We start from the raw sequence: 72,089 nt of genomic DNA on the forward strand, positions 1-72,089 counted from the left end.
TATGTGTAGATATGTATATACATCCTAAAAAAGTGAGATTCTGAAGCTTTAAAAGCAACAGACTTCATTTTTGTTTAGGAGAAACTCCAATGTACAAGCTCAAGCATGGTCACCAGCAGCTGTACCTTTGGCAGCCACACCAAGGCACTGTTCTAGTTGCTCAGCTGTACTTGGGTTATACCAGCCTAAACTATACCTACCCCAAGTCTGCACTGGCCAAAAAATGTGACCACAACAAAGATTGGTCTGGAAATAACCGATCTATAGTTCTGCACAACCCCTGGGTAGGACAATCAATTCTACCCATTCCTTGTCAGCAGAAAGGTCACTAGTCATGTTATTAATGTGCTCCAAATATAGGCTACAGATTTCTTTTGCAGTTGCTGCCTGGTCTAGCCTTTCATTTTCCCCACAAAGACAAGTCTTCTCACTGGTAAGTATTCCATCATCTATGACTCTTACTGTAAGGGCTTGAGAAATTAAATGAAAATCACCCTAGATATAAGTAATATTATTCACAACACCCAAGAATGATGTTTACACACAGATATCTCAGTCCCTGTTGCTGGTGGTGGTCCCATTACTATCAAGGGTCCCACTTCAACCTGGACAGAATTATACCCACAGATGGCTTTCTATCAAGGATAAATGTGGCCCAGACTGGCAATTCTGTCATATGGAGAACTGAGTTTCTTGATCATGGCACTAGGCTTCAATTTGATAATTTAATCTTATACAGGAAAATATCCTGTTCCCAACTATGTGACATTATCACTGCTATGCTTTCTCTCTGCCTGCCCACCCACCTCTCTCTCCAGTCTCCATTGGATTAGCAATACAGTCAGCAAAAAAAAAGGCTGCTATTTTGATTTTGATGATAGTCATAATGAAGCATGACTCGTCAGAAGAGAGTGTGAATTCCTATCACACCAGACATTCAGCAACCTCACTACAGCACATCAGGAATCAAATTCCTCATGGGGAGAAGCCTCATGGAGGAAAACAAAACAAATCAGAAATCAAATATCAAATAGCTACTTTCCATTGCTTGAAATTCAGATCTGGGTTTATAACATGGTTTGCAAGGTGGGTTTCTTGGAAATCTTGTTAGATTTCCTTCAAGCATTAACTTCTCTTACAGAGTAAAACACACAGAAAGGCTTGAATATTTTTTACACACTCATATTTAATGTTTTCTATGAGGGAAATAGTAATATTTTGAAAAAGAATGAGAAAACATGAAAATAATTCTCCATTTTGCCTTATTTTATGAACAACCTTGTTCAGAGTTTTGGAAAACCCAATGAAGTCACAAAGACAAAGTGGCTCCAGTTTCTTCCTCCAGATTCCTCCCCTGTGTTGTGGGACATCTGTAGCTACAATGAAAGACATTTTCCACTCAGTTAATCCAGAGACTAAACCTTCCCAAACTCTCTACATGTTTTGTGTTAAGAATACATTCTGAGATCCTGTTATCAGTGCAGCTTGAGATACAGCAGTGACATAAAATCTTGCAGATAATACAAGCTGAGCTGCATTCAGAAAGCACCTGATAAAACCAGCAGAAGTTCACAAAATCCACTTTTGTAACCGAATGACCTCCTTGTCCCTCCCCAAGTCTATGGCTCCTTCTTGACTTTTTATGAGCAGTTTGGCTTTAGACTTGATCCAAAGCCCTTGAAATCATTTGAAAGATTCCTATTGACATCAATCCTGAAGACTACAAAGGAGCTGTTGCATCTTTAAAATACCAAGATGAAGATGTGTGCCAAAAACATTTTATAGGTACCTCTGCCATTTGTCCCTTGTTATTTCCATGGTGTGCTGGAAACTGATTGCAGTGTTTGGCCATAAACCTCTATCTTGTTCTCAGTGCTAAACTCAGTATTTGATTCTGCTCTAGTAAAACCAGTGGCAGTTGTGCCAAAAAGGTAAAAGGAAGGAGGGTCAAACCCTAAACCACCATTTGTTAAGTCTTTTGACTTAGCAATGCAGCATGTGCCATTCTAGGTTCTGCGCATTCTATAGCAAAACATACAAAGTAGTTTTAGTGCAGAATAATCACAAGGAGAGACATAAATTCTAGCAGTGAAATATGATCAGGCTAAATACCACAAATGGACCCAAAAGTCACTGTGGCAATATAAGCCAGATTCATTAAAATACATGCACAATATTGCAAGTTTGGAGTAGTGCTGGGCTGGGCTTTAACCACATAACTCACCCCATAGGGCTTCACAAGCTTGACTCCCATAACAATATAGACAGAGCTTGAAATATCCCCCTGAGTACCCCATGACATCAGTCAGGAACATCTCTGATAGGCATCACCTTCACTGAGCTTCCTCACAGTGCTCCTGCCAGGAGCACAGTTATTCCTTCTTTAGATTAAGTTCAAATTGGGCCCGATAGTTGCCTAATTTATTTTTCTTTTTAATTGAGCAGGTCCATTTATATAAGTACATCCAGTACTCATGAAAACAGGCCTATTGATCAAACCTGACCTATTTTCTTGGTCCACCCACCATTAACGTACCATGCAGCAGCAGCAACACAAGCTTCCACTGCCTGCTCCATCAATATCCCTCATTTGCTCCAGCAATGACAAGATGCATGCTCAGCCTTTGAGCCCTGTTCAGTCATTGATCTTATTAATAAAATTGTCAATGGGAATAGGTGGGTAAATTATTATCAATTGCAGAGACAGGTTTTGTAACAGACACACGTCCTAGACTCTGCTGTCAGGGCTGAAAGCAGCAACTCATTTTTCATAGGCCATAGAGCAGGCAGCCGGTGATAGCTCCCTTAGGTAGCAATTCTGCATATTCAAATGAAGACTGTAGAAATTACATGTAGTAACTGCATTTATCTAGAGAGATCCATGCACTGCTTAACCCCATAGTACTTGAGCATTTCAATAGAGTTAAAAACCCTATCTCCAACATATCGATGAGGAAAATGATGATTAACTCTTCCTTTAATAGAATTGGGCATGAATACAACAAGAGACTCAATAATGCCAAAGAAAAGGCAGGGTCTGAATTCAGAACTCCTGAAACATAAGCTAGGGTTATAATGCTTTGCTCCCTACCCCTTTTTTGAAGGGAAATACTGGGAAAACCCACGTCTGTTCAGTGGAAAAGCTTCCTAGCCCTGCTCCAGGCCCCATGGTCATCCAAGCCTTCCTTAATATATTTCTTTATTGCAAAGCAGCACCCATATTCCGAGGGCTTGAAGTCAGCATTCTGTGTGACACTCTTTCTTCCCAAATAATATTGCAGAAATTCGGTATTTATCAGAAGAGATTAATTGAATCCCAACAGCAGTGGACATCAAATGGAGGAACAGGGCCCCTATTTATCTCTTAAAGTTCTGAAAATGAAAAACATCTAATCACTAGTTCCCTTTGATGAATGCCTCATTGTTCGCCTCTACGGAGAGGCATTTCATATGGCACTGGCAATACAGTGTGCCTAGGGAAGGGGGGGGGGGGGGTGTTGCAAGATTGCTTTGAGAATTTAAAGATAATTACATTTATACCCAACCAGAAAGTATAAGTTTCCATGCTACAGTATTTTCTTCCTCCCCATCCAAGGAAAGAAAACCCCACTTTCCTAAGGTGGAGCAAGCGGAAACTAATACAATTAAATACTTTGCTTTGCCTGCCAAGGACATTTGACTGCTACTGTGCTACATCAGGTATGTAATGAAAGGCAAATGACAACGAATCTTAATGTGGTGGGGAGCTTGGGTAACTGTAGTTTTATGTCAGGGATAGCCTGCTAGAGAAAAGCTGCATTGTATGTAGGATTAGCAGAACTGCAGGATTTCATTAATGACCGAACAGCTTTTTAGCAAAACAAAGATAGTTAGGGAGTAAAAAGAGAACATGACTAGAATGTGTACTGCTAATTGGAAATGTATATTATCTTCACTGTGTCAGGGAGGAGGCACCAGGGTGCTCTAGATTGTCATCTGGACATTGTCAATTTGTACAGCAGCTTTCCCAGGTTGGACTATGAGACAGCAACAGTTGGAAGTGACCACATGTAAAGTAGACACATTTAACAGGAAACATACTGGAGTCAGATGGGAAATGGGTTCCCATCCTGCCAGCACTGGAGATTGCAAACCACCTCCTCACCCTCCTGAACCAAGAAGAAAGGTACAACCGCAGCAGGTTGCACACACAGATTGGATTTCTGCCTTTTAAAAAGCCATTCCTCTTCTCAAACTATAAATTGCATTTGCAAAATGGAATGGCCTTTCAGACCATAAAGTAGACTTCCTCTTGGACAGCTATGCTTTCTTCAGACCTATCAGCGACACTTTCTCACAGGCAGCTTCACTTCCAGCAAGTCATAGATTTCACTTGCAAAACAAACACAACTGGAAAACTACAACTCTTATTCTACGTGTATTGTACCTGGCAACATCCATTAAACCCAGCAGGAATGTCTGCACTGCTCATTCTGGGCTAAGCTCTGTATCGGCCTATGTGTCTCAGTCTCTAATTCAGTCTGCTGCCACTGAACTCAGAGCTGTGTTTTAACCTGTGAAAAACACAAGATGCTTATGGTCGTATCCAGCAACTGTTTACTCAGAGCAGTGAGAAAAATAAACGTGGAAGGATAACAAACCTCCCTCCCCTTTTTTGGCACAACCTGGGATTATTCAGGGCCAGATCCTCCCCATGTTCTGAGCTCCCTTTGCAAGGCTTGGGGGTGTGAAATTTACACCCACTCAAATGCTTTTCTACGTGGTCAGAGTGGTGTAAAATAGCTCATGTCAAATGACAATTAAGCTTATTACTTGAGACAGCTTTTTTTTCCCCTTAAACTCCTTGCCCTTGACCACCAGGCATAAGAGAGCTGGGGGGGGAAGGGAGGAAGAGAGACTCAAGACCATTTTGAAACAGTCCAGTACTTTCCCGATCACTTTGCAAAGTTGAAATATGATTACAACCTTTTTGCATAGAGAAAGAAGCCATTTAAATGAAAAATTAGCTGCCTTAACAGGTCAAGCACATAGTTACATTAATGTTGTGTAGAACAATAAATCAACTTCGATCTCCAATTGAAAAAATGCTAATTTAGTGCAGTGATTCACTGATTGTACTTCCCGTGTGCCCCAGCGATAGAAATCTTTTCTTTTTATTTAATGCGAGACAGTGATTTGACGGCCCTCCTAATGGTGCTTGCAGACTATCAGCATTTCAGTGGAATTCTGATCATGGTTTTAATATTCCATGCAGCTTTGCCCCCTCTGATTTCATGCTGAAACATTAACAAGAGCTGACACTGGAGATTAGAAGCAGACAGCTGGAATGCCAGGTCTTTGTTGCAGCATGGACATGAGCCAACATCGTTCAACCGCAGCCAAGAGGGACCTGGGAAAGTCTTCTTAAGAAGGGGAGGTAGAAAGGGGGAGACAAGGTAGTTTACTGAAGGGCATATACAAGTAGATAATTGCAGAGTCCTTTCATCTCTTAAAGCCAAATTCTAATCAATCCTGGTTTATTAAGGGGAAAGAGGGTCATTAAAGGTAAATTTTGCCTAAGAAAAAGAAAAAATCACCATTTAAACTCGGCAAGCATTAAAGTTTGCATAGAAAGCAACTGCATGTCCACAGCCACCTCCAATTTGTCTGTCTAACAATCGTGATTATTTGCAGTGCTGGTCTCCCTAAAAAATATATATAAATAAAAAAAAAGATTTAATCCACTTAGTTCCAGGTGAATAAATTGAGAAATAAAACTGGATTTATGTGCTGGTGCAGTGTGTGAACTGTAAATTCCCAGGCAAAAAGGGGGAGGTGTATAACGTAACAGTCTTGTGTCTAATAAATCGTTTCTTGAGAATAGAATCCTAATAAAGATACATAATTTCATCCAAACCATAAAGCAACTCTTATTCTTCATACATTCTTCAGAGAAAAGCTTGGGGAGAAGACAAGGGATGCCCTATGGCAACACTGGGTGTTTCTGTGGCCTATTTGACGTTGTTTCGGGGGTGTGTGAGCATTCTTTTAAGTATAAAAGTTGCAGAGAACAATCAATGCAGATATGCAGACAAGCCCTGGCTGTGATAAATTCAAATTAATAGACCAAGAAAGAAATACCAAATGAAGGCAGGACTGGTGAAGGCTTATCATTGAAAATGATATACCTAGAAAAGCACAGGAGCCCAGGGAGCAGGGTTCCCTTAGGCTGGGCATGAACAAGTGCTTTATCCTGTCTTGACCAAACACGTAACTGTGGGCAAGCCACTTAATTTCTGCATCCCCCCTTCAAGCTTTCATCTCTCAAGTACATGAACACTCTTATTTTCTACATGAAGCCTGGATGGGTTGGCTCCTCTCAGCTCGAGCACACAGTAACACTGATTATTTCCCAAAACAACATTCTCTCACTACAGTTATCAGTTATTATGAAACAAAGTCAGGCCAACTCCTGCGCTCAGCAGCACACAGACATTTGGAGATTAAAAAGCAGAGACAGATGCAGGACTGCAAGATGCAGATGAAGAGCCTGGTCCCAGCCCTGCAGCAGCTCCTAGCAGAAGGCAAATATATCCAAGCATGGACCCTCTCAGCTCCAGTGACTTTGAGCTTGGAGAGGGGGATCACCAGCATGAGGGTCTGCACAGAGTGGGGACTGGAGTGATTAATGTGATGACTGACCTTTTATTTACTTATTTAATAATTCCCATATGCCCCTCTCACCAGCCATTCCTTGCTCCCTTCCTTTTCAATCCTAAAAGGATGCAGAATAATAAACAAAGAGCAAATATTTGTACTAATAATCAAAAGGTGATCTGCAGGCTCAAAATATTAGCAAAGAATGTGTGAACAGAAAGCATTCTGCATAGCATATTTCGCTTATGTATCTTCCCACCAAAGGCATAAAACTACAGTCTGCAAATGATTTACAATTACCTGCTGCCTCCTTTGATTTCTTTACAAGCCTGCAACAACACTCGGAGCTCTGGAGAGTCAGCTCCAATGTACAGAGCCCATTGTTAATTATTAATCCTCATAGCAGCACCTGGCCCACTGAACAGATGGGTAAACTAAGGCACAGTGAGGAGTATAGGCAGCCTTACCAGTAAGGACACATCTCATGCTCCAGTTATCATCCATCTAGTGGAGATGAGGGTTTACAGAAGCCCCAGGAAAACCAGTCTCCATGTCAGGAACTGCAGAGCCCTGCTACACAGCAAAGCTTAGGGGAAGGTGGGGAACTCATATCAGAGCTTAAATAGCTTCATCTGGAAGCCACAGGTGAGGCAAGGCAAGGCAAAGCCACTAACACCAGCTGGAGCTCTCAACTCCAAGTGGCAAGAGGCAGTTTAGTGACTTATTAATGAGTTTTAATTCTGCAGCTGAGCACCTCCACATTAAAAAATAAAGCAAACCCCCCAAAACCCTCAACCAAACAAGAACTCAAACCCAACCGTGTATAAACACATAGACATGATTTCCATTTTGCATTTGCCTGGCTTGGTAACAGGCTTTTATCTCTAGTAGATTAAATGGCCTTTCGATATCTAGTATTTTCTTCTCATGAATGTACTGCTAAAGTGCCAGCATGGAGTAATCAGGTCATCTCTCTCTATTCTTTTTCCTAAATAGACAGCTCTTTCAGTCTATCACCGAGAGACACTTCCCTTACCCCTCAAACTACTTCTGAGGCTCTTTATAAAGACAAGAATTCTACACAGCACCAATTCCTATAATGGCTCTGCATAAGGGTGGAAATACCCTTCCTTGCACTGTGCCTTTGCATTTGCCTCCTTAAAGGACAGCATGAGAGCTTTAGCCAGGACCTCATGTGACATCCTGCTGTGAAGCAGTGTCCAGTCTGACCCCATAGCCTTCTCAGGCTCCCTTCTAGCATTCTGTTCCCCTCTGGAAGGCCTGCTTTGCTCTCTTACCTGAAGTTAGTGTTGCACAGGCTTCTGTGAGCTGTGGATTAGGGCCATAATCCCTGACCAGGACAGGGATAAACTAGAAATCTGTCAGCACAGATATATTACTGATGTTTCTATGCCAGTGAATGCCTATTTAATACCAGTACAAATAGTTCCTACAGCTCTAGACCTTGCTTACATACCTGAACTTTGCAGTCCAGCTCTGGCAAAGAAGGTCCACTTCTTGCCTCCCTGTAGGGCCCTTTTATGTCTTTCTGTTTGATCCCACTTCCCTCTGACATTGCCCATTCCATAGCCACACAATGCTCCCTGTGATGCCCAGGCCCCTGTTTTGGGATCTTCTGGGGAAGTGTTTTGCTATGTAAATGTAAAACATTGTCATTGTTGTAGTGCCTCCTGTTGTATCTGCTTTCATTCTGCTAATCGATTTGTTGTTGTCTAGACTTGAGCTCATTACAACAGTGCTAAGGCTCAGCATCATTTACTTCCTAGCTAAGTCAATCTGTGAACCAAGAGGTAGGGCTCTAGATTAGATAAGTAACATGTTCTTGCAGATGTAAATGGCCTCAGAAGAGAAAATAAAAGCTGAACCAGGTAATGAATGGAAATGGAATGGCCATCATTGAATCCACAAATACCATTGACCTTTCTCAGATTTACATCATTATCTAAAGTTCACCAGAGACCTTCCATGCTTGTTATCATTATCCCTCATTAGAAGTCACTCTAGAAACATTAACAAGCTTCTGAAATGCTTGGCTAATTGCTTTAATAAGACAATATCAATACTAAGTGATAGTTCCCATGATTACATATAAGGCAGGGGCCCTTCAGGCTGTGTCTTCTTGGGTTTTACATGCAGTGTTTTGGGGCCTAAGGGAGAAAAGAAGAAAGACTACTTTCAGAGTAAAGCACTCACACTGGACATGAAATGCTCTGAGGTTGCAGATTGCAGCTGTATTTTAAGTAATTGGGGCTACACATTCTAATCAGTAGAGGATATGAATATTGTCTGGAAGATGACTGCATGGTCCTTCATCTAGAAATGCTTTGGCACATGTAAGCAGTCCAAATGTAGAATGGGGAGGTTGGTGAGCTTCCAAAGCAAGCCATTTCTCAGACAGCTTTATGAAATAGATAAAACACATACATCTATTTATCTGGGCTTGAATCTCGGCTAACAGTAACCAGTGCAGCTCAGTTTTACTCCAGCAGCAAGTCCCTGATTCATACCAGGAAAGCCCATAATGAGTCTGAGCACTAACCATTTCTTTTAGAGATGGAGTACATTACTGGAGAGCAAAGGTGGACCATATGTGCAAACACACACATGTCAGCACAGGCACATCAAACTGCTGTCATCCCTGAAATCACTTAGCAGTCATGCTCAGAGCTCATGGATAAACTAAAACACAGAACCTGAAATGCATCATTCCCCATAACCAATGCTGGACACAAGCAGATGAGCCAGGGGAAGTTTCCTTCTCTATTTATTGTGTTGGATTGCATGTGGGAACATGTTGTGCTTCCCATGTGTTTGTTAGTCCTCCTTTCACCTGCACTGAGTATAGACATAAACATTTTATAACAGATGTGTTTTTCCGCATGCTCCACCTCCCCTCTCCCCACCATGTGTCCCTAATTTCCATCAACGCTCACAGGATGCTTCCAGGGCAGGGAACAGCACTTCTATGCTACCTGTTGCTTATGCTGTCTTCTAAAATGGAAGGATGGAACAGGTACCAGGAATCCATGCACCAACTTTATTTGTCTGCAAACTCCTCATCAGCTCTCATTTGCTGATTTGCATTTGATACACAAACTTGGAATTGTTTTTAAGGGGGAAAAAGGGAAATAATACACATACAACAAACATCAATACATATTTAATGAGGTTAGATAGCTGTACATTTACTCTGATCGATCTCAGCAGAGAAGGTCTGACTGGTGAAACTTAAAGTAACTTGTGTAAGGTTGTGTGAGGATGCACAAATACAGTTTATGTGGACTAGGAAAGGCTTGGGCCTCGGACTGCTCCCAGCTCTGCTGTGAACTTCTGGAACAGTGAACAAAAGCAAGGAGTCCAGCTCTAATATAATGGAAACCAAGAAAGGAAATCAAAAGAAAGCTGAAGAGAGGAGTCTATTAGACTTTTTTCTTTAATTGATGTTCGTAGGCTCAAATAAATCTTCAACTTCTGATAATGATTTTCTGGAGTTGAATATTAGTGTCTCTTCTTTTACAGTCTTAGAAATAGAGGCAGAGAACAGCAGAAATGAAGTGACTAGTCCAGTGCCTCATCATGAGTCAGAACATTAATGAATGTCTGAACTATTAACAGCAGTCCCCTTCATCAACCACAGGACACCACAGCTCACTAATCAAACCAGGCAGGGGAAATACCCTTTTTTCTCTTGATATTCTCTACTTCTCATAACCCCACCAAATCCTTGTCCATTTTGTTTTCTCTCTAAAACAGGCCAGGGCTAGGATTACCTTACATACAACTGACTGCATCATTAGGTCATTGATTTACATGGAATTATTGAGTTAAGCCATACTACAATGCCACAGTGAGAACCTGCATTTTGGAAAGGATAAAAAGTGATCTGTGTTGATGCAGCTGCAGACTCAGGCAATGGGTCTACATAGGGACAAGAGCCACGGGCATTTTAGGGCATAAGTAGGGGCATGAACATGGTCAGGGACAGGGGCCTCTTGCAGCAACTGCCCAACAAGCTATTTTTGCAACAGCATTTGATTTGGAATTGCACTCACTTCTTACTAAGCATCCTGCTTTCTCCAGTGAAAATAAGTGAACCAGTGCATGCGAGGGATGATGACACAATCACATCATGTTCTTCTCACTTCTGTATGCATCATGTTATTAACTTTAATGGCACGACCTTGTCTTTTGTGAGAGAAAGGAGAGCAGGATCAGGCCTTTAGAGAGCAGAACAGATAATGTAATGCTTCCTGAGTCAGCTTCATCATGGGGACAAAAGCACTTTGTTTCAGGAAATGAAGAGTTCTCAGGGCTGGATATTTACATTTACTGTGTTATATCCTCCATCAGGGACTGGGGCTAAGATGAGATACTTCTCTGAGAAGCATCAGAGGTGAGATACCTTGAGGACAGGCACTGGTACTTGGAGATATGATTACAGAACAGAGTGCTTGGTAGCTCTCACTGCAGATCCTTCCCTCAGGTGTCGACAAACGGGTGCGCAGTCCTGCAGGGCTGAGCTGTCTCCACATCTCAGGCTGGCAAGAAGATGCTTCTCCACTCTCAGTGGGACAAAACCTTCAGCTTTTTCAGCAAGTAACAACTTCTGCAACTGGTTCTGTGTTTTCCGAGACTCGAGTCTGCAGCACATATAAAATGGAAACAATAGGGCCCTCCCGAAATAGACTGGATTTCATAACAAACTAAATACTGAGCTATTGTCAAAGAGTGCTATTGTATAGGGCCATGGCAGAACATTTGGCTCCAATACTCAGGAGCGAGGGCCGTGCCTATTGCATTATAAAAAATGCTATGGCATCAGTTTTCACTTTGTGATGGTGTTTACTCGGCAGATAAAAGCAGATAATTCCTCCAGCCATTCTGACAGCTTCAGCTGACCAATATATCCACATTCAGGTTTCCATACTAATGAAAGGATGATTTTTCTTTCCCATGTTTGTTTTTATTTGTCAAATCTCTGTAAGTAATTTTAGGGGAAAAAAGAAGCTGTAAATAAGATCATGGACTGAGGGGCAGTTTTAATATTGAGAACTTCAAAACAATGGGAAAGAAATTGGCTTTTATAAATGAAATCGAGAAGATAAAGTCTTCTCTTTTGGTTTTGGCAGGAGATCCTCTATTAATAGGTTCATTTCAACTTCTACAACTTATATTAGCATTCTTGAGATCGAGCCAAATAGTTAGCAATTCCCTTCTAGACAACATATCTGCTTTGTATTCAGCCTGGCACTAAGTATTTTAAAGGTACATTTGGAGGAAGTGCATCAATGTTGAGGGAAGCCTGCTGGAATGAGATGAGCTCTGAGGATAAGGTGTTGCTGAATGTGATTACACACAAAACCTGGAATCACATCCAAAGCCAGCTGAAGTCCCTCAAAAGACTCACTAACCGAGTGACTTTGGGATTAACCCCCATGTTTGCAAATTACCTGAAGCAAAAGAACACAACTCCTCAATAATCCTGAATCTTGCTTGCGCTGATTTAACTAAAAGCCTCAGAGACCTTTTTGTTTCTGGATCATCCCAGCCCAGGGTCCACGAAGTGGATTATTGTGTTGCTGATCTTGTTTGTGCAGCTACGTTCTGGAAGTGAAATAGTTACCAAACTACTTAAACTGTTGTGTGTGTGGAGGATCAAACCAGCATTTTTGTTCATCAATTCAGATTAAAAATGTAATTTCATGCTACAATGAACCCATACAGAGTTATACCTATTAAGGTCACCTATTTCTTGTACTTTGGCTTTCTATAGGTATTGATGACTGCAAAACTCTTTAGCAGATAAGAATCACAGCTTCAGACTTCTCAGCTCAGTTTTAACATTAGACCCTGTTTCTCTGATTCCCAAATACCTTGGACTTTATGCTTGCAAGTGAGAGGGGGGAAAATGAAACTCTCTCTCTCAGTTGCTGCCTGGAATTTTTAAATAACAGAGATCTGGCTTTAATTGAGGCTTTCATTGTTTGAAAGGAGCTACAAGTATTTCTAAACTAAGATATTTGCATCGTTTCTTGCTCACTCTGCTAAAGCCTGAGAGGTGCTGGACGTCTCCTGAGCTGTCCCCTCTAGAGAACACAATTACTGTCCTGTTACTGTAAGAGAAAAGATTGGAAGAAAGGTCTTCTGAATACATATTTAACATCTAAATATTTTCCTTGCTGTCTTTGGGCCAAGTCCTTATTCGATTGTTACTCAAACAAAACTCCCATTCATGTCAAAGCAAGCCAGCCTTTCATTAGCTCAGGAATTTAGCAAATTTGTGGTTAGTGCATCCAGAAATTGGTAGCATTTAATTGATCAAATAAAGTCATTTTTAACAGGGATTTTCACCACCGAAACAAAGATCTGTGGCCATTTGGAAACACTTCAGAATAAACTCATTGATTTAAGCCAGTCTTTTTTGGGGGGGGGGGGTTGTTGTTTTTTTTCCATCTCTGGCTCTTGTGTGCTTATTCCTGGGTGCTGTCAAACACATTGCTTGGGAGAAGTGGTGTTCTCCCAGAGATCTGTGACTCGGGGAGTGATCTTTGATATAGCTGTCCCAAACTCACACAGGGCCTTGAAGAACAAATCCTTCTAATGTCCTGATAGCGAAACGGGATCAAGCACAGAACAGTGTGTTTCTGGAGGCAGATATTACTATCATCTTTGTTCTGTGCCATAAGAAATACAAAGTATCCTACATCACCTGCCTGTAAATTTGTCTCTTTCATTTGGATTTAATTTTGGGTGTCCCAGAACAGAAGCTCAGTGCTCGGGCACAATACTCGTGACAAATCAAGGCTGTCTTATCCTCCAGCTTGTTTCTAGGTGTGAACAAGTAGCTGGTTCAATTATCTTTCCCAATACTCTTCCATGGCCTGGCACTGAAATGACTAGTCTGTGATTCTCCACTTCCTGCAGTTCACACCTCCCCTTCACAACTTTTTTTGGAGCTAAGCATTACACGTGTCCTTTCATAGTTGTTTCTTCCCTCATCCTCCACATGCTCTCAGAGATAGGTGTTAACAGCACAGCGATTACACCGAGCAGTTTGTGACTATTAGAGGATGAAGTTCATCATGCCAATTGCATTTCAGACATCTAACTATCCAAAACCATCCAAGAACAAACAAAAAGAGGCACTGTGTTCAGGTTTTTCACCTTTATGCAATATCACCTCTTTTTCCTTCACTGCACAGAAGAACAACTTTTCCCTTGGTCTTTCTCCTGTTTCTAATGAGTTTACAGTCAAATGCTGAGTTGTGTTTAACTGCAAACAGTCCATTCAAATTGAGGAGAAATGAAAGGATTACGTGAGTAGACAGTCAGAAGTACCTTAGTTGCTTAGCAGCAACTGGAGCAGAGAAAGTAAGTCATTAACTGGACAGGACTGGTCCAGCCACTTACCTTCAGTTACCAAGCTCTGAAACACTGAGACTTTAATCTATGAGATTGGCAGCATCTCACAACTGAGGTAGTCAAGTATCAGCAGTGGAAATGGGGAGGGAGAATAACCTAATCCAAAACCTAAGTCTGCAAACTGCCAGTACCAAACAATATAAGGGAGGGGGGAAAAAGAACCCTTTGTTTCAGCCCTTTATTTGAAAAATTAATAAATAAATACTTGAGTATTTAGAAAATGTTTAACTTCATTAGAAAGGAAAAAAAAAAGGTGTTTTACATGGATTTAGGTGAAATTTAAAACATATCCTGGTTTTGAAATGCTGTGCTGGAGTCGTATGTTTGTATGTAATGCATGTACATATGTGTCTTGTATCGTTTAGTTATGGCAGGAGAGAAAATACGAAGCAGACCTCAGCAAGGTTGTGGAGCTGCTGAACCTGCATATTCTCTTGTAAATCAGAAATGACTCCACTGAAATTATGTTCTCAGACCCAGGAGCGTTAATCTCCATCTCTAATTGCTGTCATTCTGCCTTGTCTGTGATTCAGTGCTCCAAAGCAGGGTAAGTCTTTTGACTCTGCGTACCTATGCACTCCCCTCCCTGTACATACACCAGGGCCCTGTCCTGTGACCAGATACACCAGCAAACTTGATTCTGCAGTTGATTCAGTGCAGAAACATGTGCTTGTTTCATATCTAATCTGTGACAGCATATGTGTGTTTTATCCACCGCCTCGGGAACTGGAGTGTGTTTGTGCCATGCACAGCACTATTAGGTATTTTGTTGAAGAATGTCTCTGAAAGAGCTCTCTTGTCTACAGACTGGGGAGATATTTTCTCTGCTGAACTGGAGCAATCTCCATACTCCTCTTCCTGACCAAAGGGGAATCTACAGAGATAGCATTTTCAAGCAGCTGGAATGACTCATGGCAAGGGATGGAGCCATGTTGTCTCGGCATGGGCAGCTATTAATGGTCCTCCCCTGGATTCAGTAACACAATTATCCACGCTACTGTATATCAAGTTCATCATGTGAATGGGTAACCCAAAGATGAGTTCATGCAGGGATGCCAAAAGGAATAATCAAAGCCCCCCAAAGGTACAAGTTGCCTGGGATTTGTAGCAAGGAGGAATTCATCTGCATGTGGGAGAAATGCTAATTTCCTGTTAATTGTACTGTAGCCACATAAACTGAGAAGAATCATAGAATTGTACGTTAGTTAGGGTAGGAAAGGACCTTAAGATCATCTAGTTCCAATGCTGCTGCCATGGGCAGGGACACCAAGAAGGACAACAACCAACAATGTGTTCTTCAGGAAGGACATTAGACACGAGCAAGAAAGCTACATTTTCAAGGAAGTTTGGAAAAAGGAAAGCATGAGGCCAATTCCCACAGGGAACATCGTCCTCTTATATACTGTGCTTTACTGTGTGAAAGGATCTCATCATAACCTTAATATTCTCTTACCTGGCTGTTACACAAGCAGTTCGGTTCATTGTAATTACTTTCTGAGACTCAATTGTTTTCAAACAATGAAACAGTCACAGAAAGTACACTGCATTTTCATTCTGGATGCTTTCAGGACTATATTTTGACTTCAATTACAGTTAAATGGCAGTAGAGGCTAAATTCAAACTGTTTATTTAATTTGCTGCCATTTTTATCATATTAATAACTAGTGTGCTATGCCTGTTCTACTTAGATTATTGCTTTGGAAGAGGGGAAAAAATAACAGTCATGGTGTAGCTTTCAAAGGAAGATGTCAAGGCAAATCCTGTGTCAGGCAGCCAGGGTGTTCTTCAGATGAGAGCTACAGCTCACAGCAGAAGTACAGAGTTTGGGGCACTCCCATTCAGAGCACTGATGTGAAGCCAAGTTTTGTGGCTGTTCTTTCCCTGCTGAGTGAGCCAAGGTGGAGCTCCACAGGCACAACACAGTAGGAGAGAGGGACGTAGGACTCTCAGGAGACAGGTCTGTCCTTACAGCTGCTGCAGAGTCCCTGCCCAATATGAATTAACATTAGAGCTCCACTTCTCAATTTTCTTGCCTCTAAAATGAGCCAGGGTGGAGGAGGATATTCCCTGTCTCCCAGATTGTGTCCATTAACTACACCCATCCCTCACCCCTTACTCATGGAGCAGTTCTGTGCTGATACTTCCCACCAGGAAGCTGCAGGATAAAATGCAGTAATGCAAGACACTTGCAATCAGAGACAGCAGAGAGCTCTGGCTACTTGCTTAGCAATTTGACCTGAGCACTGACTGCTGGAAAGATGGAGCAGTGCCCCTAAGACATAAGGAGTACATTGAAGAGTAAGAACCAATAAGTTTACAGCTATCAATCCCAGTGCTGTTAAATATAACGGCTGTATAACATGAGCAGCAATGACTAAGATTGAAGTTAGGTTTTGCAGAGAAATAAATCAGCCTGTACTATGCCTTTGCCTACTGTTCATTGCCTCAGCCCAATCTGTCTAGGACTACAATGGATTTACAGCAGGGATTAATTTAGGTCCCATCTCACAAAGTTCTCATTCCCTAAAGCTGCTTTGTTCCCCTTTGAGTTTTGAGCTCATAAGCTGTTTTCCCTTAGTGTTGAGAATATAGGTAGGAAGAGCTGGTAGAGCTTAGGAAACCCATAGGTTTAACCTGGATCTAATCACAGCAATTTGACATCTTTTCTTGGCAGTAAATCTCTCCTGTATTGTCTCCTGAAGTCAGGGGAGAAAGAAATTGCAGCAGAAAAGAAATGAAACAAAGCAAGATCAACCTCCCTTTCCTCAGTGCTCTCACACACAAACATTGACCTGGCCAGCTGAGATTGTAAAATGCATATATATATACCTACATCTCACACAATGAAAGAAAAGATGGTACCAAACTGCAATTCATCCCATTGCTCTTAAGCACCCCTATTAGGACAGGATAAATCTTCCTCAGGAATCGCTCTAATCTCTGCACTGAGACAGACAGTTCACCACTGAATACATACTTAACTGAAACAAGGTCCAGAGCTATTGGATGCATCAAACTCTCTGAGATATATCCCACTCTGCCTGACATTGTCAGGTTGTCCACTGGCAACACTGCCTGAAGCTTCACCCTCTTCAGGTAGACCATACAGCCTTACTTCTGCTAAAAGCTCAGTGGATATTTAGCTACACAGAAAGGAGTGAAGAGGCATCAATCTTCATGAAAAAGGTGTTAGGAGGTGACATCTTCCCTCCTACTGCAGGAGGCTGTAATGGTGTATCTGCCTGTAGGGAAAGAGACAAAACCATGAATATTTCAACCCTTGCTACCCACATGGAAAAATGACTCTGCAGGGAAAGGAAGATTAAGTTGCATTCAAACAGCAGTTCAGTATGGAAAGCCTTATAGAGTGCTGTAGCTATAGTAAAAAGAATAAAAGCAGTTACCTGTGGCTGGCTAGCAAACTCCCAAGCAAACAGCCAGCCTTTGTAAGCATTAGCCAGATGCAAGATTGCAGTATGGTTCCAGCCTGAAGTGATCTCAAAATGACTGATCCCATCGGTTGAGTTGCAATTACTGAGCACACAGGAATGCCTATAAGCAACAGCCATGTTCCATTATGGCACAGGATGGGTTAAAGCCTGAGCACTGGACAATGACAGTGGAAATACCAAGTGTTTGGTTGCTTTGTCACGAACTGTCCAGGCCTGAAGCAAAACATCTTAAGATGCCAGTCAAAGCAGAGCCTGGTGTTTTTCAGTGCTCAAGTGGGTAGCAAGTGCCTGCAATCTGCTTCAAAAACACTGTTGAGGGCAGCTGATTAGGGACAGGACATCACAGCCTCAGGGCACAATTAACACAGACCCTTCCACCTGCTCTCCTGAGACTACAGTAGGGATAATTAGTAAACCAGTACCTGAGCATCACAAGGTGCAGCCAAAAAAAGGATCAAACCGGATAACTGAGGATCTGGCCTCAGACACCCTGCAGGCTGAGAAAAAAGGGTTGGATTCACACCAGAGATGGCATTTGGCACCTAAACTAGGACATAAAGAGGTTCTGCTTTAATGTATGCTATTCCAGAGGGCAGAGACCTCCTCCAATCGGCAGGAGATCCAGATTCAGCCCTGTCATTCGCGTCAGTGTTTCCCAAGAAATGTTTCATCAGGGAGAGAACTGGTGTAGAGGATCCTGAAATCCAGAGGGAAACTGAAGGGCACAGGGGATGACCTGGGTCTGGGTACATATAAGTTCCTATTTTTCCCCTTCTTTCACACAGGAACTGGGAAGATATTTGTGTTTCTTGCTACCGCTTGAGCAAGATAGGACACGGGCATCTGACCTTGCACAGCTCTTCAAAAGCCATGCAGAGAACGTCTGAAGGACTAACCCATAAAACAAACTGGAGCAATCAGTACAGGAAAATGAAGACCTGAGCAAGGCAAATGGTGTTGACAGGGCTAGGAGGGAGGGATTATTTCTTAGGTCATAAAAAGAAACACTAATGCCAGAACCCAAGGCAGCTTCCAATAGCAGAAATGGGACAGAGATAGCCAATACCATGGCAAACAAGCCGTGAATGAATCAGCATCAGCTACAGAACCTTGCTTTCTGGTTTTATACCCTGCTCCCAGGTATTTGAAGTGAACAATCTGCAGGGGTTTTAGTTCAATAAACTCTGCTGTGACTAAAAATGATCCCTGTGACTCTTACCCTTGCAAGGGATGACAATAGGAATATGCCCTTCTTTGCTGTACAAGGTTCAGTTTCTCTTCAAACCACAAAATAAAGGTCAGGTGTTTTATTAGCCTACTCTCAACCTGCCTTAAAGTGGCTAATGAAAGATCCCCAGAGCCTCACCTTGGCCTTGGCTTGTGCTGCATATTGTTTAATTGTAGGTAATTATTTCCTGCCCTTTGGGTTACACTGAATCTTGGGAAGAAAATGTGTAAGAAAGGATTGATTTCTAGACTGATTAAGGGAAGAAAACCAGATTGATTTGTAACAACATGGAGCTTTCTCCTACATATTATTTTGATCTTAGTATTCAGTTATGTCCCTCTGGTGCCGTTAGGATGTGAATTTGAGCTAGTACATCCAAGTCTTGTGATAAATTCAGGTATCTTGACTTTGGTACAGTGATACTGGACTTTAGTATCTCCTCGCAGCTGAGTACTTTATACTGTCCTGAAGAAGGCATAATAATAAGCAATATCAGATATTTGGCCATGAAATGTTCACAAGAAAAGCAATCTTTTGTCATTGTTTCAACCAGTCCTATAGTTCAGAGAACAGAACAAACCACTACTTTCTAAATTCTCTCCCATATTCCTTCTCTCTTGTCGATACTATTTCACCACTGGGAAAAGGAACTGAGAATACTCTATTTGCAATTTTTAACATGCTTCCTCTTGAAATATTCATTTTAATGCCTTTTTTCTTTTTTTAAGGAAAAGAGGAAAATGCTGAGCAGACATAAGGTGTTTGAAATGCTTTTTGAGAGAAAACAATGCTAAAAGGTTTCTAGTATTTTTCCCTGAACCTTGTGTCCTGCAGACATCCAGGCAGGAAATGCATTTTGTCTGCAGTATATGAAAACTGGAAAGACTATATCCATTTTGAAACAACAAATAACAAGTCTGTGGGTTTCTTTGGGCAGAGAGGGAACAGGAGAAAGGATACAACTTTCTTTGAAGGTTAGAAAACACATTATCGAGTCCTCAAGTTCTGCTTGTGCATTACCTATCTGTGCATCCATCTGTTATGTATACTGGATTATCCTGACCTTTTCGGCATTCTGTATGCTGATTATCTAGCAGCTCCATCCTCTGATGATTACAGCTTCCTCAACCTGTGGGAAAGGGCTGGGGTAGCCAGTCATTCAAACTGCAGAATAATGAAAAGGTCAGACCAGTATAGCATACAACAGTACTTCGGAGGCTACATCAGGCGTTACATTTTGGTACCTCATCTTCCTAAGAGAGGCTCTAATGAGGTCAGAAAACAGCACGGTGGTTGCCAGGCTGAAGGAAGGAAACCAGAAATCCAAGAGATGCTACAGTCCTGAAAGCTTTCGGAGCTTTGATCCCAAGGGCAGAGAATGTAGTTCATATCCCTGCTTTGTGTGCTGAAGCTGTTGATGCCTAGGTAATAAAATGAGAGGCAGAACCAAGCAAATTGTACTAGGTGTGCTAGGAAATAGAAATTGGATATGGCTGTTCATTTTAATTATGAGCTGCAGTGTGGGATCTGCAGGACCCCACAACAAGGAAGCAGCATCACCAACCAGTTCATAACTTAAACATGCACATCTTCAAAGGCATACCAGGAAATACATACCAATGTGGCCACTGGGAACCAGTCATCCACAGGTCAGCACCTTCAAGTCTGATGCATCAGCTGAAAAGAACCTGACAAAAGCAAGCCCCTGGGGTGAAAGACACTGGTATCACTTGAACATGTGTCTATAATGTGGCTATATTCCACATTACACTCATGCCTTTCTCATCCTCTGTGCCTCATTACAGCTGCCTTGTACCCTACCATGGCTGCATTTACTCCATCCTCTTGCCTTTCTTTTGCAAAGCATCACACTTCTGTGTCCTGCTTCCCTCCTTGTTATCCATCTAGCAATGGCATAGGCAAGCCTGGGAAACTATTCTGTTTGTTGTTTCCTCAGCACTTCTGTCCCAGAGCAGAGGTGCTGTTTGAGGGGATACTTCTGATCTACTTCCATGCAAATTCAGCCAGAATAGCAGAAAAATATTGCTTTGAAAAGAACCATCAGCCATTAGAAGTTAATAAACAGCTTGGCAAGCTGGTGTGTTAACTGGTAAACCTGGCTCCACAACTGCACATCCATCTGCAGGCACCACATCCTCAGAGAAAGAACTATTACTTTGTGCACTACAAGGGCTCTGAACTTGCTTTAATCCTAGATGCTAAACACCATGTAATAAACTACACTAACAAAATGCACCAGGCCTTTCCCATGTCAAAGGAAAGTAAATTGAAAGAAAAGAAAAAGAAGTGAAAAGTATAAAGGGGATTTCATGGGATTTGAGTGCCAAACTCCAACAGGCTCTTCTGAAAATCCCAGCTTAAAGCAATAGACTTGTATTCTTGCATTTCTTTCTCCTGATGTCAGTAATAATGACTGCTGAATTAGCTTAAAGATCTCACATACTGCTCCAAGTTTTGTTTGTTCATTCATTTATTTTCTGCATCTTAGGCTCAAAAAGTTAATATAAGGAAAATTCCCTTGGAAAATAAAGGAGAAAAGATAAAATCAGAAAGTGAATTTTCATCCTATGTAAATGTACAGCTGATAACTGAGGAGGAAAGATGTTTTAAATGAAGCATCTATTTGAAAGGTTTTGTTTCTGTGTTCCCAATTACGTACTTTATATTCCAAAAACAGGTTCAAGTGCAGGGCCCTGGCAAAGTCCATGCTTAAAATTCAGCACAGGCTTAAAGTCCATTGACTCCAATGAGACTTTTCTATTCGCAAAAAGCCTTGCTTGGCAGAGTTGAAATTAAGTGTGTAGCTAAGCAGCTGCTTAAGTGCTTTGCCTGCTCAGTGAAGGCTGGGTAAGAAAGACAGTAAATGTGCTGTGAGACCAGAATTTTACCCACAAAAAGTCATAGAGACCTCCTTAAATTCTGAAGTCAAATTGTCACTAGGTCCATCCAAGAAAGGACTATGAGCTGTACTCTGAAATACATCTGAATGAGACATCCAGGAACTGAAAACTCCCTGCTTTGTCTGAAGAACTTGATTCATCATGAGGTGTCCATCTCACCCTTTGCCCATCATTGCAGCGTGTGGGCTGTTGACACATCCCTTCTGTATGGCAAGCAGGATGAATACAAACTGTGCCATAAAACCACACAAGAGGGTCTGAGTTTGGGATGTCAGGCTTTGATGCAAAGGAAGGGTTTCCAGAAAACCAGCAAGGAATTTCCCTGTGGGATTTTTTTAGTCCACTCTGAGAGAACCAAGACCTCAGGAGGAAGTGCATAATCCAGCAGTTAAACCACAGGACTGGACACCATCTCAGTCCTAATCTTACCCTTCCCGAATTACTCCCTGTGAGCCTGAGCAGATCGATTCCAGTCAGGCCTTTCAAGTTCAAGGGCCTCCATTTGGCACCCAAATCCCTATTAACTGGTTCCCAAAGTGCCAGCACAGAACTGGCAATGCCCAGGCAGGCTGTGAGAGTGCCAACAGCACTCATTTACCTGAAGCTTTGGAGGGAGATGTAGGCCTTTTGTGTTCTGAATGTTCACAAATGCAGACAGTGGTCCGAATAACATAAAAACCCAGTGTGTTATTAGTGCTGTCAATTGAGCCAAGAATGTTATGGCATGTGTGTCACTAAGAGAGACAGAAGCTATTATTGAAATGAGATTAGAATCGTTTTGAAACATCAACAGTGGCATTATAGTTGGTAACATTTCCATCTAAAATAGATGACATTGATGCTATACAATCAACAATGCCATTGGGAATATGATATAGAACAGAAGACTAGATTGTTTTACTCTATATTGATTTTCCCTTAGTAGTTTTTGATTAACTGTCAAATCAATTAGCTTTCCCTACCCAAACATCATATCACATTGCTATATTTTTGATGTCCCCCTCACAAACTCCCTGGTCAATAGCAAGCAAACAGGAGAAGCCTGGTCTCAAGTGCTCAAAAGCACTCTGAAACAGAGGTTTTACAGGCAGAGATAAGTTCCCACAGATAGCCTGCCTCTCCTCATAATACTGGAGTCCAGCCATGTTTTTATTGAATCAGGTTCTGAAGCTAAGGCACTAAGAGATCTGATTATAGCCTTGCCGTAATGTCCTTTTCAAATAAAGTGCGTGGCATTTTCACCATGACATAATGTTCCTTTGGCTCTAAAGAGACAGTGTGTCAAGAAGATTTTGAACAGCTTTGCCTTCCTATATTGCAAAGGAAATACATCCATTTATCTACCTATCATCTATCTATCTATCTATCTATCCATCCATCTATCTATCCATCTATCCATCCATCCATTTATCTCTCCATCTCTCTCTGCCTGCCTGCTTATCTTTCTGTCTATCATGATTTCACAGCCCCTGTACAACCTTACCCATTTTCTTATCTTTATCCCACAACAGCCCTACACAAGCTTCTGGAAATGCTATTATTACAGATGGGGCAGTAAGGGGAATTAGTGAAGGACCAGGGAACTTGCTCAAGGTCCCAAAACCTGCTTGGTTAACTGGGGGCTTCCCAATTACAAGGCTCCCTCTTTTTCTCAACTATTCCAGTCCAGGTGAAGGGACACATGCAGCAAGGAAAAGAGGGTTTCAATCTGAAGAACAGAAGGTGAGAGCTCCCATAACTGCTTCTCACCTAAGTATTAATGACTGGTAGTACAGAATTAGAAAGCTCAGACCCAGACTGAGTCTAGATGTGAACTTTTCACAAGTTCAGAAACTTGCTGGACCTTGTCTTTCATTACGCTCCTCATTTATCTCTCCTACACCTTCTCTTTGTTTTTCTAATTCCAACTGTATTCATCTTAGGCATTAAAAACCTCCCAGGGATGCTGTAGTATCTACTGTATCTACTAGGACTGATAAATTGAACAATATATATTACTATTTGCATTGCCCCAATGTTTATAGGGCCCAGCTGGGACCAGGCGCCTTTTATGTTAGTTTGTACAGCCGCGCAACAGAAGCCAGCTCCAGCTGTGAAGTTCTGGCAGCCTGAATGGGGACAGCAAGGCAAGACAGGGAAAACTCAAAGTCACACAGCAGGTGAGTGTCTGGGACAGATCCTGGGTGTCTCAGTTCCCAGTCCTGTGCCCTATCCATTCGACCCCGTTCTTTCTCATGACAAATGCCTTGGGAGAACACACAATAAACAAACACCTCTAATAAAGACCTCCCCTGTTCCTCTAAAACCAAGATCAGTTGAACAACTTTACAGGACTCCATTTCCCTCCTGCCTGCTCCCTAGTCTTCTAATGAGGGAAAGGGATCTTTATCTAAGTCAAAGCTGCCCCAGTGTTAGGTGTAGGGAGCCATAGTAAAACCAGCTGCTGCTACCACGCCGGCAGCCAAGACTCTCATTTGTTTTGGCTAGCGCTGAAGAATCAGCTTAGGCATCTTTGAGAACAAAATGGTGCATGGAACCGGTCCAAGCTGCAAAAGATAAGAAGCAATAAGAATCGCAACAGATTATTTGTCTGGTAAAACAGAAGGAGAATCCTATTGGAAAACCAAGAGGATCCTGGTCCAGTCCTGCGAACATAAGTTCTGTTTGTGTAGTGCCTCTTGGGCTGCACAACAGGTGCTAAGCTGCAGCTATTTCTGGCAAATAACAAATCGCTGCTGCCGAAAAGGAAGGACAGAGGACAGTGATTTCTGCACCACTGCTGCAAAGAGGAAGGATCTTCAGCAACACGGCCATGCTCACATCCACCAGGGCAGAGATGGAGGGGAGGGATGGAAGTATCGGGCTGGAATCAACGTAAATAACAACTTTAAATAACCAGTTTGCTCTCCTGTGATGTGGGAAACTGAGATTTGGTTGAAGATTAGCCACAGGCTTCCCTTACTGATTCTCAGCAAGGCAATTAACCTCTCTGAAACTGAACCAGGAATAAATCTTACCAACTCCTTATGCAGTTCACATTATTGGGCCCATTTTCTCCATGCCTTTTACATAGAAGGGGAGGAAGATGGGGAGTATGAGGGAGAGGGACCCAAAAGGGATCTAACCAAACATATCTGAAAGAAGTGAATAAATAATAGGGGAACTCAGTAACCAGATATAAGCTTAATAAGTGATAAGTGAAGACTGGCATAAATTCTAGGATTAGGTTCTCACTTGACATACTCCACCCTTGCTGTAATACCCTTAAAGGACCTAAAGTACTTTTTATTACATGAGGATCTATCTCTCTTCCTTAGCCAAGTGTAAACTTAACAGTACTTGAAAGTACTGGTTTCTTTAAGAAAATCATTTCTAACCATTCAGATTTAACACCACTTTCATTATAAGTCAGTTAATAATCTTCTGAAGTTCCCTTTCAGGTTTTGGTTCATTCAAACCCAACCCTGAACCAGGAAATGAAACCCAGAGAGGAGGTTCTGAACACACACTGAGCGACACCCACCTTCAGTCTAAGCAACTGAACTTTCACATATCTTGTGCTAAAAAAAGGAGCATATGATAGCAGTATCTGCAGGGATGTCACAAGGAAACAGTGTGCACAGGCATGGTGCTCACAGCTGAAGGTTTCTGAAAGGAAAGTGGTACCGTACGCAATGCAAGTGAAGCCAGATCCAAACCTCTGCAATGAAATCACAGAGACAACCGGACTCATTTCATCCCCAAACTGTGTTTGGTCCAGAGAGAGGGGTGGTGTGCCTGAAAATATGTTCTTTCTGTTCTTTCCTTCTTCAGCTCCATGAGATGATGCAATAAAAGAGACTGCTCCTCCCTATGAACCCTGCTTCCCTCAGCAGTGCATAGCATTTCTTCAGATTCAGGATGTTAAAGTCTTTATGATAAACACATCTCTGCAGCCAAAGGGATTTTTAATCTCACTTGATTTACAAGCATTTCATTGCATTTGGGTATAAAGTATTTTGATAGTATGGTGGAAAATGCAGGAGGGACCAATTAGAACAACTAAGTTAGTTAGATTTCTGTGTATTTGGAAAACAGGCTGCATCCTTTTAATAGGATAATCTAAATGGATCACCCTGATTGCAGAGTTTCTCTATAAATACCAGGAGCACTTCTGCAGCTAGTCCAAATGGAGGCAACTCCACTGAAGTTAATGGGACAAAGATCGTTGTGAGTGCGCAGCCCATGTGTAGGGTTAGACCCTGAAAAGTGGTGGGCATCTTTACTGCCCACAGAATTAGTGGGAGATCTGGGCAGCCCAAAGCCTGGTAGGACTGGGCCCTGAGCATAAAAGCCTTTGCTTTCACAGCCATATTATTAGTAGATGCTCAGCTTGCCAGCAAGACCCACTGTTTGGGGGTTTTAAGACTCACAGTCATGGTCTGAAACTAAATTACAAACCATTGGGCCTCAACCAAATTTGACTTGTTTCAATACCATCAGGGTGGTTTGAGTTTTTCTCAACTTGCAGTCATAGCCTACAACTAATTTGAAACATGTTGTGAAGGTCAAAACCCCCCGTCCCTGGGTTTACCTCTTGTCTTGTTTCTCAGGGTAAGTTCTTTACTCTTAGACCTAGTCATCCTTGGTTCCTACTACAGCTAAAGCAGAAAAAGAGACATAGGTTAGGGTACAACTCATGTATCTAATGATAAGATGAATCACATCCTACAAGTAGCATCTATTTCCTCTGTGGAGTACCAGTGAGTCTAGACAGACTGTGTGCAGGTGTCACAGCACGGGCTACAACACCTGCCACATCTACTCATTCCTGAAAGCATCCACATGAGGAGAGAGGAGCAAACACAGAGAAAATTAGATGTCAGTGCACGCTGATCTTAAGTCACAACTAACACCATTCTCTATCAATGAGGGACGATGAATGTGTCATACTCAATGTCAGAAGGATAATTCAAGCTGGTTAGGTTGGCTGGGATTTTCACATGTGCACTCCTGCTCAAGGGATTGACTGTACACCATTCCTCCTGCCTTCTGCCACTGTCCACACAAGCTCACTGCCCTTCCTAAGCCTCAGCTGACCAGACTTTATTCTTATTAAGTAAATCCTCTGACTTCCAACAGTTACTTGATTTAAGACAAAGAAGGGAAAGGAAAATGATACCTGCTTTCTGCAGAAGTGCTTTTCCAGGGGCTCCCTACCTTACATTTGAACTAGGAAATGTCACACCTGGACTCAAGCAAAAGCTGGGGAGCATCTTTGATCCCCTTTGAAATTTCCACAGGCGGCTTTCATTTAATTTTCCAGGCTTCTTTGCCTTTCTCGTGTAATAATAGCTGATATCATTTAGTGCAAAGCACAACAGCAGCCATTAAAAATGGTTATTAGTCTGGAACTGCTTTCTTAATAGGAAACACACATGCCACACTCTGGGAGTTCAATGTTTTTTTAATAGACTTCAAGGTAAATGCCACTGTGACCCTTATTCTTAAGGAGGGAGGGAGAAACAGGGAATATGTTTCTCGGCCTGAGATTTTGCCCTTAGGCAGAGCCTCGGGCAGGAGGTGGAGCAGCTCCACCTCCCCTCCACTCCTCCCTCAGGAGGGACCCTGCCTCTGAGGATCTGCTCTTCTGCAGCGACTCATTGCTGCTGGAGGGGAGGAAGATGCATTAGCACTTGAGCATCCTTCCTCCCCACCACCCAGCTGGTGCAGAGGAGCAGAGCCACAGCTCAGCACACTGACAGCCTTCTCCTCCCTCTGCTCAGCCTCTCCCTGCCTTCTCCTTCCCACAGGCAGAACAAGGCCTTTGCAGAAGTGGGGTGCCCTTCAAGGTAACCCTCACAAACCTCAGATAGGCTGCACGTTCTTGAACAGTGGCATTAAGACTGACAGCAGTCTGGCCTTAATGTTCCCTGTGACTGGCCACATGCCCCTTCTAGAGCAAGAGATACTAAAAATTCCTGCCTTGGGGAAAAGTAGAACAGTATATGCCAACCTTCAGCAGACTGAAGCCATTCAGTGTGATGTGGAACTACACAGCTAACATTTACAAGTAACATTGGTACTTAAGACCTTGAAGAGCTTTCTTTTATTACTTTCCATTCTCCCACACCTGACCCTGGCATTTAAAAGCAGAACCTGGGACCTCCTAAATGCAAATAATAACAGCACTGCAGAATAAGGACAGAGGGGAGTTACTGGAGGTGATGGAGAAACTCTGAATCCACAGTTTCCACTCTTTCCAGTTCTTTATGTTACCTGATAAAAGATATTCCCCTTCCTTCCAAGTGTATTTCACTAACAGGGTATTCTATTTGCACTGGCAGAGAACGTCTACTTCCTATCTGATGTTTGCATTGGGGTTTGTTGTTGTTTTTGCTCCTTTCATCACCTTATAAAGGCCACACGACGGTTGCGTGATGTTGAGACTTTTGACAGATGTAACATATGTGCAACAATATTTATCATTTATTTAGCATGCTGGGTATAGCGGCTGGCAAGACGCTGCCATGCCTGACTTAAAGGCTGCTGGCATTTCCATTAGGTACAATCCCATCATGCAGGGGGTTAAGAATTCAGGCATTTCAAATCGCATCAGGCTGAATCATGATTCAAATCAGAAAAGCCAGTTTTTGGTTCACTAAGGGCTGACAAAGTGGGGATAAGGGGAGGGTCAGGAGGAGCAGCAATTGATGGCAGGTCACGAATATGTTCCTCTTTTTGAATGGATGACGAGGTTAATGCTTATGCTTCTCAATAACTGGGGAAGGGGGTTCTGCACTGCTCAGATGCAGCTCTCAGATACAGTATTTCACGGTGGGATTTTCAAAGGCATTCATATCTTGGCCTAGCTGTCTTGCTGCTACAGACAATTTCAGTAGAAGCAGACATAAGCCAGTAGTCATCCGCTTTGAACATCCCACTGCACAGTGTCTGACAGTTGCATTTTAAGGACCACATGCCTGCCAGACACAGAAAGCCTCCTGCTACGTACCGAGGTCCTGCAGCTCACAAGAACAGTGAGAAATGTCTGTGCTGACCTATGCTGATGACGAGACACAGCAAGACCGGAACAACCTGAGCCCCAGGTCTGGTTCAGGAGCTCAGCATCAAACCCTCTGTGCTGTCTCAGTGTCTGTCAGGTGTGACAAACAAATGGACAAACACTTCCACCCTGGATTCAGGGCTGGAAAGGGTAGCTCAGTGCAAACAACCTTCCTTAAGCCATCCTTATAAGCAGGATACAGCTTATGGGTTTAGCCATCATTTCACTATTCTTTTTCCCGTTCTACCCCCCCCAAACCACCAAGGATTGACAGTTCACCCTGAACCTGGCTTGCCTGAAAAGCAACAAGAAGAATCCTTTAACTTCTGCCCAGTTGCAGCTTTTTCTGTTCTCATGGAGCAACAACATACCACACATTTCATAATTAGGGTGCGAGTGAGAGATAAGGCCATCGGTCTGTGCACATGAAAGGAATGTGCTGGGTGTGGAGAGATGGTGCTGAAAGGAAGAAGAGTTTTATATGGGCTGGAAAAGGCTCTGGGAGAGCAGGGTTATGGAAGGGGGAGCTGCATGTGTCAGTGGGAAAGTGCACAAGAGTTAGGAAAATGCAGTTTCCCTCCAAGCTCTGCCTTAAAAGGATTAAAAAGAGGCTGGTAAAAAACACTTAAGTTGGATTTTGTATAAGCACACACATTTGTGAGGGAGGTTTGGCATTCAGGTAATAGGAACAAGTGTTCTGTAGTGCTGCTCACCCCAGGAGGGACACAGCCAAGGGAGAACCTCTGACTGTGGCTGTCACTGAGGTCCTGCAAACCTGCCAGCTCGGGGCAAAGGGAAAGGGCTGTCTTTTCCCTGGGAGCCTTTTGCACAAATCCACCTCAAGATAATATTTATAAAGGCCCACTCTGCATTTTGGAGGGCTTCTGTGTTTGTTTGTTTTCAATAGCCTTGGGTTTGGCATCAGAGCCTCGGAAACCGCACATTTTTACAAGCTTCCAAGGCAAAAAAAGACCTTAGCCCGAACACAACAGCATTCTACTATGGCAGAGGTGGACGACAGCAGTATTTGCTGAATAAAACCAGAGAAAAGTCAAGAAAGGCAAAATTGCAGCAAAATACAGAACCTACAAAATCTGCTATTTATTCTGCTCTCTGCTACCAATGAATTACGTGACCTTTGGCGAGTCACTTGACGTCTTTGTGCCAGTCTCGATCCTCAGACCTTGGGCTTGCTTCCTCCGATTAAAACTCTGGGCTCTGAGCCCACAGCACTGGGCCTGCTGCACTTCTGACCTTTCTGGGGACTTAGAGCTGAAAACACCAATAAATGCCCGATATTCACTTCCAGCCATAACCTTCACTGACCAAATAGGAGATGGAGATACATCTGAATACTGGAGCCTGGTGTTAATCATGTAAAAATGCCTAGGTATGAGTAAATATAGGAACTATCAGCCTAAAAACCTCCTCACTTCATCTTTTACCCCCCCAGTTTGCTCTTAACACACAGGTCTCATGGATATGGTATTCTGCACTGTGCTGCTATGAGAAGGCTGTCCCAGAGCATCAGGTGCGGGAGCAGCGAGGAGCTCCTTTGTCTCAGATAAAGAAGCTCTCCTGATTTCCACCACTGCAGCATCCAAAGCTTCGTTCCAAAGAGCCTTACATAGATTTCTGTCAGTGATAAACTAAGGAATCACCTAAAAGCAGTACACCGTTCTCTTGTTTTTAATATATATTTAAATGCAGTGTTTCTACCTGACAGCCGTTCTTCTGGGTGTTTTCTCCTCTGGGCAATGCACTAGTGGAAGCAATACTTAAGCAGCAGGCTGACTACAAAGACGCTCGTACCAAAGCCTCGCATTTTACTAACAAAAGCAGCACATGAACCCCCTGTATAAATGGTGTGGGGCATTCTCCTAAAATCAATCAAGCTCTATTCTTCGGTTTAAGCCCAATCTCATTGTCTACTTCTTCCTCCGGAGGCCGATTTCTGCCAGGTAGAAAATTAAGTTTCCTTCACTTTTCTTCCCCTACACAATTTTGCAGTGTTTCGGCACCGTTGTTCGGTGTGGGAAACCGACTTCCTGTCTCAATAAACAAGTGCACACAAGGCTTTTCTGGACACATAATGGGGGCTTTTTTTTTTCTCTTTTTTTCCCTTTTTTTCTTTTTTTTTTTTATTTTATACAAAAATCATTCCGCACTTAACACATCAATGAAGCCACTTAAGCTCTACTGCATCTGAATTAAAGGGGGAATTGTGTGATCAAAGAGTGTGAAGGAACCACACATGGAGTTCTTCAGACACTTTACTTTTGTTACATTTGATACATAACAAACCCAATAAATATGCTTATCCCAGTAGCCCATTTCATTATCTCATATCCTTATGTTTAAGAGCATTTCCTTTAAGAGCTTCCCCCCCCACCCCCCTTTTGTTTTACAGCATCATAGTTTTGAGGAATCTATTTTAAATTAAGATGCTAAAAAGACATAAAAAAGCATTTTTTCCTTCCTGGGTATGCTCAAACAAGACCAAAAATCCCTCTACCCTCCGAGTTTCTTCACTGAGCTGAATGTATCTATTCCATGGCAGAATAGATATATTCATGGCAGATCCATGTGCAGTAACCTCCAAAAGGCATTATTAGAGGAGGACACAGGCAAGGAGAGGAATGTTTCCTAAAACTCTTTGCAATAATTCTTTGCATATTCAGCAGTCTTCCCTACACTATACATCAAATTGCTTGGAGAAATAAAGATTTCATGTACCTTCCCTGATGCTTTCAGCCCTGGGAATAATGGCAGATTTACAGCTAAGGGAATTTCTTCAGGATTACATCAAAAGAATGAAGATTATAGATTCTGCCCATTTTTTCCCTGCTGTTTCACATGGAAGTGACAGTTTTCTCCAGCCAAAAAAGAAGCTGCAAGGTCTCATTTTTGAAAGTGGACAACAGTGATTTCTGGCTGGGCAAAGGGTCTGCTGCCAAAATAGCTCTGGCTGAGCCAAAGCAGGACCTTGTTCAGTCCCTACAGTGTTTGGGATGCTATGATCTATACCCCTGCAGAGTAGAGGGTCAAATCAACTGCACCTGTGATGTACCTATATTTACACAATGAGTTTCAACAGGAATTCTGTTGGAAACTGGGTGCTCAGAACTATATATAATATAGTCTACCACAAATAAACATTGTAAAACATTCACCTTCCTTCAAGATAACTTATTTGGAGGTAAATAACAGATGCTTTTAGCAGTTGTTCATTAAAATGCATTTTAAAATGTAATCTTAAAAATTGCCTTTGCATCTTCTTGGTTTTCCTGTCTTCCCCCCACTTTCCCCAAGGGGTCCTGGCAGAAACGGTTGAGACAAGATCTCATATCCATTGCAACACTGAGATCAGAACCCACTTTGGTAAACCCACTTTCTGCCACACAAGATTGCTTTTCTTCCTTTCCTAAAACTGGATGAGGAATTATCCTGCCCTAAAATCATAGATTGAATTGAATACATCTAAATGTTTGTCACTCACGTGCAGCAAAGGCAGTGGGAAAACAGCACCTGAAATACCAGGGAAAAAGGTATTTTCTGCTCTGTTTAATTCTTATCATTAACTATCACGCTGTTGTAACAAGCACGGCCTGGTTATAGCTCCCTTTGTTTCTGTCTTGTCGCTTCCCAAAACAAAACAACTAAACAAAACAACCCCCTGCCAACAAGACAGGGTCTCAACTTCTAAGTAGGACACATCTTCATCTCTTCGCTCCAGCTGAGCTCCCACTGAAGTTAGTAGGGACTCAGCTAAGCAGAGATGAGGTAAGACTCGCAATATTTGACCCCGTGTCCCTCGACCACAATCTATAAATGCCTTTTACAGCCCAGAGAAATCTAACACTCTGGTAACAGAGTTCTCCTGCCACCACGTTCTTAACCACAAGTTTAACAGTGTTTTTACGGTGTCTGCCATGAAACACAGTTCCTGAAATCATGGAAAGCTGTGACAATGGCAGTTCTCATTAAAAAGGGGATAGAAACAGAAAGAAGATGCCCTTAACACTCATGGTTGAGGAGGAAGATCTTGTAAAAGTGAACCCAAAGAGAACCGACAGTTTCAAAAGCTAGAAGGCAATGAGAATAAATCCCACGTATTGCTTTCCTAATCTCATCGCTTTAAGACTCATGATGTTAGGCACCTGACACTTGAGTCTTGAATGCTTCAGTTAGCAATACTACACCAACACCTCATTGCTGCGAAGTGTAAAAAGAAAGTGCTTGGCAAGGACAAAAAAGGAGGATAAAACCAGCAGCCTGGCTGATACTAAAAGGTAATAGTAATATATCAACCGAAACAGCCACCCTAGCCCTTTGTTTGTGGTGCATGGGGATTCATTTCCATCTTTTTTCCTTCCTCCGTTGCTTTTCTGAATGCAAATCCATATTGGTCATTAAATCAAAATTGAAGAAATATTTAGCAGCCAGCAGCTGGGTGGCAAGAGCCTGCTCTAACTCCTTTAAGCTCCTGCATCCCATTTATTGGTGGTGTGAAATATCTATCCTACGCACATCCATGTTATCATGCCTGAAATGGTCTAGTTGAAACAAACAGGAAGAACAGGATAACATTAAAGGCATTTTTATCACCTCAGGTATTCCCACAATTGAAATCCTCATCCAATGATGGCCTTTTGTCTCACTCTCTAAACAGAAGCTTTTTAAAGGCAACTGTACTGGGTGTGGTAGTCCAGCAGCAGTAGTGGTTCTAATCACTTTTTGCTTCTGAGAAGATATGCTTTGGGGGAAACTAACAGAGGAATAATCCAATACTAGCTTTTAAACCAGGAATTTCAGGGAAAAGGTGGAAAGGCTGTCAAATCTGGCTGAAGTCCTTGCCAGAACAGTTCAATGATAATGAAACAAAGCAGCATTTAGTATTTACAGATTAAATAGAGAAAAGAGACCTCAAAGACCCACTCCTCTTCACTAAACCACTGCAGATATCTAGTGTGGCAATATACTTGACGATCAAGCTAATTTCCCGTTCAGAATTTCTTAATCTTGATCTGAATTGTGAAGCAGACTTCAAAAAGAAAGAGGTGGATATTCAAGTGGGGCTGCTTGGTTTGTCCTGCTGTACGAAATAAGGTTTCCCTAGGTGGATTAATTCAGTTAACCTTAAAAACCGCTATACATACTAGATATAGGGCTTAGAAAAGCTGGCATCTGGATCCCTTCCTAAGATCTAGAACTTAAGCTTCAGTGGAGCCACTGGAAACACCAGTTCCACATATGAAAATAGTACAGAAATGTATACACTTTATATATACACTTTATACACATGTGGAGCAAGGAGACAAATAGTATCAGCCTTCCTCTAGCTGTCCCACAACTGCATCTCACTTTGAGAATAGCATCATTCTCTGCAAGGGAAGATTTGTAGCACAGGATATAACTCATCATGAGCAAAAGTGGGAATCTGAGCCATGACATTTTCATTTGAGGCATATTCAAAGGTAGGAGAGTCACTCTATTTTGAGTGAACTTTAGATAAGCACGCACTGTGCCATGGGTTTGGTCTACTCACAGCATTCCTCAGATTTTCACTGTAGTAGGAGGAAAGAAAGAAGGAGATTAAAAAAAGAAAAGAAAAAAAAGAAAGAAAGAATAAAAGGGAAAAACAGAAAGAAAGAGTTTTCTTTACAGGAGGTGTTTTATTGTGTCGATAACCAAAGGCTGGATTCAATAAAGTCTCCATCTGGCTCTCACACAGAGCAACCTCTTCTAAGACCTCGCAGCAGCCCTCCTCACCTCCAGAGCAGGTTTTGGAGGCTTGTGAGCCTTTGCATGGGTTTCCCTCCTGCCACAGCAGGACAGGGCTTTTTACTGGGTAAAACCCATAGAAAGCATCTCTCTGACTTACACTTACTTTGGAGATTGAGGGTGACTTCAAACCCAGAGGATGTGCCAAGTGTGCTTCAAAATCTTGGCCTCAGAGAATCAACTATTCCCTACATGCCAAAATACAAGTAAAGCTAAAGTAGTTGTTGAAACACTGCGTGTAGAGTTTACTGAGTGAGGTTCCCTGGCTTCGCTTACAGAGGGGGCCAGACAAGCTGTTTATGAGGGTCTCTTATGGCTTTACCGTCTACAAATACAATTCCATCACCCAACTGAAACTCAGTCAACAACTGGGGTTTGTATTGTGGCTGAATCAGAACATAGGGTTAAAAATGCTCAGAAATACATCAAGCCCTGTCCTGCTGCCCTTATTTTCTAATCTATCACATACTCGGGTACCAGGATTATAAGCACAAAATAAGAGCAAGGAAAGGCAGTGAGATAAATGATACACACATAAGTAGACAGAAACGATTAATTAGATAGATCTGATAGATGTTTAGTCCTTTCTCAAGGAAAACAAATATCAACTCCCAAGGACTTGGTTTTTTCCTTATATTGTGAGATTTGATCAATAAATCTTGGTTAACATATTTTTTCCCATCATCAGCATTTTAATTCCTGTGTAAGTTAATTCCTTCTCTGTTAATTCCCACACAGCCTTTCCTCCTCCTGAAAGTTCATTTTATAGCTGGCATTTTGGCTCCCATTTTGTTTCGCAGCAAAGGCAGAGACAGACAATAACAGCAAAACCTATTCCTTCACAGATAACACTCGAGTCTTGTTACAGAATTTTCAGGCTGTAAATCAACTCGAGAAGCTAATTTAAGGATATTCACTTGCACTATTCGGGGCTGTATAAACATTCCAAATTCCAATTTTTCATGAAGACATATGCAAACATTTAAAAGGGATTTAAAGAGCCATTTCTGCAGTTAAGAAGATCGAGATCGAGCATTTTATTTTGCCTCGATGAGATTATCATGTAATATTAATATAGAGAAAAAAAATACTTCCAGTGCCTCTATGTATTTATGAGGTCCTAAGGGAGAGCAGAATTCCTTTAGCCGAGAGGAAGGCTGGAGGAAACTGCAAGAGTAAGAGCGACTGTTGAAACATCAAATACATGACAGAATCCGTTCATCCACTGCCATTTCTGCGAAAGTGCTGTGGTATTGGCTTTCACTGTATCTGCTGGTTTAATTGTTTCTGCCTGTTCATTTCTTTGTCCGCTGAAACCACTAGCCTAAGGGAGATTTAAAAATCAAAAGGTAGGGCCGAGGTTGAACAGGAAATGAACACTGGTGTTGCGGCGTTATTAAAGTAAAAAGTTCAGAAGTGGCTCTAGGAACCAGCGTATTAATACACACTTTAAGTGCCATCTCCCTCTCTCTCCCTGCTCTTTTTGTTGGTGGGTTGCTGCTCCAAATGAACCCGAGATCCGCGTGGCAAAGCACTGGGTTTGTGAATCTGAAACGGGAATGCTGCTTCCTAGAAGCCTTTCCCAAGGACCCCTCTAATGAAAAGATCTGCATTTGATTTGGTGCCATCGCAACCATCCCTTTTCCCCGTGTATCCCTTATCCATGTGGGAGTTTGTGTAGACAGAAAGCTCGAGCGGGGAAAGAGAGCAACACGCTGATTTCTATTTTCGGGTGGGGGAGCACAAAGTGAACTCCCAAAGTTCAGAGCTCCTCACCCCTGCAGGCTGGATATAACACCAATGACACACGTAATGAAAATAAACAGAGCTGGCATTAGGATCCCTGCGAGGAATTCTTTTCCCCCCTTTTCTAAGTGCACTCTATCTTTCTCCTCCACTATATCTCCCTTTCCTTTTTCTCTGATCTCCAGGACAAAAGATTCAACAATCAGAGATTCAAACGCCAAGCAAGGAGGATATGTACTTAAAACACCACATGGCCAATAAAACCTATTTTACAACATTATCTCACCTTTAACAAGCAAATTGACCAATGTAAGCAAAAACTGACCCCCAAATCCTTTTATGAAATTGCCAAAGAAAACCTTCCCTCGATTACAGCTATTGAAACAGCCACACGATTAGCAGAGAAAATACTCGGGTTTTAAGGAATCACAGCACTGGGTGTTTCACTGCGTAAATGTGCTCCTAACCAAAAGGTATGAGGCCACAGATCTCAGGAATTAATTTGGGTTAATTCAAATGGCAAAGATGAGGTAGGCAAAATAACAAGCAATTACCTTTTCCTGCCTTTGAAGAACAATGAATTTGGGACTGCTCCAACTTCAGAAAGAGTGATTACAGATTTTTATGCTCAGGCAAACCTCTACCTATTTTAACGCACACAACATATACATGTGTATCCGCACACTACATACGTACTTTCTATGTCCATACACTTATCTGTATTCCATAACACTCTGCACTTGAAGGATTAATTAAAGATAAAATTCAATTATTTATTATATACCCTGCTAATTATTTCTGAAGCTCTATAAAGAGAGCAGGAAAGCTAACCAACACAAGCCATAATTAAGCAGAAAGGCAGCATTTGTGTGGTCATTTGGCGAATTCACCGTACAAAACGCTTATCATTTAACCATTTCCTTTATATTGTGCATCAGGGTGGAAAGGTTTGAAAGCAAGGCAGAATTCCAAATCTGACTTCAATATATTTTGGAGGAGGGAAATATCTATTTCTATGAGTATCGACAATCGCTTTAGTGGATAATAAGCAACGTTAAATAAAACATGTAGCTAAATAGGCATTAAAGGCCTTTTACATACTTGGAAGAAAAGAAAACAGTTTTTTCCCTTTCTTTTTTCTCTCCCCATGCTGCAGACTGCAGGCATTTTGGTCTATCTCTGTCAAGTGCAATTCTTTCTTGATGAATGACAAGGTACGATAATAGGCTGCCGTTACCAGGGCAACCAGACAGCAGAGCTGTGTGCCTTGAATTTTGTCATCTGAAAATGAAACCAGAAGCAAAAGAAAAGCTGAGAATCTAGCGACAGATTAACTCATGGGGGGGGACTGACGGGGGGAGAGAGCGCGGGAGGAGGAAGGAGAGAGCAGGGGGGAGGGGGGAAAGGGGGCTACATTACAAGCAATTAAAATTACTGTAATATGTGGTATGTGTGTATCTGCGTGTGTCTGTGTTGCAATTTCAGATATCATTTGTCAATAGGCTTTTATCCTTCTTCTCGCTGCCACTCTCTTTGTTCCAGAAATACACAGAAAGCTTTAAAAAGTACCTTTCAGAGGCTCTCTAGCACATCCACCTTTACAATAGGTGTCTTTGCGATGCTGCTCTTCACCCGACTTCCAGCAGCACCATACCCAGTTCCCCCCAGTCCCACTCAGCCCCTAAGAGCCCCTGGGAGTTGATGGTGGGGAACCAACACTCATTTCTGTAGTTTACGCTGGGCACCTGGTATGGAACCTTCCTTTGCATACAGTTGTTCAATCCATGGCTAAATAATGCCCCTCAACACAAGGATTCATCCAATGCCTTCACTTTGGGCTGGGGAAATCTCTGCTACGGTCTCTGTGATGTCCTCCTGGATCAGACCCAGCCACCGTGAACCACAGGCACTGGATCATGGATGCAAAGTTAGGGGGGCATTCAGCAGAAGGTTGAAAGCAGAAAGACTAAAGAGGAGTCAGTTGCCAAACTCTAACCTGTGATCAACAGGATGTCTGGATCTGGACTTAGCTTGGGCTTGGACCTTTTGAAGATGAGCTAAAACTGTATCAGTCTATTTCTTTCTTTGTACCCCCAAATCTGAATAAAATAGAATCAAACCACACAAGTCTTGGGTTTTAACAAAAATACCTAACCTGCAAAGCTCGACTGTTGATGCACAGCATAACACAGCCACTGGCTTTCACAAACACACCATAATATTCATAGCTGAAGAAACCCCTCTGCCTGCTCAAGGCATATTAACTAAACCTGTAGCACATTTCCCCAGCAGTGTAACTTGAGACCTCATAATAGTCACGTTTCAGAGCCACCATCTTCCATAGCCTCCACAGATTCTACAGACGTCTTTTACTAAGCTCTTGGGTGATCAGATAAAACCTTGCTCCTACCATTCTGTGGAAGAACCGTTGATAAAATGAGCCTTCTATAATTTCCCTGCTGTCCCTCAGGCAAAACTCCCCATGATCCTTGTAAAGTGTGGGTGAATCATTAGGCTCCCATGCCCAAGAAGAGGCTTTTCTGCCAACTTTAAGGATGAGGAAACCAACATGGAGAAAAGCTGCCTTAGTCAGACCCCTTTGAAGAGCCAGTGGGACTCTTCCATTATACTTCAGCTGGGTTTGGACCAGGCTTTACCAGCCTCTCATGGCGCTGGAAACAGGAGACCTAGTACTCCCAGCTCACAACTGCCATAAGCCAGATTTCTTCCCAACAAGCTTTCTCTCAACACACATTGATTTAAAATGTAGTAATTCAATTAAATAAGAACGCAAGGCAATAAATGTTGCTTAACCAAAATTACTCCACCTTTGCACAGGAAAATTATACTCTAAGCATGTCAGTCATAAAGATGACATGTTCTTGAAATAAAAATTCATAACTTATGCATGTCTTTACATGGGGAAATCAGTTACCTGATTTTTAAGGTATCTAAAGGAAGAGATCATTCCTAATGCTTCTCCACAGACACCCAGTATAATGGCTTATAGAAGAATGACTTAATTTTTTGGCATCTTGACTGCTTTTGAATATTTTCCATGGAAAAATGAAGGAATATCATCACTTGCATGATTGACTTTTTTGCCATGACAAGTCCAGGACATTTCAGTTCTGATTTATTTTTTCGCTTGACTACTGTTCTATGACTGTGTCTACATGGCATTGAGGAGAGGAACCCCTGCTATCTCTGGCATCAGTAGCACTCTAGTTGCATCAGCAGCTTCATTCCACATAGACTAATTAGCCTGGTTTTCAGGCAAGAATCTTGCACTAACTATAGTTATGCTGTTTTGAAGCCAGGTTAATATCATCTACGTGTTACATGTACCTTTAGCTGACATCCTGCACAGGTACCAGGAAGCCAGTGATGTTTTCAGGCTGAAGGAGTGATGTGGCTACTTCATTTGCCAGTCTCCATTTGAGCAAGGTCACTAAGGCAATGACAAACTTGGTTTATTGGAAGTTGCATTCCAAACCCTTCATTGAAAGCTGGCTTATTCCTTCTGCACATCTTTTCCATTCAGTTTTCAAGTGGTAACAGGAATCTTCATTCGAATTTGTCTATTACCAACTGGGTTTATAAAATGTGAAGGTTTTACTGTTGGTGATGTTATCTTCTAACTGCCAAATCAATTTGTCTAATTGCAATTTATATGTTTATTATTTTCCTGCTTTTTCCAGCCTTTCAGCATTCTCCTGGGTTTGTATTGTGACAAAGGAACAAAAGAAGTTCTGCTTTATCTATCTGACTCACTAACTCCCCAAAATAAGGAGATTTGGAGAACACAGTAAAATACAGCACTTGTCCAGCTACTCCATGTCAGTTTTATTTGACCCTTATCACATATCATGTACCATAGCTTTCTTTTGCCCTATAGGAGATCCCATGGTTGAATGTCAGAACCATGAAACCAAGCTTTGGGAAATGCTCCTTTAAACCTTGGGCACACCTTAGACCTGTGCTTTGGCCAAATGGCAAAGCAATCATTTGAAAAGAAAATATCTACATATTAATCATATTGACTAATTCTAAACTGCTTTGCTAGCTCTGCCTAAGCCCACAGCTGGATGAAGAAATACAGAGTATAGCCATCATGACTATGGGTTATATTAGAGATGAGATTGAATTAAGGCTTCCTTAGTTTCAGAGCCATGTCTTAACCACTAGACCACTACTGCTGCTTTACTTTACTAATCCTCCTTGTGTGCACCTCTGTGTTAATTCAAACTGAAGCTCAATTAAGGCTCTTCTTGTCCCTGATAAGACCAGGAAGCTGTAGAAGAGCAAGCTGGAGTTTACTCAGCCTCATGCATCCATCAGCAACATGTCAGCCAGCTTCCAGTTATTAGCAGCGATGATGGAAGAGACACATGGAAAAGGGTGGGGTATTCAAACCCCTTGTTGAGCACAGAGAGGTGACAGCTCAACAAATCACCTTCGGATTTGTGAACTCAGCAGATAGTTTCTGGAAGTTGTTGAGAGAAAATAAATATGGAAAACCACAATGTCATTTCTAAGAGTCACTTTTCAGAGCCTGACCGCATTTTAAGTATCTGTTAAGTGATGTCCTTTCTCCTACCATGCTTCTGGCCAAAACCAATGTTGTATCAATCCCCTGACAAAGACAAGTTTGATGCTGGAATTCCAGACACCAAAACAAATAATACCACCTACAGCCCTCGTGAGTCACAGAACTCATGTGATTTAAACAGGAAAAAGAAAGCAAAAACCAAACCCCAACTCATTCTTACTATAAGAGGCTCAAGAAAGGAAATAACTCGGTTAGCAAGGCTTTCCCTTTGTGAATGATCAAAGGAGACAGAAGGATTTATAAGTATTCTGAATTAACACAAAAAAGACTTTTTAGTATACTTAATGAATTCAATATCACCCTGCATGGTTTGACCTCACGGACAGCCTCTCTGAGAACTATCTGCCTGTGGCAATGTGCACAGCTTAATTCCTATGAAGACTGATGCTCCTGCATTCCTATGCGGTGGATGTGACCCAGCCCTAGTTTATCTACATTAACATGGCTGCATGGCTTCCAGACCACAGTCAGCTCACTTTGGCCAGCTCTGGACACAGGCAAGAGAAGCACCTGCCTTTGCTTGCTGCTTGTGGATAAGATGGCTAGGCAGGCCCTCATCAAGCTTCTCCAGAAGTCCTTGTTGAACACTATCTCGGGGACAAATGCAGCATTTATAAAAGACAACTGGGGATAATGGTTCTTTTGGAGAGATGATGCTACACTTACATACATGGCATCTGCCTACTTTGGTTATGGGTACATTTAAATGTATTTCAATGCTGGTATTAAATGAGAGCCTTCCTATCACTTCTTACCTACTGCAGTTGTTCAATAAATGGCTTTCGACTTTTGCAAGAATAGGTTTTTGGCAAACAATAGGACTGTTAAAAGAACCACTTTATGAGAAGATCATAAATGAGAGTTAACTCATAGATATGGCTGTTTGCTAACCAGCAGAGGTAATAACAAAATACGAGCCACTATCAAATGGACTGACAAGGAGGAAGCTAGGGAATAGAAACTGTCACCAATCCACAGCAGGCCAACAAATGCAGGCAAATGTATTACACCCTGCGGTCCAGCAGATCCTCTTTCTGTCAGGCTGTATTGGCACAGTATATTTATTTTCTTTGAGAAGAAGCACAGAGCTGTTTTATGGGCCTCATCTCCAGTGGACGTGGAGAACAATGTGCTCCCTTCTCTGCTTCTTTCTTTTATGTATTTGAGGGCAATTTGCAAACTTCACTTTCAGCCTTTTCCTACTGAGCAATTGGTTCATGTCATTACTGAAGCACAACCCAAGAGAAGATGCTGCCCTATACCCAAGGCAGAGAGGTACATTTATTACTCGTACACAACAGCCCGATAAGATGACATTGCTGATTCATGCTGAGATAGCTGGTACTGCGTATGCATGTTAGGAATAAAGTAGTTGTTGGTCATTGCATGTGATAAGATGACCCTTCAAGAATAAAGAAGTGTCCAGCAAAGTGGTGAGCATAAATGAATCAGTTGTTCAGGGAAAGATGCTACTCTGAAAGAATAACTGGGATGCTACAGAGATGGGGACTATGTTGATAGAAGGACTTAGTTGTAGTGACAAAAGAGACCAAATATTTGGAGTATGACAAGAAACAGCTAGTCAATTAACTTATCTGTTTTCATAACAGTTGGAGAGTCTCCTATATCTACATTGGCAAGTGGGTGGGGGGCTAAGATAGCTGTCACACTTTGATAAGTAGGCCACTCAGTTTTGAAAGATTAAGGCCAGAGATGCGGATGCAGCTGAGTGTAAATGAGACTCCCAAGAGGGAAGATCAAAGTTTGTAGGAAACCATAGTAAAGCATGAAAACCAAACTTCCTACCCGGAATTTCAGCATGAAAGGGCTATGGTGGCTTTCAGCTTCAAGGCCACAGGCTGAAGACCTTATTGAAAGCTGTTGGAGGGCCTCTGTGCCAAGCTTAGATAGTCCTCACTGGAAACAGGCAGGCAAAGAGGGGCTTCTTCATGTCCAATGAAAAGAACCAACTTTGCAGGCTAGGGAGTCATGCTCACAAACTGAGACAAGATACAGCTTTGATATTTCTTGGCATTTTTCTCCTATAAATATGAAGACCACAAGGCTTTCAAAAAAGCCCAGAGGGTTCTTGTCTGTTTGTAGTCATGTAAACCACTGCTCATCAGAGAGGCTTTCTGGCCAAAGAATTAAAGCTGTTTCCTTCCTGGCCCCATTTGTTAGAGATTTTGTCTCTGCTGCTTTACTACATGACAACCGGCTTAGACATTGCAGGATGTGAGAGGTATTGGAAATCTCTTCTAAGACAGCGTGGTATTTATGCGCTCTCATCTGGTGCAGCAGAACAAGGTGCATCAGCCTAAATCTCATGTTCTCTTTACTGCAGTAACTGCACACTCACTGCCTGACTGCCAGAGCCTGATGAAACCCTGGCAGGTTTTTTCACTGCTGTCAATATAGCCATATTATTACCTCAGCCATTTCCCTCACTCTGTGAATGATTTAGTGTGAAAATTGGAGTAAATAACTCAATTTTCCTCTGCCTATAAAATGGGGGGGTTAATAATTGTTGTTTATACCCTACAAACTGCAACACAGCCTTTAGATCCATCTTATCTGAACATCTGATAATCTATTGCTCATTACCACATTGCAACCATTAAGTTTGTGGAAATATGGTATGTAACTAGTAGGAATGAGGTCTGTGCTGATGTTCAGGTCAGAGGGAATAATAAAGGGAACACTGAAGAGCTGGTTTGGCAATGGTACTTCTCACTTTTCAAATCCCAACCTCCTTTAATTAACTTTCCTAAAGTATGCAAAGAAAGAATGGTGGGACATTGAGCTCTGCTCATGGATGCTCATGTGCTCTTATTGCAGTAGAGCTGCTCCCAAAGGCTGTTTCCAGCAGCAATAAGTGACGTGTAGCTAGGCCTGAATTATCGAACCTTAGTAGCATTTCAGCCAAAACACATAGCATGCACTTCAAGCTCAACACAGTTATCAAGTACCTAGGTTAGCCTGATGTCTGTACCATCCATTGCATTTTCCACCCCACCATTACCTGTTAGCACTGACATTGGCTCTGGTGGCTCAAGTCATAATCTCATCACACCTTCACATCTGGCAGCAGAGCCAAACTCTGTGATGAACTTCCAGCACACTGGGCATCCTTAAGACATCACCATAGGTGACATGAGTTTGCTCCCATCAGTTTTATCCCACCTTCTCCCTCCTCCCATCCCTGCAGAAAGCAATCTTTAACTGGGTGCACAAAAAGATTTCATCAGCAGCTTCCAGGAGAGCTAGAACTGATTTATATCCACTGAGGAATGAACCAGATTATGCTTAGCTTTAGTCCCCTGTTTCAGAAACAACAGCGTTATGAATAATCCTTTTATGTTCCTTGTATAAATATCTGAAATGTATAAAACCAAGGAGAGGAGGGAATTCATTAAGGTGGTCCAGGGGAATATTGCTCTGAGAAATAAGAGACTGCTTATGAGAGTTAAAATGACTTTATCCCATTACTTTTACATCAGGAAAGAGGCAAGGGGAAACTAAATGTAAGGAAATTTTACCAAGAACGGTTACGTATTAGTTTGTGGAAACATATTCCTAAGGAACCCATGGGAGCATTAGTGTGTCAGTCTGTCATACAAAATGGACGACGGTGATTCTGCTATATTATACTGCAAAATTCCCAATCAGCCAGGTCCAAAGTCTGGAATCAATACTAATCTTTCAATAGAGTTCAGTGGACTTAAGGGCAGGCCCCATGTGCTTAATATTTAAGTTAATAAAGGGCAGAAACAGTGAGTCAAAATGTGACATGGGCAGCGATTGTAAGAAAACCCCCCTAATTTTTAAGGGGCCTATTTAAGCCAAGTTTTTAAGACAAAACAGTGCATGCATGGAATTTCCAGTTCAATTACATCAAGTCACACTGATTTCATCTGGTTACCGTATGTTATTGGTGGGAATGTAACTCGATGCAGCTCAGTGCAGCCTGTGGCATACTGATTTATTACAATTTAAATGATAAAGCACCCAAGAATGTTCAAGCAATTGGACTACTCCATTGACTGGATGCTCAGACATCTATTTTTAGAAAAGATGTCAGTCTGTGCACTATTAGATGGACTGGTCCATTGTTACTAAAGGGGCAGAGGAATTTCCCTTATCACATAGTGGCTGCTTTATGGTACCTGTGTGCTTTACGCTAAGTGCTTTGTGTAGATCTGGATGTACCAGGATGTTACCCATCAAAGCTGGGACCTTTGCTGGGTCTTGTTCTGAAAGAAAGACTGGACCAGTGAAGTCCAAGTCCAGATTTTCCTGCACCTTAAGGAGATTCAGGACATGGCTTCTGGTTTTCCTACATTTTCTAGGGGTAGGTATTTCTGAGGAGCAGGAACAGGACTAGAACTTGCCTAGAACACACACAAGTCTACACATGCCAAGTATTTGGTCTGCACCATCCTATCCTCTCATGAATTACCAGCCAGATTCTTGAAGCTGGAAGTTGTTTGGACCCACAGCTCTAGACAGACAGACAGGAAGTGGAAACCCCACATTCCTTTCCTTTGTTTTACAAATGGTTTGAAAGAGGCTATCCACCAAAGCAAAAATAACCATGAAACTGGAATAGCTCATGCATAACATGGCACAACAATAAAAGGTTGGGCATCACTGCAGTGGATTCTTGAATTCAGCCAAGAGGAGAAAGTGCTAAAATCAACACAAAGGGATCCCATTGGATCATTAGGAGATGAAAGGCTACTTCCAATCACTTTGGTTTATTCAGCTGGATCTCTTTAGGAATACTGAACAGTCAGGTGTGGTGGCCTAATTCTCTACTCCTTGTGTTCCTAAGCATGGGGTAGTGGCTGTGGGTGTGAAGGTAGGAGAGGAATTTGATGTGTGTGTTTGGAAACACAGTTATAACTATCATGGCCATCATCTATCAAATCAGTCCATTTCTTTGATATACAGTCTGTTTTGTGATGGCTCCAAAGATCTGTTCCTGTCTTAACAACAAACTTCTCACTTTACATGAAAGCATCAGCAACTTCTGGGAAACAGATTAAATCAAGTTCCAGGCTTCCTCTTGATATGGATAAAAAATGTCTAGGAGAATGGGCTTGACTAATCTCAGCAGGAACAAGACCTCCTGCTGATGAGCTCTTGGTTCAGTGTTTTAACATCTGATCTTGCTGTCTCTAGGTCAAAATGATGGCTGGTGGAATTCTGACAATTACATTAGAGTCAGTTAAAGAAGGAATTTCTCCCATTGCATGTGTGGCTTTCGCATCAACTAAAATCCAGCTTTTAGGAAAGAGGCAAGGCTCTGAAGGCAGCAGCTACAGAGGAAAACCAAACCCAAACAGAGCTCAGAAATAATAAACCCATTGAAAGGAAAACACACCTGATAAAGTGTTCATTCTTTAAAACATCCCTACTTTGGCATCCCTTCCAGCAGTGATAATGTTTGGTTTTACAGCAGAAACATAATGTACCAACAATACTGAAGATTTCAGGGATTAATTGCTTAGAGATAGTCAGAGGGAAAGTCACTAGAAATCCTATTACCTTTACCTTGTTTTAGCAGCAAGCAGGGAAAGCTGAAGTCCACCCTCTGGCTGAGTTAATGCAGAAAATAAGGGCAGGCTGCTGCCAAATCCCAAGTTATATTCCCTCATGGAATACCCCTCCCAGTCAATCCCCCAATCACAGCCTCCAAACCTCTCTGGGCCACATGGTAAGATTCAAGTTAATGTAACTCTGCAGTTCCTCCATTGACTGCTCTGTTATAGTGATGGAGCTATGAAGTGCAAGGCATCCTAGCATCCCATCTGAGTTACTTGTTTCATATGGCAAAACTCCTTTTCAGCTACCACTTAGCTAGGGTATTTCCTGATGCTGTTTACTTCTCCCAGATTTACCTTGTTGTTGTTATAATGGGAGCTAACTGGCATTCCTTAAACCCAAGCTTGAGTTCAGATGCTGAAGGTGATGGGATGGAGCCTGCAGAGGTAGTCTCAGAGGCTGCAGGTCCCCATCCGATGCCTGGGATAGGACCATTTGTGGAGAGCAAATTTCCTTGTGCCAAGACTCAAGTTTGTATTGAAATTAGCCTAACATGACCCAAACAATGTAAGAAAGCAGCTTCCCTGATCAGGATGTAAAATCCTTCCAGGTGTAAAAGCTACTGCAGCTGCCAAATGTAGCACACCCAAACCTGAACATCTGAAACTGCTTTAAAGGTAGGAGTCAACAAGTCACAGTGCACTGCGCTAGGAGCTGTTGGAGGCACAGCTTTATCCCTCTGCTGCTCTATTACCTGTATTTGAGGGGTCTTCATGGAAAAGGCTGTAAAGGAAACATTTTCAAGCTAAGGGTGCATTAGGCAAGGGATGGGAGGCTCTGTGATTTATAGCTGTGGTAATGGGCTGGATCTCTGCAAAGTGAAATCCAATTATCAGCTCTGCCGTCTCAGGCAAAATGCTTAAGCCAAACTTTCTAATCAGTGTCTTTAGGCTGGGTTGGTTTTCAGAGGTACTAAGCCCCTCCCCACCCCATAAGCTCTGGGTAGAGTAACAGACCAGCACAAACCAGTATTGGATTCTACTGTACTGGATGTATTCTTTCTATAGTTGGGTTGAGAATGAACAGTTTTACTCCATGTTATCAGGAAAAAGAAACTGTAGAAACAAGGACACAGAGGTTAAAAGTCTGGAAAATAAGGGATTTGATTCTCTGCCTGTGGTTTTTCTCCCTCGTGTGAATAAGGACCAGGAACACTTCCATACCCACCTCACAAAGGGGCTTGTGAGAGTTAATTCAGCTCCCTGCCGAAAGTGCCTTGAGATCCACAGATGGAACTTGCTGTTAGAGGTGATGCATTACTGAATAATGACGTATAATCATATGTGAACAAAACACACTCATACATCGCTCCATATGTTTTATAACATTAAGCCCTGTGTTGTTCTCCAAACAGACAGATACATTCCAACCTGGAGAGGATCAAACACCTCCCAGAATATTTTGCCTTTTGATTTCAGAGGTGAGGAGATGGTTCCAACAACATCGTTGTCTCTTTTTGAGTGCTGAAACCAAACCAGGGGTTTATTTCCTTTTAAGAAGGGGAGTGGGAAAAAGAAGGAAAGGTTTTACACAGCATGTGCCAAAGGAATGTAACATCCCCCTGGACATGTGTCCTTGAACAACAGGGGAGACCTTGGAGTTTGTATCTCAGCTGAAAAGATAAAGGTGGAAATACACTTCCCCTCTGCATCCCACTGCACTTTCATGTTTGGGCTTGGAGAGATCCCTCAGCAGAAATACTACTTTAAGCTCTGCTTCTGCCACTGGAGTCTCCTTTTGCCTCTCTCCAGCTCCCACTGAACTTATACCAGCTACATGTGCTCTAATACGGAGTCCTCCATGCAAGCACGGTAGATAGAGGTTTGGGGAATATGGGGCAGCTCTTCCTAAAATAGGGAGTGAGGGGAAAAACACTGGACCAGTTTTGTTTGCCTTCACAATGCCAGTTTGTATGCCATGTTGGTACGAGAATGAAGCATTTGGCTGCCTGAGGAATATGTGGACTTTAGCTTCTTATTGAATACTTTTGGCAATTGTACCAAAATGTCATGTTTTTACTGGGTTTTGATGACTATTTTTAACGCTTCTATTCATATATTCCAAGAGGAACTGAATGCTGACGTAAAGACAGCAAGCAGAATACCATTAATTCAAAACCAGGGCTTTCCTCCTCCTCCAATTATTTTCAGCATCGTTCAAAATCCACATTATGCCCCAGAACTACACATGGCTGTTAGGTACCATGAAAAAAGATCAGAGGGGGTTGAAGGAGAACAGGAATTATGCCAAAGCTGCACTGTTATTTCTGAATCACCTATGAAGCATAGGAGAGAGAAACACAGATTTCATGAGGTTTTAGTGCATTTGGGCTCTCAACAGGGAGATACAACACATCTTTCAAACCACCTCACCCTGCCAGATAGCCTTGAAGTGAAAACACAATGGAACTAAAGGTCTGAAGGCAGATTTTGATCTCAGTGTGTGATGTGCTTCATGAGCCCACCAACCCTCTTCCCAAGATGGCATTCTCCCCCCATCCAAGCCCCAGGATGAACCCAGCAACTCCATCCTCTTCTCAAGGGAACCAGGTGCTCTAAAAGCAAGGGATACCCTGGGGGAAAGGGGAGAAAGGGGTGGGCAAATGAGACAAACACACTTGAAGTAACTGATTTACAGATTCACCATTTACTGGATTCCTTGTGAATAACCAAGGATATTCTTTGCAAGTTCAGACATGATACAAGCACACAGGCACAGGAAAACCAAAGTCCACCGACTGTTTTTGATCCTTTCCATTTGTTTTGTCCTTTCCGAGAAGCTGGAATCCAGGTGAGTCTCAGACTCTATCCAGAAATGAGTTCATACATTGAAAGAGGACTCTTCATGATCCTGAATGTCTGATGCTTCACAGCATTTCTTGCATAATTCATCTTAAAAGTGGAGTTACCAGCAGGGCAGTCAAGTGAGAAGCATATAATGGCCTGTGATCATCAGACACAGCTTCCAGGGAAGGAAAGCCATCGGTTCAGCTTCTTGTAGTAGTAGCCAGAGGGAGCTGTTTGGAGACTTCTCCCAGGAGCTGACTTAGCGTATCCTCCTCTTTGCCATATAGGACACCAAAGGGCACCCCTTCTGTCCCATCTTCCAAAGGCATACAGCAGCAAACTGCAGAGTGTTGGTCAGCGTGTTGGCTGTTTGACCATGGTCTGAGAGTCAGCAGCAAGAAACAGCCTGTGCCAGAGCAAATCCCTCCTTGTGTCTCAGAAGCCCAAGCCATCCTTCAACAGTTGCTGCTGGAGGCTACCCCTTACTTAAAGGATAGCATCATGAGAAGCACATATTGCACAGCAAAACCTATGTTCACCCTTCTATGCCCCCCACCCCTTAAAGAACATACAATATATATTCAGTGTACCATGAGCCCACTGCTATAGGTGGAGCTCTGTGAGCATGACACAGTCGATCACAGATACAAAGGCCAGCAAATAATCATTCTATAAATGTCAGACATTTCAGCCTAGCACATTAGAGATTCATTGACTACATTGCGGGAAGAGCTGTTAAATGAACCCAATTTTAGCAGTTTCAGCCTTCTACAGTCACTTTGAGTACCATGTATATCAGAGACTCATTTAGCATCTTGAAAAATACCCTTTTCTTTAATTGGTTATAATGTCCCTGCACATCAAATACAGTTGCCAGAGCACTGGGTGAATGACAAAAAAAGACAAGAGTAAAATAGCTTACAGAAATAACATGTTCTTTTATGATTACATCTGGGGGTACACGAGAGGGTCTCCTGGCATGTCAGTAACCTTATTCACAGCCTGGAAAGTTCCACAGAGGAAGAATGTATACTATTAAGTACAGCAGCCCTGTAAACCAGGAGACGTGAACTATTGCTTTGCAAACGATGTGCTGCACTTCCTTGGGCAAATCACTTTTAGGTGACTTTTCCCCTCATATTTCCTCAATCTACCTTGTATAAATCAGTCTCCACCTCTTCTGAGCAAGCTTAAGTCTCCTTCCATGTACTAGGGACACTGACTGTGCAAATTCAGAGTGAGCCTGTAAGTTCAACCTTACGTGCATAACAGATAATTACAAACCATAGCATCTTACCCCACCGCATTACTTGTCTGGGTAGTCCATGGAGTCAATATGCACCATAACTGTAACACAGGAGGTAAAGCTCAGTTTGGGCCCAGAGTAAAAGCAAGAACTAGTGCTGTATATAAAAGACTGATACACATCCCCTTTCATTATTGAGAGGATGAGCTGCATGCTGATATTTTACTTAAAGGATAAAGTAACCCTAAATATTATAAAATATGGAGGCAGTAAATTACAGTTTGTAAATGCATCGCATGAGCTTGTGGATACATTTAGATCAAAGGAGCATGATATTCTGAATAATATCTGATAAGCCTAATTAATGAGAACATGCCCAACAGAGTTTTCCAGTAGTAGTAACAATGCCCTGCAGGTACTCGTCCATGTTCCTCTGCATAGGATGGACAAACTTGCATTGTGCTCATGAACGTATACAGTCATTGACTCCAGCTCAAAACCTCATGGATGTAGGGGAAGAAGCATCTGCATAGCATGATGGTTAGAGTCATCCTACTGAAGACCTAAAACAAGACCGCAAATTCCTACTGAAGACCCCAAAAATGGAGCTCTTCCCATGTGTACCACTGGAAAAGAAGAGGATGCTTTGGCCTTGAGATGAGAGCCCACACTAGATCAGGTGCCAGACCCCTCCTAGACTGTTGAGGAAAGCTGGAAACAGGCAATGTAGGTCCCCAATTAACTCTATAAAAAGATCTCGACTCCAGCATTCATTCACCAACTCCAAATCAAAAGGAGTCAGCTGCATCACAATCAATCCAAGAATGGCTCCTACCTCATAATGTAATCTTTGTAATGGATCACTTATAATAGATCTGGCTTTCCTGAAGCTATGATCTTGTCCTTTATTACTGACTAATACTGAACATTCCAGCTACACATATTCCCTTCCCCTGAATCACCTTCCGCAGAAAATAGTATGTTGAGAAATAGCCCAATTAAATGTGCAACTATCTGTAACCTTTTGTGTTCCTGTATCAGGTGGTGAAGCAGCAGCAACACTGGAAAATATAGGATCTTTGGGAAATGTAGCATATTATTAGATTTGATGAGATCCATTTTCTTGATGGCTTCTGAAAGATCTTTGTGCTAATTAGCTAAGAATACCACTGAATTATTTAATTATCTCTACTTTTGTGCAATAAAATATGTTGTCATATCACACACTCTATCTTGCTGTTGCTGTTCAGACTTAATGATGCCTTTATAGTTAGCGATTTCCTTTGTTCTCCCTCTGCAAGTGGGTTTTGGTGGAGCTGGGGAAAGGGGGAAAGCAGAGAAGGAAAAATATCAGGTTTAAAATGAATTCTTATGGGTGGGAAGAACCTTGACATGGGTTTCTCTCTAGCTCCAGTCTGAAACAGGCGAAGCATGTTGCGATGCCACAGCAGACCCACATACTCTTGCTAATGCAGCAAGGAATGCTTTCCAGAGGAAGAGGAAAGAAATGGCTTCAAAAAAACCTAAATCAGCAAGGAATGTTTTTAACAAGGAAGAGGTAAATTATGATAATTACTCTGACTGGTAGGGTCCTTAAGCATTACTAATTAGCATTTATTGCCTGGATTATTGAAACAATGTGTGTGTTCCCAAGAGCGAAGAAGAACTGGGATGCTCTTTCCTTCTGAGCCCTGGGAACAAGCAGGAATGCGGTGCAGTTGGCAGAGAGGCTCTTCTTCCAAGCATGGTGAGCACCAGCCCTGTGCAGAGCTGCACAGAGGCACTGGGAAACGTGCACCTTCTGCAAGCCCACGTTGTGAACTTAACTGTATGGCTGTGTTCTGCCTCCAAGAAGTGACCAAAATCAGGGCAGCACAAAAGGGAAGAGGCCTTGAAAATAGTCAGAATCACCGGACAATGGTTCAAGCTGCAGATTAACATTTACCTTAAACTCTGTGTGCTAGTGTTTTCTATTATTATTGGGGTTATATGCAGACCTATTATGAATTAACATTAAAGTATGGAAGTATGGGCAAAGAGACTTCATGACAGACAAAAGAGTTAATAAATTCGACAGAAAATAAAGAGGTTATGCCATTTCCAGCTAGCATTTTGACTGGGTTAATGTGACTTTGTAAAGAGGCTGCAAGCAGTTCTCAACACAAGCTACATTTTAATAGCAAGGATTTATCATGTCAATGATGTTTTGATTTAGAAATCGACTAGAAATTCATCAATATTCTAACCAGCACTAGCCACTACATAAGTATTCCAACTATAATTTGGTATCTGGCCCAATAAATCTTTAAGTGCTTTGGAAATGATTCAGGCAAAAGAGACAGTGAAAGTAGTCTCCATTTTTGAGCTGCAGTGCTATGCAACTTTAGGTGCTATTAAACCCCACTGGAATAAAAGAGCAACAATGGCAAACTGCAGAATGCCTTGGACCTCTTTTACCTTTTACTGCCACCAAACCCCATGCCTTTCAACTTGGGAAAGCAAGTTCCAGCTAAGCTACAAACGGGGTCAAAGTCACAGAGCTAAATGCCACAGTTGCTGCTCAGACAGAACTGGATGCCAGAGTTTTGCAGAATTAGGGTTATTTTTTTAAAAGCAATAATTAAAAAGCCATATTTTGTTTGGTTTTGCCCTTTTTAATTATCTGCAGCACATATTGCATGGAATGCTTGGGAATGTGTTATATTAAATGCATCTCAGTTTTTAACTGAAACTAATCTCAGTCTGGTCATTCTTTTCCATGCTGAATAAGATCTTCAATCCTCACTGAGGCTGACTTGTTTATCCTATTTATTAAGTAAATTAATACCTCATATTTATTTTCTCTACCATTTTCCTCTTCAGAGAAAAATAAAGGCATTTCTGGCCGCAGCTTCTTTTTATCCCACTGAAAACCTACAACTGCAGAGCCTGATGAACCGAGCACTGAAGGCACCATGTAACGCTAAGACAAGAAAGCCTCGTAGCTATATGTAATAGAGCAAAAAACCCAAACCCAGAACGCAATATCCCTTTCTTTTGTCTGCCAGGAGGTAAAACCGTTGCAGGAGTCGTTCTGGATTGATTTACGTTTGCTTACAAAGAAATTATTCCAACTGGATATTTATAATGCAATTAAGTTTCAATAAGGCTGACATTTCTTCAGATCACACGCACCAATCTGGCAGAGGAGCCCCACTGAACCTGCCTGCCCTGTGCTCTGAGTTCGCGGTAGGCTGGGGAAGGGGGGGGTGGGAATGCGATATTCCAGTTATTATCCCTCCTTTGCGAGAACCTCGCCTTCCCCTTTAGGAAACGCGGGGGGGGGGGGGGGCAGTTTGTGCTTTCCCTCCTTATTTAATCCAATTGTTGGGTTGGGTGGGTTCTCCCCCCCCCCATTTGATTCCATTCCATCCGCTCGCCGTGTCCCCAGGCCCCGGCTCCCTCCAGCCGCGCTGTCCCTTTAAGCCGCCAGCCCCCCTAATTGATGTGTCTGGGCGAGTCTAGACTGGCAGTGATTGAACCAGCTCCCAATTATGCTCCTCACTGCGCCGGAGCGGAGCGGGGCGCGGAGCGGGCCCTGCCCCCGCCCATTGTTTTGCCGCAACCCCCCCCCCCCCTTTCCTCCGCACCGCTCCGCACCGCACCGCGTAGCACAGCACACAATAGCGGTTCTGCAGGGAGGGAGGGAGGGAGGAAGCGGTGGCGGAGGGGGGGGGGGCTCCGCGGATGCGGAAGGGGGTGCGGAGGGCTCTGCCTCCGGGAAGGGCAGAGGGAAAGCATCGCGGGGTGCAGTCCCTTGCAGACAAAGCGCTCCCCCCTTCTCTTCTGGGGGGGGTGGGTGATTAAAAGCAGCTTCAGGAGGGGAAAAAAAGGGAGGAAAAGGAGTTTTTTGCCTGTCTCCGAGGGGGAGATGCGGCTGGACAAAGGTGGTTGGGTTCTCCCGTACCGTGTTCTGGGTTCCCATGCCAAACAGGTAACAGAAAATAAAGGCAATGCGGAATAAGTCTGTCCCTTTGGACGTGCAGAATAATGTACAAATTCAGAAGGAAAAGGCGTTGCTGGGTTTGTTTTTCATGAAGGTAAAATAGTCAAATTACAGTGTCAATAAAAAAGCTAAAATCAAAATCGAACAAGAACCTTTTCCAGTTCAGTCACTATTAAACAACGGGAATCATCCTACACATCCTAAGCTCTTAGATCCCAAAACGTTCCACCGTTTTTGGTGCATTGTGTTTTAAGTTCAAGCATTCGCATTCAAATATCAGACAGTAATTCAGTGCCATAACAAGAAGGTACAGTAACTCCATTAGAAATTGCTTTTGCAGAACAGAGATAAGAAATACAGTTCCAACCATAATTCATTTTACAGCAATATAAAAATCTAATAAAGAAACAGCAGCAGGAAACAGTTTGAACATTTCTGATTTGCCATTTACATAGAACGTGGAGTGGAAAAGCAGGAAAGGTTGAAGCTCTAGAGGACTAAAAACTTCAGCATTCACTCAGCGTTTCTTTTCAGCAGTTTCCAACCATTAGGACATGCAACCATTTTATTTCTGTAGTTTATTTTGGACCTATCGGTCCATAAAACCCAACCCGGATCCTGCCTTTTTTTGTCTTTTATTTCCTTTTTTCCCCCTTTTTTATTCTCTTTTCCCCCATTTTTTTCTCCCTTTTTTTGAGGACATGTGTGTGTCCATAGAGCACATTTCTAAGATTAATCGTTCAGTTTTAAACTTGGAAGCACGAGGCATGCTGGGATTTCAGCTGAGGTCAAGCACCAATGTACCGAGCTGTTACTGTTACGCTCTCAGGGTACTCCGTGTTGCTCTCAAGAAGGAGGGGGGAGAAGCAGAAAAGAGGAGAGAGATGCTCTATGCAGTGGCCTGCAGGCAAGGCAAATCTCTCTCCGTATGAAAACAGAGGCATGTATATTAATATACCTACATATGTAAATAGATATACATATCCAGGGTTTTATTTACCTACATACATATTCATACACACGTATCATTCGTATGTGTAGCTATACACACACCTCAGTAGCTGTATTTCCATGCGTCCGTATCGCGTATATCTTATCTACACACGCATATATAATAATCACTATATGTGTACACACATACACCCCCATATCGGTATCAGCTGTAAAATTATCGCTTGACTCTACACACACACACAAAATCTCTGTCATGCAAACGCTAGCTTGAATTTGAGATGAGATTTTTACAGTAAATGGCCACAACCACCGCCCTACCATTAGCCGATCAGCCCTAAGGAGGAGAGATACACTTCTTTTTTCCCTTAAAAGGTCTACTAAACACTATTATATGTGTGTGTATAGGTCTATATATACACACACGCGCGCACACACATAGACATATATATAGAGAGAGGATATACTTATAAAATAAAATGAAGATGTCAAAGCACAACTCACAGCTCCCAAGAGCCTAACCCGTGGATTTAAAAGCTAAACATCACAAGTTAGGGTCTCAGGGATTGAGAGGGGCGCAACAAACTATTCCTTGCAAAGAAAAATATATAAATTAAAATAATAATAATAATAATAATAATAATAAAACCCACAGGGATCCGAAAAATCAAAAGATAAAAAGGAGAAAGAGGAAAAGAAGAGCAGGCAAGTTCAATTCCTGGCTCAAGATTACAAAACAGGGCACACAGGTGGAAGGAAAGAGCTTCTCTAAGGACCCTCTGTTGAGAGAATGCATTCCATTTTTAATCGTTTATACAAAAAATGACAAGACGCGGCAGGTTCCTTACAGCTTCCAACAAGGTCGCTTGCGACAAATACATGAAAAGCCTCCGCATTGGAATAACGAAGAGGAAGAGAAAGAAAAGGGAAGTTTGGGGCAGTGACGGAATTATTCTCATTGTTTCAACGAAAAGGAATGCAGAAATAAGAGCAGGAATATGCAGGCTCTCCCTCCAGCCGCCTGGCACAAAGCATGCAGCAGCATAAAGGCGCTGCCTCCCCGCCCCCTCCGCCAGCCCCGCGGCCGGCAGGGATGGAGGCAAAAAAACCCCCCGAGTTGCAAGAAAATCAGGTAGAAACTCACCATTTGGAAGCGGGGGAAGCTCCATCTTCAGCGCCAAGAGCAGGGGGAGAAGCGCTGCGGTGGGAGGCGGAAGAAGGACCGGGGGGGGGGGGGGTGTTGGGAACGGGAAGCGGCGGCCCCCGGGCGGGCTCGGGGCAGGGGAAGGGGCAGGGGCAGTGCCCGCACCAGGCTGGGTGCCCGTCGGGTTTTGACACCCGAGCGAGCGCGGTCGAGCGAGCGAGTGCGAGCGTGCGGTGTGCGCAAGCCGGGGGAGGGAGGCGAGGGTGGGTGTGTGCAGCTGGGCAAGCCGCTTGCATTTTTAAAACATCTTCTTTCTTTTTTTTCTTTCCTTTTTTTTTTTTAAGGGAATATATCAAGGGAAAAAAAAAAAAAAAGAAAAAGGGGGGGAAAAAGGAAAAGGACCCAAATTCCTCCGCAGCCCCTTCGCCTCCTCCCTCCGCGCTCCCACCAATGCTGCTGCTGCTGTTATTATTATTATGATGATGATGATGATGAAGAGACGGGGTTGGAGGGGGGGGTTGGAGCCGCGGCCCGCTCCTGCCCCGGTAAGCAGCGGGGGGCAGCCCGGAGCCGGTGGCGGAGCGCGGTCACCAGCTCCTGGCAGCCGCTCCGGGGCTGCCGAGGAAAACCTGGAGGAAAAACCCGGTTCCCTGCGAGAGGAGGGTCCCCGAGCCCCGTGCACACACACACACACACGTACACACACACAAAAGGGACTCCATCCTGCACCGACTCCAAAGCACCTTGTGCAACCCCAGCCAATGGAAATTTACGCCGGCCATAACCGAGAGCAGGATTTCGTCCCCCGCTTGCCACCTCCTTCTCCGCTCTTCTCTCCCCTTCCCTCCCTCCCTTTCCTCCCTCTTTCCACCCCCCCCAACCCCCCCTCACCCCCCGCCCAAATAAATAATACGGATCCGCACCCTCCACCCATCTCTGGAACCGCTTTAGGCCCAGCGGCACAAACGGGGAGAACCCAAACGTACCGGAGGGCCCGAGGTTAAAAACGCACCATATCCGCCGCTCCCAAAGCAGGTCCCGTTCCCGGCCCCGTCCCGTGTCCTCCCCCCCCTCGCGTCCCCCCCCACTCCCGGCCCCGCACCCGACGCTCCCCGCCAGCGCACGGCCGGGGAGCAGCGGTAACAGGCACCATTACGGAACCATCATCATCATCATCATCACTCACTCCGTCCTTTTCTCACCTCAGGAGTCTGAGCCCATTCACCAAAGTCCTTCCTCGTCCGGGAGCTCAAATCTTTTCCTTTTTTTTTTGTTTTTTTTCCCTTTTATTTGTTTTTTTTTGCCCCCTTCTCTTTCCTCCTGGTGGATCAGCCAGTCCCGACATCATTAAACTATAGTCCTCCTCCTCCTCCTCTTCCTCCTCCTTCCTTCTCCCCCTCGCTGTCTCCCCCCTCTTTTCTTCCTATTTTTTTATTTCAAAAAGGGGGAGCTGGGGGGGGTGTAGACATAGCTGCATGAAGTGGCTGCCTTTTCGAAAGCACATTTAATCTTTACTGGCTCCCCTAGGCTTCGATGAAGTAGAAGGGAAAGGAGAGAGGAGAGGGGGAAAGAAAAAATCCAGGCAAGGGAGGCTGTTGAGGGACAGCAAGCATCAGGCTCAAATCAACGACCAGATGAAAATGTACTAGACCACACTGCCCCCTCTCTTCCTCTCGCTCTGTCTCCGTCTCTCTCACACACTCTCACTCCTGGAAAGCTTCAGTGTCTGGTTACAGACTCTTTTGGATCCTTCCCCCCCCCCCCCCCCACTCCCTCCCCACCCTCGCCCTTTGCCAACTATCCTAGAGATTCCTTGCATGCCTACTTAAATCTTTAACAGAATAAGGACTCGGCTCCCCCCGCCGCCAGCCTCGCACACACACATACACACATACACACACATATACACACACATACACACATACACACACATATACACACATATACACACACACCAGCCCCAGCCACCCCTCCCCAATAATCTCTTAAGCTCCAGGGAGAAACCCGTCGCCGCGGCCGCATCCCGGTTCCCGTCCTTGCGGCCCCGGGATCTTCCCAGGCAGCCGGGCACCCGCTCCCGTCTTCCTAAAGACGTCCGGGAGGGGAGGAGAGGGAAGGAGGGGGAAGTGTCGGGGCTGGAGCCCTTCTCCTGGCATCCCTCTGGCTGGAGATGGGCTTTAAAACAATAAAACCCACCGCTGCTATAGCTCGGTTCCCCCATCCCTGTATCCCCCCCCTCGCCACACTGCAGCCCGCAGCCGCCCGTGGAAATCGCACGCCCCACGTCTGCATTGAAGCAGGCAGACTGCCTGGCTCATGCCCGTGATGACTTTAGAGCTGACAATCTCCTCGACCCCCCCTTCCCCACACACACACACACCCACCCCTCTGCTCAATGGCAGCACTGCTGCCTCTCACACCAGACTATATTTGCAATATGTGCTAATTTACCAGCTATATGCCCTTGGATTTTAAAATGAACTCATCAGTCAATGTTTCTGGTACCGATGCTCCCTCTCTCCCTCACACACACCCTCCACTGCAGACATGTTACTCATTCTCCAAGCATTTCCTCTCCGAATGTCCGTCAGACGCATATACACTTCATTGATCAAACCAAATCCCTTGATAACAATAAATAATAATACAGACAGTTAACATCAGCGGGGAGCAGAGCGGGGGGCTGGGGGGGGAGGGAGAGAGACACAAAGATGACGACTAAATCTGCATTGTGCTTTATGAGGCTGATCCCTGCGTTTTCCAGAGATGCGCTACACAATGCGGAGCGCAGGTATGGCCCTAAAGACCCAGCACCCAACCTCGCCATGCGGGGCCTTACCTGAGACCCATTCTTGCCCCCTCGGTGGGGTTGGTGATGCCTAATACCTGACTCCACACAGGTTTCAAAAGGTGCTTGTGGGAATAGAAGGTGGTACTCACTGCAGAGAGGAAGCACCTAGCGCAAAATACAGACATAAATAAAGAAGGCAGTTTCTTTGTTATGCTGGGCACTGCAAAGATGCTTAGGGCTTAAAGGTATCCTTGTATCCACATACCCTGATGGGTGCATAGTGGGATTTTCAGGAGCACCTTCTCAGCTCCCACTGAAATCTGTTTCCTTTGTATTGAAGGCAGAGAGCACCTATGCAAGAACGCAGGTTAGGAAGACAGTCTATTAAATATCCTCTGTTACACGTGCCTGGTATTTCAAGGGCTTTAGGGCTTTATTCCCCAGTTTTCTGGGGCTAAAATGGGGAGGCAGAAGCAGCTGCCTCTTGGGATCCTGGCTAGTTAGACATCTTGTGTGGGTCTGGCAAAGAGAAAGGGACTGCAGCCGAAGTGTTCGGGAAGTTGGGGAGGGTGGGGCTATCTAGCAATCTTTGACTCACTGGGGTAACTCCCTGAGCACAGGAATTAAATCCTTACTCAAAGCAAGCTACGTTTTATGAGCAGCAGCCTTAGGATGGAGTTCTGCATGCATATGGAGTATGGAGCAACTGAAATGCATGGAATTACATATACAAGACAGTCAAATTACTGGGTGCAATGCAGAAGTCCCTGGGTGACAGAAGAGGTGGGATTATGCGGTGAAGTCAGTCCATGGATACAAATTTTCTTACTTATACCCACATAATCCTGACTGACATCAACCTAGATAGGGGAAGAATCAAACCCTGTGTCGTGAAGGATCTAATCTTTGGGAAAAGTAGACTGGATTAGAGAGGCTGTATCTGCCAAGCATCCTTTCACTCCCTCACCATCATCGCAGCAGCATGCAAGATTTTGCCATTGTGCAGACCAATTTATCTGTTGTCTTTGTTGCTTTCCCTTCTCTTGCTTCCCAAAAATGTCTCGATTTTTGATAAAGTTTTGTTGCAAACAGATGATTTCTTTACACAATTCCACCAAGTCTTTGGAGGATACTTATTTCAAGCAGTTAACACCTGACCCCAATTTTTGTGGGTAATTAGTGAGCTAGATAACCACACAAAGTGGGTAATTATTTAGTACCCAAGGGTACTGTACAAGAGGGTAGAGGCTTGCAATGTTAACAAAAGCACATCTCTAATTATTGTATCTATCTGGTGATGTTTTAAGAATAGTTACTCCATCTAATGATCCATGATAAATCAGTAAACTACTTTGCTTCCCTTAGCTTACATGCGTGGGATAACAAAGGGCAGGATGTGAGGGCAAAGCAAATTGAAGCCCCAACTTTGGAATATGCACAAGTGTGAGGCATCCCCTTGGAGAAGGCAGTAAGACTGGAAGCGTCTGCTCTGCAACAGCAGAACCTGAGAGCCATCACTAAATGCTAACAGGTTGGTTGAAATGACTTGAAAAGCCATGTAGGAAGAAGCTTGTAGAGTGTGCCTCAGGGTCTGCTTCTTGCTTAGGTAATGTGGCTGGGCTGATGGGTCTTTGTATACAACAATAACCCTAATCATGTTTTAACCGAGTTGAGTCTTGCTCATTGAAAATCGCTTTGAAAGCTGTACAAATGAGGTGGTTCATGTTTGTGGAGGGCCAGGGCTGAAATGCAAGAGAGTAGCACTGGGGGGAAAAAATGAATGAATTTCAGTTATCTGCCATCTCCATTATTTATGTTGCAAAACCCAAATTTCTCCCATGGAAAATGTTACATCCTCAGTAGATTCCCCCCCCCTCCAAATTTAAGAAGGAAGAGATGGGAATTGCTTTGAAATAGAAACTAAATGAGAGAGATACAACTACAAAAAAAACCCACAGTTTTGGCCATTAGAACCATGTGAAAAGAAGTGTTATGCTGGAAACAGATCCATAATGTTAAACACAGCGGTCACTACCCACTGACCAGCATTTGCAGCATTACACACACGCTTTAAGGCCATCATCAAACCAAGACATTACACCCAGCAGAAAAGCACTTTCCTTTTTTAATTGCTTTTATGAATCATCACTAACATCCGGACACTTCATTTACTAGAGTCCAGTAACCTTGTTTTTCAAAGACTCAAATTCCAAACCTAAGGGCCTCCAGGGTGGCACAGAAAACATAGAGGCGTCATCCTCTTTTGATCACAGCCATGTATTCTAACTTAGCTCACTGCTTTGGGATCCTTCATGCCAGGCATGACAGAAGGAAACGCCAATGGCAGCATCACAAGGCACTTGTCACCACCAGGAAGCTGAAATCTCAACAGAGAAAGTTTGAGGGGTTTCCACAACTCCTCCTATTTCTTTTGTTGTGTTTTCTTTCTTTTGGACTGAAATAAGCACAACTGAAAAGAGGCCTGAAAATTGTTGTCATATCTAAAAAGGGGCCAAGTCTCTGCAGTCCTTTTAGTCCTGAGCATGCCTGTTCATATTACCAGTGTGGAGAGATTAAGAAGGAATAACAACACCACCAGAATTGGGGATCAGTGCAGAGCAGCTATGAGGTACACACTTGTCTACTCTGAGCTGCACCAGAAGACTGAAGCTTCTTTGGTGTGCTACAGGCTGTTTAACAATCTAGTAACTTATCCTGTTTGGCTGCTACCATGCTGAGTATAAATAAACTGGTAACCCCTTCACTAACCCTATCAGGGACCTGTTTTGCAGGAAAGGGTCTTGCAGAAATGGAGTGAGAGGAAGTTTGTGGCATGAAGCTGGAAAACAGAAAGGAAGAATGAATTTAATCAGAGAGATGTGTTGGAAGGAAGAGGAGACCTTGGTAGGTGCACAGTTACAGCAGAAAGCTGAGTAGCAACACACTGCTTTTACTGACACCAGTTGGGATTAGCGATTCAAAGAGGAAGACACATAGGTGAAGGGATCCTCAGCCAGAGAGGATGCTTTAGGGACTTAAGTATTGACTATAAAACCTTAAGGCCTTTTTGAGACAAGTCAGTCTAAAAACAAACTATAGAGAGATCATTTAGGAAGTACCTTTCAGACAACAGTAATGTCTCTGCTGTGTGCACAGCATATATGGTAATATATGACAACAGTTTCCAAAGGAATGTCTTCAGTGGACTAAAAAGTATTTGCTAATACAAATGAAGAATTCAAACAATGTGAGGAAAGGCATAAATTCATAGCATGGGGCACACCCATGGAAAGCAAAGTTGGGCAAAGGTGTCATGATTCAAGTGCTACCAGGACAATGTTCTATCAAATGAGGAGGTTGACAACCAAAAGCTCCTAATTTACACCTCACTTGTTTATATACCCTTGTCCAATTGCACTTCAAGTCAGTGGTAAAATCACCTCACCTCTTCCTGAGGTTGAGCTGGGGCTGACAAAGTTGGGGCTCTTTAGCCTGGGGAAGAGAAGGCTGCTTGGAGACCTCAGAGCAGCCTTCCAGTATCTGAAGGGGGCTTACAAGGATGCTGGGGAGGGACTCTTCATCAGGGACTGTAGTGATAGGACAAGGGGTGATGGGTTCACACTTAAACAGGGGTAGTTTAAGTTAGATATAAGGAATAAGTTCTTTACTGTGAAGGTGCTGAGGCATTGGAATGGGTTGCCCAAGGAAGCTGTGAATGCTCCATCCCTGTCAGTGTTCCATGCCAGGCTGGATGGAGCCTTGGGTGACATGGTTTAGTGTGAGGTGTCCCTGCCCATGACAGGAAGGTTGGAACTTGATGATCTTAAGGTCCTTTCCAACCCAAACTATTCTATGATTCTACCTAGCTTCCCCATAATATAGAACCATCATGACAATGCTTACCATGTCCTTGGAGTGCTTGGAGGTCCTCAGAAGCAAGTTGTTATGTCCATATTGCTTTTGTTATCCACATCTGCTACCCTGTTAGTCAACAGAGAGGATGGAGTGTGGTTGAAGGTCACATAAATTCCCTTTCATCACCAGCAATCCCTTTTAACCTGTCTCACCCACCAACTTTCACCTCCCAACCCAACAGGGCATACGTTAGCAAATTACCTCACCCATGCACTACCCTGACAGCTTAAAAAGTGGCTGTTGTATTTTCTCCCCATCCCCCAGTTCTGCTAAAGGGCTTCTCAGAGATCTTTGAGCTCCAACTATATCAATCCCTGGATAATGGTGAACACGTCAAATAGGTGAGGAAGCCATAAACCAATTCAATCCCAAGGTGAGTAAAGGCAGCAAAAAGCAAAACGAGGCAGGGCTGTTCACCTCCTGGTAAGCAGGGCCTGGTGGAAAGGCCTGGAATACTGTGCCATTCCATGCCCTTACTGACAACTGAGTTTAGGGAAATGGGAAGAGTTCGACAAAAGGTCAGCTGATATAACAGAGGGATTTGAAAAGAAAGGTTACAGAGATGAATTCATCCCATATCAAAGAAAGAATATGAGAAGTGGGAATGCAGTAGCAAGAGTTATGTGTGTTTTGCCTATGGGGAGTTAACAATCTGCCCTTATCCGTGAGCTCTCCTATACAAACTGGATTTAACTGAACTCAGAAACTCAAGGTGAAACTCAAAGTTATACCGATGAAGTCACGCAAAAAAGTATTACATCTACTCTTGCACAATTTTCCATTTCCATATCACATAAAGCACCTGAAAACCCTCATATTTCACATGGTTTTGGGTTCGCCAAAAGTTTCAAATAAGACTCGATTCACTTAAAACGTAAGTAAAGCTCCAAGAACCTCACTTAAATTTCAGATAAATCTAACCTGGTTTTAGCTGGTGACATAATTTCTTAAGATCTGAGGCTTCATACTCTGACAAACTTTGAAGCATTTCACTTACTTGGAGCTATATTGATACCTTAACCTACAAGGTTGCTACAAAACTTTCTGGCTGGTCAACATTTAATGCTTTCTTTAAATGGACTTGAAATTTCAATAGAATCATTGTATGAAAAAGATGGTGTGTCTCAATCAAGGGCAATTCTCTTATTCTGAAGAAGCCAATATAAATCATACATGTTGAGGCTGTTCAGTTAGAATCTAAACTGCTGAACCTAGATTCAAAACATGCATAATGTATAGGGATACTGGGGAACTGACCTGGCAGAAGAAGTAGGAAGTTAAATTAAAACTAGAAATCCATGCAGCTAACAGCTAGAATGAATTCTATTCCAATAGGAAAGAAGTGGTAGGGTCAGTGTGTAAAAGAGGGATTGTAATTTAGAGATGGGAGAGCTGCTGCCTGCAGATCTGTGCTCATCTCCTCCATGAGTTCACTGTGTCCTGCAGTCTATTTCCAATTCTTTTCTGCATAAAGCAGGTAACAGAACTATTGCACATAAGAAAGCAATTGTGAATCTGTTAATTAATGTTGGTAAAGAGCCTTGAGAGCTTACAGGGACCTGAAGAACCTCAAAGAACAGTCATCCCCTCGACCTCCTGTTACTCTTTGGCCCTTTTCACCAGCACTGGCTCTATTTAGTAGAATTATTCAGAAGATAAAGGGATGTTTTGGGGTTTCAGCTACAGCCTGCAGTTGGCACAATTCATAAATCCATAAACAGCACATGAGGGCATATTTCTCTCGAGAATAAGATACTTGTCTCAGCCACTGCTGGAGAATTAAACCAAAAGGTAGGACACCACAATGTTTTCTGCAGCTGGTTGGTGGGCCCAAACCACCGATCCCTGCACAGGGACAGGCAGAAGCTGGTGCAGAGCCAGCCGGAGGAATCCCAAATCAGTGGTGATGACAGTGGTGAGAACCCAAAAGACCTGCTGTTCCTATTCCCAGTCCTGCCGCTAGACATGCTAAGTGGCTTGGGCAGTTCTCTCCATCTCCTTGTGTTTCCTCTTCTGTCTGCCTTATCTGTTTAGACTACAAGCTCCTGCGGACAGGGAGGCTCTTCTCAGAGGGTGTCTACAGGATGCCAAGCCATTTAGGTGTTGCTGTCAAAGAAATAAGAGGCTTGGGCACTTTTAACATGGGTGAAGCCTGAACGCAAGTCCAGTCACCCTTCCCTCTTGTGAAACCAGACACAGAGGTCTTAGTATACAGTAACTTGCTTTCAGTTGCTCCACTGGTGAGGAGAGTGTATTAGAAAGCCACATATCAGGAGGCATGTGACAGACAGAATGAATGTCAGAGCATGAGGAAGACACAGCAACCTCTGAGGACTTACATTTGACCCATCCCACACCGCTCAGCCTCTGCATGCCAGAAATAGCAGTGGGACGCAAGCACAGCAGCCGGTCTCCCCACTCCTGGTGCCAGTCTGTACTGCTGCATCATTAATGTTGCACTGCAGGCTCTAGCACACACTAAACTTAGACTTAGTTCGGTTTATAATGCAATGAGACCTTTTGACGAGCTACAAAATGAAGAAAACAAAAAAGAACAATCTGAATATCAGGATTTTTCACTTATAACAAATGACATTATTAGGATTTTTTAAGTGTAATAACATTTTCAAGTTGATTTTGTGTAAAAGGAGTATTAGATGATAAATAATGTCAGCTTAAACTCTGCACGGATAATGAATGTGTATATCAGCATGGAGGTTGTCCATATGAAACATTACTTCACAGAGATATACCGAATGCTCACTTGCAATTCCAGTATGACATGCAACATGACTGCCTCTGCACAATTCAGATAGGATTAGTTCCTCTGTCTTTATGAGGAACAAGGACCTCTATTTTATATACAGTGAATAAGCACAAAGACATAGCCGAGATCTCATAGGAAGTCTGTTAACAGTGTTAACAATGGCTCAATAAAATATATAATAATTGTTCCACTGTAATGGTCCTCACCCCATTAATAACAAAACAACACAGGCCCCAGGAACTGAATTCAAACAAGAATCCCTTGCAGTGAAGACAACTTTAATACTACAAAGGTAATTCACCTGGTGTCTGGGTGAAATCTGGACTCTCGCATCCCAGGAACAACTCACAGTAAACACCTATTCCATAGGTGCCTGTGGCCACAGAGAACCATGATTGTGACCCTGGTGCACAGAGAAACACCCCCCAAATGAGCCTATACCTGAGATCATTCAGTAGCAGCACTTCATTCTTACAATTAAGATCCACAGATGCAGACTCCTGCTTTGTGCTAGAATGGACTGTCCACATGGAAGCAACTGCAGCAGGTCCCAGGTCATTACTTGATCACTTTCCTGCTTAATTACTATTCTTAATTACTTGCATGGCAACCACACAAAGTCAGTCTAGGAACGGAAATCCATTCTTTGAACAACTTCTGCCTTTTTTCTTAGACGCAAACTATTGCTATATAAGCCATTCCTGATGAATATGGGGCCCTTGTGGGAAAGCCTGTCTTCTGATTTCATTTCCTACTTCTTTGCTTCTTCAGCTGACAGTTCAAGTCCCTAAAAAGTAAGGGCAAAAGATCTCTTATTTTATCGTCACAAGATGACAGTGTTTTTTCCCTTGTTGTTTTCCTTCAGGAAGATACATTAGCACTACATTTGCTCCTCCGTGTGGTGGGATTTCTTAAATAAAAACGTATGTTATATATATGTATGGACTTGGAACCAGAGCTGCTTTAGCCTATTAACTATCCACATTTGCTTCAGACTTGGCCAGCCACCTAAAAACCTGCCAAGACCTTTCTGGCAGCCTTTTCCCTACAGTTCCAGGAAAACATGGAATATTCAAAGAATTTTAGGGCCTCCCAGCTTCATTTGTCACCACTCCTCTTGCCCACTTAAAACTAAATCACAGGCAAATTGCTCCAATGCCCTATTAAAGATTTAAAAATGGCCTTCTCCACAGTAGGGTATCTGAGGACAAATCTGTGTTAATATATAATGCGAAGCCTGCCTTAATCTGTAATGCAGTGTGGCGTGGGGCAGACCGAGGGCTTCACAACAAGTAAGGGAGCTGCTTTACAAACCTTGAACTTCCCAAGTGGAGGATTTAAGCTTCCCTCTGTCATCCAGGCAAAGGAGAGACTCGTTTTATCCTCATCATCAGTAAATGGCTGTTGAGGTTGCAGCCTGTGTCATGCAAGAAGCAAACAAAAACGTGAAGAGCTGTATCAGAATTCACTGTCTCCATGGGTCTCAAGGCACTGAGCAATGCTGTTACAGGTAGGCTTGAGTCCCAGTGCCTGGAGCTCGTCGGTAAGCTAGTTTACAGATGCCAAGATCACCAAATGATATGATTGGCAATTAAAAAATGCCCCTCTATTGGAATATAAGCAGAGCATCATAGAACCCCTTTCACTAGTGATTCCACCAGCAGAGGATGAATATCTTCCTCTTCTACTGAAGAAGGGGGAGATGACAGTTCTTTAATCATAGACACAAAGTCCCAAGTAGTCACTTTAGGAAATGCAGCCCCCAGCAGAAGGGCACTTGTGGATTTATTACAGCACTAAGGTTACAGACTGCAGATCAGTGACTTCTGTCCTAGAACCCTACGTGATTCATGACATGATTCAGCAGTCTAGCTACATCATTGCTAACATACTAAGTAGTGGACACTGATTTTAGTTTTTCCACTAAGACTCATGCTGTTTAACTTCTCATTCAAGAACTATTCTCACATACAAATGAAGGGAAACACATGACTGAAATATCTTAGGGCTCTTAAAAAATAAGTTCTCATTTCAAAAGCTTGTGGAAGGGCAATCTCCAAAACCAACTCAAACCACAAGATGTATAGCAGAGAGCAATCGAGTCTCTCCTCCTTCCTTTCCCGTTTCCTTCCTGGTTTTCCTTCCTCTTTTTTGTGAATCCTGCCCTTCAAATCTAACAACCTCATTTATGAAAGGAAATAGAAAGCCAAGGGGAAGCTGTGGCATCTGACAGACTGCAAACACCGCTACTGCAAACCACTCTCATGCCACAACTGCTGTTCCTTGTCAGAAGAGATGAGAGACCACTTGAAACACAAGAAAAACAAACTTGAAAATAAACCCACATCAGTGGCATTAATCTGGGCATGGTTTTGACCTGCTATTTACAATTCATTAAATCTCAATAAGGAATAAGAGGGTCTGCCTACACTCTTCAGGGAACTGACTGTAGAGACCCCAAAACCAGCACCAACCTGAGCTGCTGCAACCACAGATCTCCAGCCAGTACCCATGTGGAAGTGCCAGCAAGGTTGTGGCTAGTGCAGCACCACACCTAAGCTCATCACATCCCACAGCAGCCACTGATAGCTAGAGCATCATGCATGACATGCTCTTCCACGGCGGAGACCAGCTCCATCCTCAATACTCATATCCTCAATACATCCTCAAAATTCATACAGACAGTGCTCATATGAATTTCACATCAGCATTGTGCAGGGGTTTATCCATCTGCGTTTATATTAGGATCAAGCTCTAAAATGTTCATAAAAGCTTCCAATCATGGCTTGAGCTTTATATATGTACTGGATCTAGGAACAACAGGCAGCAAGGTCTAGATGCCTATCAAGAATTCAGTGAGGAGTAAACAAAAGGGGAAAAAATATCTGTCTTTACCAACCATTTGCCTGACTGGTGATGGCTTTTTTGGACATTGACAGTTGCATGTGTAAAAAATGGCCCATTCACAAAACAATACTCTTACACTACAATTGTTAGACATGACATTTACATGTCACTGTTAATTATAAATTACTCGATCCTGACATTTCCTTAATACATTATGAAAGCCCTAATGAAACCCTACGAGCTGCATGTCACACCTGTAACAAAGAGAAGCTTAGAGAAATCACAGCCTTGTCATCAGACCTTGGCAACGGGTGTAAGGAAAAATGGCAGCACATGTGAAGCAGACCCAGGAGGGGCAAGAGAAAATCCTGCACCAACAAATGTGCTTCTCTGGGGCAGGAGTTTGGCTACCTAAATGTGGGAACCTACGAGAATGTAGATAGAAATCAGGGACCCTATAGTGGCTGTACCTGCGCTGCTCTTGAACAGTACTTTTGTATGGGGTCTTGAGTGTGGTGGGCTTGCCACTGGTGCAGCCCCTGCCTGCGGGATTATAGCTCTTTCCCCATAAGTGAGTAGCTTCAGCCTTAGCAGCAGAAGCAGCTTCTTTTCATCTTTGAAGGAAGTTATTGCTTGGAGTATTTCTAGCCAGTGGTATTTCATTTGCAATAGACCTCAGACAATTGTGGATGACCTAAGTGGGCAGGAAGCTGTCTTCTACAGGTTTGAGAAGGAAGCAGGGAGAGGTGCTGGGAAAGAGAAGTCGCTGCATGTAACATGGAATGTAGCAATTCAATTTCTTTCCATATCTGCCCCAGAAACCTGATTCTTATTTAACCAAGAAACAGGGCCATGACATTGCACAAAGAGGCTCATTTCACCCTATTGCATGTAAAAAAGTTATTTGCTCAGGGAGAATACTTTTATATTTTAAATATATAAATCAAAGCATACGCAATTGGGACCGCCTGGAGCAGCGGCAGAGTCAGGGCAAGTAGAAGTCTTGTCTTGTTTAAAGAAAGGGGGTGGGTGTTCCCAAATAGAACTTGTTGGATCTTCCTCTGCTATGGGAAATTTCCAGATGTCAGGTTTCCTTTCTGTTCCTGCTTAGACTGAAACCTGCCCTCACAAGGTTAAATCCAACACCACTCCTATATGAGTTTGTCTCTGGCTGAAGTCTGACTGGATACAGAACCTATCTCCAAAACTCATGCTGGAAATGCTGAACTTCACCTGGTTACTTATCTAAGCTACCAAGCTATGAAAAGGGAATAGTAAGAATGAGAAAGAGAAAGTTAGTCAGAGAGATGTGTGTTCAGATGTGTGTTCAGATGTGTGTTCAGGCCCTGCTCTGGCCTCAGACTATTCATTTTCAATACAAGAGTTCCAGATATTGAGCTGGTCTCTACCAGCTAATTCTTTCATTTTCCAGTTGTGGTCTGCGTTGTAATTGATATCTACATCTAATTAAAGGACATCTGTTTTCCTGTATAGGTTATACTTTTTGACTCCTAACACACACAAAAAAAGAACTTCCTTCTTCAGTAATGTACAGTTTCCATAGGAGAGAGGAGCACCATTTCTGAGGTCTGGGCTTTCAATCTGTGTAATGAAATTGTCTTATTTTTAACTGTCTGAGCATTTTTCAAGCAGAAGCCTGTTAGAATTCGTATTAATTTGTGCAGTACCCTATCATCATCATAATTTAGCTCACAAGGTTGCTGCGCTTGGAATTCCAGTTATGACATGAATTCTATACATTTTATACAAATTTATAAATGGCATCAATAGAACACTTAGGGCCTTATTCATTAAACAATGAGTCATTCTGGCATTCCATTCTATTTCATCCCAGTTCTTACAAAACTTTTATGTACAAATTTGACTGTACTTAGTGCATCTGATTTAGCAGCAGAAGTGTTGCAGCATAGTTTCAACTGGGTGTAGAAACAGATGAAAGCCATTGTTTAAGGGAAAAAAAATCCCTGTAAGGGTGAAAGTCCCTGAGTTCCAGTCTCTTTCCTAAAGGAACAGCATTCAGGTCCCAGGAACAGCCCTTGCCTCATAGCCAGGTGAAAACACAGAAGTGAAAGATGGTTTTCAGTGCTGCAAGTGTTTTCCTGCTGCCCAGCAAACCAGAGAAGCCCTAATTCTGAATACAAGACTCTGCTAGTTATTCTTGACAGAGAATTACAGTGGTACGCTACAAGAGGCTTAAAGGCTTCCCTTAGTATGCAGTTTCTGATTGTGGCACCAGGAAACTAATGATGGTGCAGCACCACAACATGAATCTTTCTCTTCCTAGAGCTTCCAGATGGACTGGTTGTATTTTGGATGTGTGCACATTTTAAAGGAAAACTGAGTTGAAACTAAAAACATTAAGCCAAAACTAAGACCTTTCACCTATTTTTCAGGAATCTGTATTACAAATAGTGGCTAACACAGCAAAATATAGGACCCATTGTTTGGTAAATTCTATCTTAATCTAGGCAGAGCACATATAAATAGCAGTGAAGTCATGATGGTATGGGTTTTAGCATGCTCTAGCAACTGGAGTACAAAGTCTTCAGGGACATGCTGGTTACTAGCCAGTGGGAATCTGTTTGAACTGTTCTCATTACTTCATTTAATCCAGTTAATCCAGGTAAACTGGCATAGGCTGCAAAGCACTCTCCATTTTATAGTTTGGACACCTCAGCACGTATGACTATTTTGCCTTCTCTTTGTCCTTTCAACCTCTTGCCTGAGTGCTAGATATATGGCTGTGATTTCTATCATTTCTGTAGAGCCTGCTGGAGCAGAACAGTCTTGGAAGTCACCGTTCCTCTATCAAATATGGCTGGGATTAGAAAACAGTCTCAGAAGCTGTTGGGAAGAAGGAAGGCACAGATACACAAGTGTACATAAGGCAAATGAGCATGCTAGCTGTCTTTTCATTGGAAGCCATTCCAAGACCTCATCATTCCTTGGATGCTTGCAGTTTTCTTCATTATGTATATAAGCATCAGTGCTTATTTTTGGTTTTTATCCTTACTAAGTCACAGTAAATTTGGGATATGTTTCACTACATATCCCTGTGTACATTAGGACACTATCTATCAAGCAATCACCATGCCAAGAAAAGCACAATACTATCTGCACCCATTGTCCACAAGGGAGAACAGGGATGTGTGTTTAAGTGTA

General features: G+C 42.9%; 1 long non-coding RNA gene across 1 annotated transcript; it reads right to left on the minus strand.

Annotated features, from left to right (window-relative positions):
- Positions 1–10,780: 10,780 nt before the first annotated feature.
- LOC117437022 (uncharacterized) lies at positions 10,781–17,554 on the minus strand. The gene is made up of 3 exons (XR_004550318.1): positions 17,484–17,554; positions 17,057–17,321; positions 10,781–11,297 (listed from the first exon to the last, which is right to left on the minus strand). It is a non-coding gene; the product is annotated as an uncharacterized lncRNA (long non-coding RNA).
- Positions 17,555–72,089: the final 54,535 nt, after the last annotated feature.

Source organism: Melopsittacus undulatus, chromosome 15 (assembly GCF_012275295.1).
Source record: "Melopsittacus undulatus isolate bMelUnd1 chromosome 15, bMelUnd1.mat.Z, whole genome shotgun sequence".
NCBI classification, from domain to species: Eukaryota; Metazoa; Chordata; class Aves; order Psittaciformes; family Psittaculidae; genus Melopsittacus; species Melopsittacus undulatus.